This window comes from Megalobrama amblycephala, linkage group LG14 (assembly GCF_018812025.1).
Source record: "Megalobrama amblycephala isolate DHTTF-2021 linkage group LG14, ASM1881202v1, whole genome shotgun sequence".
Taxonomy (NCBI): Eukaryota; Metazoa; Chordata; class Actinopteri; order Cypriniformes; family Xenocyprididae; genus Megalobrama; species Megalobrama amblycephala.
The window spans coordinates 14,394,679-14,466,767 of record NC_063057.1 but is presented as its reverse complement, the minus strand read 5'-3'; the positions used below and the strand labels follow the sequence as shown (position 1 = coordinate 14,466,767).

At 37.0% G+C, this 72,089-nt stretch overlaps 2 protein-coding genes across 4 annotated transcripts; both read left to right on the top strand.

The window, feature by feature from the left end:
• The first annotated feature begins 715 nt into the window (after positions 1 to 715).
• LOC125244684 (podocan-like protein 1) lies at positions 716 to 7,472 on the top strand. 2 transcript variants are annotated; one of them, XM_048154830.1, is made up of 4 exons: positions 716 to 2,084; positions 2,352 to 2,434; positions 2,789 to 3,779; positions 3,892 to 7,472. In XM_048154830.1, exons 2-4 carry the CDS (start codon positions 2,368 to 2,370, stop codon positions 4,985 to 4,987), a joined length of 2,154 nt encoding a protein of 717 aa, XP_048010787.1. In that variant the 5' UTR covers positions 716 to 2,084; positions 2,352 to 2,367; the 3' UTR covers positions 4,988 to 7,472. The 2 variants fall into 2 exon arrangements, with proteins under 2 accessions (XP_048010787.1, XP_048010788.1); XM_048154831.1 differs by having other exon boundaries at positions 716 to 2,434.
• A 34,988-nt stretch (positions 7,473 to 42,460) lies between these two features.
• On the top strand, positions 42,461 to 61,311 carry dcn (decorin). 2 transcript variants are annotated; one of them, XM_048154834.1, is made up of 8 exons: positions 42,461 to 42,714; positions 49,894 to 50,155; positions 55,789 to 55,901; positions 56,953 to 57,166; positions 58,107 to 58,220; positions 58,297 to 58,390; positions 59,480 to 59,618; positions 60,010 to 61,311. In XM_048154834.1, the coding sequence occupies exons 2-8, from the start codon at positions 49,909 to 49,911 to the stop codon at positions 60,208 to 60,210; spliced, it is 1,122 nt and encodes a 373-aa protein (XP_048010791.1). In that variant the 5' UTR covers positions 42,461 to 42,714; positions 49,894 to 49,908; the 3' UTR covers positions 60,211 to 61,311. The 2 variants fall into 2 exon arrangements, with proteins under 2 accessions (XP_048010791.1, XP_048010789.1); XM_048154832.1 differs by having other exon boundaries at positions 42,464 to 42,724.
• The last annotated feature ends 10,778 nt before the right edge of the window (positions 61,312 to 72,089 follow it).

Here is a 72,089-nt window from a genome sequence, read left to right as displayed (position 1 = left end):
TGTGTGTGTATATATGTATATAGATATAGATATGGATGGATATATGGGTCAATGATGTGATATTCTTCCTATTTGTTATATATATAAAATGATTATTAATATTTTTATAACTTTTTTTATGTTTTAATGGATATATATATATATATATATATATATATATATATATATATATATATATATATACATATATGTGTGTGTGTGTGTGTGTGTGTGTGTGTATATATATAGATATATGGATATATGGGTCAATGATGTGATGGGTCATTTTTTTTTGTCCAAAGGCCTTAATAATAATAAAAAACAAAGATATGACATCCAAAGTATGTAAGGTAGTACAACTAGATCTCTTTTACTGAATACAAAAGGTTTTAATTATATTTTGCAACATATAAATTTATTTTAAAGATTTTGAAATGTCAAAAGGTCATTCGGTTTAACTGTCCAAAGGCCAATACAGCCATTTCATGTGTGATTAAAATATCTTAAAATGTAATAAATGTATATATTTTATATTCTGGCATGATTTTATCACATCATATATTAACATAGTGCAAAATGGTATTAAAATTATGTGTAGAAGTCGTTGCTTTGTTATGAGAAAGAATGTCCAGAAAAATGAATTTCATTGATGTGATTCGGAGTAACCAATATAAAGGGACCATTTTGGATCGAGTCATGCAGTCAATATCATGTGACAGGATGTGACATCATTCAGACACCTGCAAAGGACCACATGGTTGTGAAGCAAAGTTACTAACTCTCTTTTAACTATTTGAAAAATTAATGTTTTCACTTGTTCATACACATGTCCTGAAACATCAGGTCATTCGATACAACTACTATAAAACATGGACAATGTTGTAATTTGAAAATCTTTTACTAAATATAAACCCTCGGTTTCACAGACAAGGCTTAAGCCTATTCCCAGACTAAAATGCATGTTTGAGCTGTTTTACCAGAAACCAACTTGCACTGACATATTTTAAAATATGCATAGTTTGATAATATCGTAATTCGATATAACCAAAAGTGTCATTCGGTAAAACCGAATTTTTGGTTAAAGCGAATGACTTTTTGGTGACACATTTTGTCCATATTGTAAAAATGACAAAAGCAGTGTTCTCACTTAATAAAACTTTAAAATTAATTATATCTCCATTACGTTTTTTTAAAAACCTTATTTGTCAATGACCCATATATATATTTGCCTGCCAGCTCACGCGCTCCTCTCTTGCTTCTTGGTAGTGACAGCAAACATCTTATTTTAATCATATTTTTATTTTCTCATCTGCATCTGATAAAGCTCCACTGGGACAAACAGTGGGAGTCAGAGGCTTGCAGAAATGCCTCAGAATTTCTGAGAAAAGTTTTTGCACCATTTGTTTGCACTTGTCTCTTGGTTTGACGTTTTGTATCTATTACAATGAAATTTAGAACAGTGGTTAAACAAAATGGTTTTTACAATGACAGATTCTTAAACTTTTACATTTTAATTCTCAGTCTTGAATATTTTGTTATGCCCTTTAGCTTAACTTTCTTCAACCCAAAACGTTTGTCTCACCTCACACAGCTCTATGTGAATAAATATGAACCTATTGTAAGGTCAAATGTCACAGAGCCTTTTAGTGAAACACTTGTCATTGTGGTGCCAGTGGGTCGGGACTGGTGTCTGTGAAAGTAAGACAAATAATGTGAATCCTAAAATGAATCCTGACCTTTGACCTCTCTATCCGGTATGTCTATCTCCGTTCCCCTGAAATGATCCGTTTAGATTTTTCTGGATCTAGTGTGTGAGTGAGAAAATTCCTGTAATGATAAGTGTCTTTGAAGAAAGCTATTGCTCAAGAGAGTATCATTTTCCTGAGTGTGTATGTGGAATTTGCATTAGGGAGAAGGAGAGTCTTTAAATGCATCCATTAGTCTGTATGCGCATCTATTTGTTTGTGTGTATGTGTACTGAGTCAGTCTCAGTGGTGTAAAGACAGTCTGTGCAACACAGGAAGCCAGCATGTCTTCCATATCTGAAAAGTACAAGGACTTATACATCTGAAGGACGCCACATACTCACCTTGAACACACTCCAGGTAAGCTGTGCCTGCCGGGCCGATCTCATTAAAAAAAATCTTTAAGATCTGGATTTATTGCTCACACGATCAGTTACGGCTTGTAAATGGAAGCCATTCAGATGCTTGCTGGCACCTTTATTATGGTTGTCAGCCATTTCATGAGTGTAACATTTTTATTTCAGCCTCCAAGTGCTTGGTTAATCGCCACAGACCTTTACGGCAGACGTATAAATTTAACGATCAACTTTTTACATGTTAATTAGAGAATGTTTTTTTTCTCCTTAGCCATTTTTAGCCAAAAATGAAGACCCTAATGCTGCTGTTTTGGATTTTTGCTGTGCCTGTACACACTTTTGTGTTTCAGCCGAGTAAGTGTTCCTTAAATTGAACTCTTTTAAATGACTATTTACTCATTATTAAATGAATACTTTCACATATTATTTTGCTAGATCTGTGTTTTAAGGTTTGGTACAGAATTCCAAAATGCACGTAGACTAATAAACATGCCTTATGTTCAATTCATATATATAAATGTATTTGTGTTATGAAAAAAAAAAATGTTGTAGTTTGTCAGTAATGTCCCTACATCACTCACAGTGCAGTTATTTAGTCTGAATGATCTTTCTTTTTTAAAGGTATTATAGTTGGAAAAGCAACTGAATCATTTATTTGTTAAGGGTATAGTGTTCGTAAAGCTCACAAAGGTGTATTACTTCTTATAGGTGTAAATTTGACAGTCCTGCAGAATGTATCTTCAGAAGGTGACCTTTGGGCAGAGCAGAGACTTGATCGGTTGATGGAGGATCTCAGCATTGAAAAGGATAAAAGAAGTGAGCAAGAAGCCACAATCCAAGGGGCGGATGAAGATACAGTCACAGTTCACAGTAAGAGAACTAAACACCATGGTATGAAGAAAACAGAAATGGAGAAACAAACAAGTGGGCAAACAGAAAGTGATGTAATAAAGAAGGAAGTCAAAGAAAAAGAGGATCAGCAAGGACAGAATATGTCAGATGCAATCTTAACCAAACCCATCCTCACTGCATGGAATACCACCTCTTCACAAGAAGTGGAGGGTGAGGAACATCTACCTCCAACAGTCAATCAATATACCACTCCGCCTACCATGGCCACCACCTCCCAACCTGTCCTGCACTTGCTTACAGAGTCAGTTACTCTACTTCCATCATCCCCATCCACATCACAAAGACAAGCTGCTGAGACCTTACCTATTATAACCGATAATGCACTTTCATCCGAAACTACAGTTGAAACCACAAAACTTCACATTGTAAATTCAACTGCTGAGGCAAAGGGAACCACCTTACTGGTAAATGAAAGCAGCACAAATGATGACCTCAGAGTGGAACTCCATGTGATGAACAGCTCTAAACTCCACCCACTAGAGGAAGTGAGTGTTGATGTCAGAGCAATGGCAGTAAGGGCAGGACCCACTGCAAAGGCCCCTCCTAGTACTTTTATGGCCAAACCAAAAAACAAAGTAGCAAGTGCCAAACTTAAAGCCAATAAAACATTAAAAGTGAAGAAAAAAAAGGCAATCAAAGGAAAGGTGAAGAAGACAACCAAAGTTTTGAAAAAAGCAAAGAAAGTGAAAAAGTTAAAACGAGAGCGGAAATTGAAGCCAACAACACCTTCGTATTTTCCCTACTTTGAAGATCACTATTGTCCCTCTGAATGTTTCTGCTATGGGAGGTATGTTTCTACTTGGTCTTAAACCAACATACTTAAGAATTTTCCTACTGAGTATTGCACTGGATAACCTCAGTTAATATGCTCTAATTAGATTTGATCTCTTGTTTTCTAGGGTTGTGCAGTGTTCCGACAAAGATTTGGACAAAGTGCCTTATGGAATTCCTTACAACTCCCGTTACATTCTCTTAATGAACAACCACATCGATAGCATCCAGTTGAACTTGCTCTCCGAGTACGACTCCATGGAGTTCCTGGTGTTAAGCAAAAACCGTTTAACAGATGCATCGATCGAAGGTGCCTTTGAAGGGATCCAGAGCCTTAAGAGACTTTACGTGGAGCGGAACCTTCTCGGAAGCATTCCCACCGACCTGCCAGGTACTCTTGAGGAGCTACGACTGGACGGGAACCAGATAAGTGTAATGTCTGATGCAGCCTTCGGACGCTGCCCAAGCCTTCTGATCCTCAGCCTGAGCAACAACAGCCTAGGGAACAAATCTATCCCTCCGGGAGTTCTTCTTCCCTTGGGCAAGCTTCGAATACTTACGCTTTCCTACAACCAGCTTTCCTCTGTTCCGCTGCAGCTGCCCCTCAGTCTTCGAGAACTCTATCTTAGAGGCAACCGCATTCAAAGTCTCCAAGGCGACATGTTCTGGGGTGAGGCGGAGCTAGAGATTCTGGATCTAAGTGCAAATAGACTGACCGATAAAGGACTTGGGAAGGCAGCGCTACTGAATGCCAGTAACCTTGAAAGTTTAAATCTAGAGGGCAATTCTTTGAAGCAGGTTCCTCACCATCTACCCCGCACCATAAAGACCCTCAACTTGGAGGGAAACTTCATATCTAGCATAACTAAGGATGCTTTTATCTCAATGCCTCAGTTGGAGCACCTAGGACTAGCAAGAAACAAGATTACCAAGGTGGCCCTTGGTGCCTTCCGGGTTCTTCCACTTCTGCATCAACTAGACATGAGTCACAACTCCTTACAACAGGTACCACGGCAGCTCCCATTGTGGCTGCACTCTGTAACATTTGCGAACAACAAGATCCGTGCAATTCCACGTGATGCTTTCTGTTGGGGTCGAGGCAACGAGTCTCCCCTTAGCGGCCTGGTGAAGGTGCACCTGGAATATAACATGATAGATCTGGGCCACCTGGACACCTTGGCCTTTCGATGTCTCCGAGGCTTTCAGGTGGTGCAGTTTTACTAAACTAAACTGTTCGGGAAGCCCTGGAAATGGTCATCATATGGCTAGAAGTGGAATTTACTGGTTTTAGCTTGTTTTTTCTTTCATGTCTGGACAGAAGACTTTTGATGGAGACCATGATGGAGAAAAGTGGTGAACTTGTTTTTTGATAAAGACAAAAAGTCTAAAAGTGATGAGGAAACAATATAGACTGCATACAGCAGAACCTGATTTCACCAAGTGCAACATGTTCCTGGATCAACATCTTTGTCAATCCAGTCAACCAATCAGATTTGAGGAACAAGTTTACAGTTTATGTCAAGTTTGGGCTTACAACCAGGGTTATGTGCTTCTACATCAGTGTTGTTCACCTATCATTTCCCTCTGATTGTAGGGATTATTTATGGGTAAGGTTAGGTTTAGGGGGATTTTCAGAACAGGAAAGTTGTTCCGGGATCAAAATATGTTTACCCAGGAACTGGTCTAACTCTGCAAAATCAGGACATGCCTGCAAACATCATATAGGGCACAAATTGTATCCAGGCACTGATCTATTTGGCCTTACAAAACAGGATTGAGTAGTGTGTTGCTTCCGAGTCTGACACATAAAGACTGGTAGTGCTTATGGGGACATGGATTTGAGTCCGGCCTGGGTCACCATCCATTCCTGGTGCCCGATTTCTTATACCTTCCTGTTGCTGCTTCACTGATTTTTTTTTTTTCTTCAAATAAAAGCCAAAAAATAACCAAATTTTAATGTCTGTGTCTTGGGTCATAGTGTATTTCATAAAGTGTATTACCTAAACTTGACAGTCTACTTTATCTCTCTTTCTCTGGCCAATGTTACATCAGCCCTGATTTGCCAAAGTGATTCTTGACCTTTAATAGCTCAAGGTCACGCTGCAAAGATAAACTGTTGAAAATTAATGCTTTTATAGCTTTCAACAAGGAAATTCATCATGACAAGTTGATAAAATATTGTCAGTATGTTTTGCATTATCCATAGTAAAAAAAAATGTTTTTCTGAAAATTGCTTGTTTTATTTTTCTTGGTAAATGCTTGGCAGGGTTTGCTGCTTGGCTGTGATTATTCTTGCCAGATTTGAAGTGAAGAAAAGCACATTATTCAGAATTTGGCCCGAGGTTAACTTGGCTGTTTATTTCTCTCTCACAAGGGACTTATACAGTCCATCTATGCCAATGACAATTGCGTAGATGGATTGCGAAGCAATTCCAAAATGCGTGTGTGTGTGTTTAGGAAAGAAATACACTGAAAACAAACATGGTTAGTTGAAAGTTTTTGAGTGTCTTCTTGCTTGAGTTTATGCAGTCAGGATGAATCCAGAATTAAGGAGAATACTACATTGTGAGATACATTTGTACTTGTTTGTACTCACCAATAGATGGCAGAAGAGTATATTTAAAAAAAATGCTGCACGATACATAACTTTGCATCATACTTTTTTTTTAGTATTTCTCCTGGTTATACCAAAAAGGAAATGCAGTTCATGTGTTCTATTAAAACATTTGAAAGTAGAATTTTACATTTGCATCTCAAAAATCTCGAATATTTGTGGATATTAATTTCCACTTGTTAAAACAGTTATTATGTGCCTGGTCAAAGATATGACTAAATTTGACAGGGTGCTGCCAAAGTCTTGAGGTTACTTTCAATTAAGTGAGACTATTTAAGCAAACCATATGAGTGTGTGCAAGTGGAGAATGAGTCAGGGAATACAAAGAAAGAGAGGTGAAGAGGGGGAAGGGGGTGACAAAGTGAGAGAGAAATGAGATGGAAAAAAGCAAATAGCAGCTTCATGTGTAGGGTTGGTGAATTCCATCTGTCTAATAATGCAGGAAAGCTACGTGGCACAGGGAGACAGCTGGAGAAAGAGAGAGAGGGAGAGAGGGAAAGAAGGGAGGAAGACAGAAAAAAGAAGGTTTCTAGGAAGGTTAAGGACTCTTCCAGAGCCTCCCTACAGTCCAGCAGGACCCTGACCCCTATAATTTATCTTTTTGTCTTTTCACATTTTTAATTTTATTGTTTTTCTTCATACTTGTTCAGTTTATCATACTATAACCAGCATAATGTGCAATTTTTTTTTTTTTTACTCTTTACAAATAGAGGGTGGGTAAGCTGTGACACATTTTACTTAAGTTGTCCACTAAGCAAGGAAAAATGAGATTGCTGATTCTCGTAATTATTTGTCAGGATGTCTTCTATAAAGAATAATGAATCATATGTAAGAAATATGACTTCTAAGTGACACAATTTACCAGATGTGGTAAGATGAATCATTGCGTAATATCTACAATTTATATTTCAAATAAATTTATCAACATAGAAAATGATAACAAAAATATGATTTGAGCAATGCATCCCATTCCAAAATCCCACACTATTCATATATTTGTAATTTAGCCAGGGAATGGTTTAATATTCAGAATGTTTGAATGTATTGAAACAATCTTCAACCTTTCTGTGTAAAATATAATAGATTTTATATATATTTTTGTGGTGTATAGATACATTTTAAGTTTGGATAAATGACAAAACCCACTTTACCTGCCTTGAAAATTTTACGATTTTTATGAATATGCTCAATTTGATAGATCAAGGCGGTACAATTTACCTGTCACTTCTTACCCCACTTTCCCCTACACTTTTTTCCACAAACATTTAAAATTAACAAACATTTCTTTAATTATCACTCTTTCTCCATATTTCCCAGTAACATTTTGAATGTTTGAATTACAGTGTTGGATCTGGCAGTCCACAATGCATGTAGGTCCTTGCATAATGTGAGCTACTATAGGACATAGAGGAACAAACAGGTTCTTGGGATCTGGCCTCAGGTTGCAGACATCTTCAAATCTTGTGAACCCAATCCAGGGTAGGACACTGACTGTTGCATTGCCTGAAAATTCCATTGCTTGAAGTAGATCAGCATAGTAAATATAAAATTAAAGGAAATTCTGAAAACTGTGAGGATCACAATAACCACAAAAGTCTGCCTGCTCTTCTAATGCTAATGCTAACATCTGTGATTCCATTAGGATTCAGTCTAGCCTGTGGCGTTTAATGAACAGAGGGCCTGAACTTAGTTACCAATGAAGAATGTCTGCAAACACAAAGGCAGGAAATGAAACCCCACCCTGGAAAAGGAAAAGGAATAAATGGATAGAGACAAAGTGTCTGTCCAGGTCAATAAACAGAAAATCAGGTCAACACATGGTCAGGAGGACCTATAAGATGTGGGTCACATGGAGCTAGGGAGGCATATATGAATGAGCGAAAACTCTTAGTTTGACCAATCTTTCTGTTCTTTTGTGGTGTTTCCAACTTCCAATGATCTTTTCTTTGAATTTTCAATTATTTGCATTACTGCTAATATTGTACACTCTTGTATGATAAATTTTTCCTCATTATTTAAGTCGCTTTGGATAAAAAAATGTCTGATAAATGTAATAATCAGATCATGTTTTGACTGAATCACAAATGTGCATTTATACTTTAACTGCTGGATAAAACTCAACTGTAAATTTTATTTGTCACTTTGTTTATTAAAGTAATCTGATTACTTGAAAAGCAAAAGATAACTGTAAAATGATATAAAATCGCTCGCCACACATAATGTGCCCGCTTCGTTTATATAAATGAATGACTTTACAAATTTGTAGTGTGGCCCTTGAGATTGAGCAGAGCCCCTGATCAAGTGACCTCTGAACAATCCAAAACTGAGTGACTCTGCTATTACTGCAGCCGAAGTGAGGTGGCGCTTGAGTCAGTGGAGAGGAAAAGGAGAGAGAGAGAGACCGAACAGAGGGAGGAGAGAGAAAGGGGGAGGTGGCGACTGAGCAAGAGAGTAAGAGTCGAAGACAGGACCATGGGAGCCAGACGGACCTCTGTACACTCACACCCACACTTGTACATATGGACACATGTATGTATTTGCACTTACAACCCCTGATCTCTCTCACCATTACTTTTTCTCTTCTTCCCTCTATTTTATTTCACCCTCATCGAGACAAACACTTTGGTGTGGACACAACGTGTCTGCAAACCGGCAAATGGAAAGTCTCATTTAAACATGTACAGGCTCCACAAGAGGGCCGCTGTTTTTACTATCTTTCAAATTAGTGGTTCACATGCGATTTTACATAGATTATATACAAATGCATGCAACTACTGTATATACATATAAATGAAGCAGTTTTCTCTGTCCTGGAAAGCTCCATGCAGGCATGTGGTCAAGCCACGCCTCCTCTCTTCTCCACTGTGTCTGTATGTGTATGATACAGGATTGGTTCATCTCAGGTTATTTGTACATTTTAACTGATTCTTGCAGAACAAAGACATTAAAAGACTTTTTTCTTAGCTTGATCATCATTAGCTACGAAATATGTAATTATACGCTATGCCTAATGTTTTATCATCTATTCTCACATATAGCAAATGGATATTTTCCGGCCTTAGAAACACTCACTGAGTGAAGTAAACAAGGTTTAGAGCCATTAACAATGCCCTTAAAGGGTCATATGACTGCCAGTGTTAAAGCTAAAAGGTCAAAGGTCAGTATGCTTGTTTTACACCCTGTCTGGTTTTATCCCTGAATGTTCTTTGTGTGGCCGGATTATGAGACCCTTGAGCATTCAGGTGTTCTCTTCAGGGTTTTTATAAGAATTCCATGTTCCTATAGTGTATTTCCAAAGCTTTATTATATTGTTTTTCTACTAAAGGATGGTACTATGAAGAAGAAAAAAAAAGAAAACCAAGAAAAGGTACTTTTCAATATAAAAAAGTGATCAGGGGTCTCATTTATAAAGCGTGCGTACGCACAAAATGGGGCTGGAAACGTGCGCACGCCAGTTCCCACGCAAAGGTTGTGATCTATAAAAATAAACTTGACGGGAGAATGTGCGCACCTTTAAGCAAACTTTGAGCCGTGCGTACGAACATTTTGGAGACAGAGCAGTTTGGCGACACTGATGGTGAGCTGAGGGACTGACGGCAGATGAAGGAAAACCACTTTAAATCCTCATTCTGAGTCATAATCATAAATACAGTTCATGTCCACAATAACAGTTTAAATAAATAAAAGAATTATTTAAACTCGCGTGGAAACACGTTTTCATTTGATAAACATTTACATTAATATTACACTTCACTATTGCCGATAAGCACTGAAATTACATTACGCAGAAGTTAAACAAAAGTGATATGAATTCAGATAGTAGATGTGCTACTTTAGATCACTTTTCCTGTGACACGCTGTTTTAATGATAGCGAGGAGCGCTGGGAGCACAATAATTCCTCTTTAAACTAAACTGCAGATGGTATGACAAAATATTTTAGCGAGAACGATGATCAATGCACACTTAACTTCGATATTATGGAAGACACTGCTGGTCGAACGGTCCGTTGTCCAGTTTGAATAGGTCCAATAATAAGATGTTGATGTCGTGTGAAGGATCTTCAAACAATTACCATTTGAAGGATATAATATGAGGATGTTTTCTTTTTAAAATACTTTGTCAGTGACGCGCCGAGATCAGACGACTGCAATAAATAAGTAGGCCGATCTGTTTCCACTAAAAATAGCCTATAAACTTCCTAAAAGATGTGTTCACCTTATCAGCAAAACTGTATAAATTTGATTTGAATTGTTTAAAACTATTAAAATACTATTTGGCCAGTGGAAATGAATGAATCAGCTCTATTCTAAAACCTTTATCTTAAGTATTTTATATAATTTTGTTTTTATCGATATTTTGATATATTTATTCTAAAACATAAAGAGTATATTGGATGATCTTTATCAATATAATGTGGCACAAATGGCATTTATAATCCATATCTAATATTTTCCATTGTCTTGTACCTTTGATGGCGTGGATGTCACGTGGATGGGAACGTGTATGGAAATGATATGCAGATGAGGTTATGCATAGTAAAACTAGGCGTCATAAGCTCCATATATGGTGATTTCGGGGAGGAGACGGGGTGGAGATGCACGTACGCACAATCTTCTGCTGACTGGGATTTATAAAGGGATTTGTGCGCAGGTTCTGGCGTACGCATGGTTTTATAAATCTGATTTTTTTTTGTGCGTACGCAAAATCTAGCTTTTGCGCGTACGTACAATTTTAGTAGGGATCCTACGCACAGTTTTATAAATGAGACCACAGGACAGGGTTTTGTCTGACCATGTTTGTCTTATTTTCTTTGTCCCCGTCCTTTTTTTTAATTTATTTAGATATTCTCTCCTGTTGTCACATTTGAATCATACAGAGACCTTTTAACATGCAACACATGGTGCTAGCTAAGGTAAGAATCACGATTACAGTTACTTTTTACTTTTTGTGCAAATTCTTAAAGACCACCTGTGGTGAAAATCAAGTTTTTAATGTTGTTTATATGTTTATATGGTGTTTTTAATATATCAACACCATTGCTGAGTATTTTCTCCTTAAAACTGCAGTGAAAAAAGATTCTCAAACCTGTGGTTTGAAATTGCTGGTGTTTGTGACCTCACAAACTACCTTGTAACCAATCACATCAATGTGCCGGCAAGCTTTAGCATATCATTAACAGCGAACTAGCAGTGGAGTCTCGAGAGAAGCCAGGTTATCCTGGTATATTTTTCTGTTGATATGAAAAATCGTGTAGATTTAGCAATATGGCACATGATTACGATGTTATGATGAACTATATGCCTTTCTCCGCTGATGTTCTGAGTTGTTTAAAGTGTTTGTAAGGACACTGATTGTTAGAAGGCAGCTGTCTGACTCTTACATGACAAACAGGAACATGGTTTGTGTAATATTAGCAACACATTAGCTTTTTGATAATGAAGTCAAGCAAAAGGCTAATCAGCGATACCATTGAGCTTTACCATTGTGCAGCGTTTACCTCAGTAAGTTGACCGAGTGGATCTCTGAGCTTGTGCAAGTGAGTGGAGGTGGGGCTAATTTAAATATTCATTGATCCACGTATATTAAATGAGGCAAGGGTGTAGAGTTGCTACGTGTACTGGTGCAGAGAGACGAGGCAGATACGGATTTCCACAATTATAGACAATACTTTAATCAACACGGGCAAGGAGTAACCAAACATACACTTAACATAAACAGAGAACGGACGAGGAGTGAAGGGAGTGAGTGCAATATATGGGGAGTGCTGACAATAGAGTCCAGGTGCAGGTGATGAGTGATGATGAGGAGCTGACGAGGGAAGTGAGTGCAGGTGTGGAGAACAGGAGGATCTTGGGAAATGGAGTCCAGGGGAACAAGGGATCCGTGACAAGAGTTACATTCAAGCTATTTTAAATGTGCCATCAAACGTTTTTTTACAAGATGTAATATAAGTCTAAGGTGTCCCCTGAATGTGTCTGTGAATTTGCAGCTCAAAATACCCCATAGATTTTTTTAAATTAATTTTTTTAACTGCCTATTTTGAGGCATAATTAGAAATGCACCGATTCAGGCTGCGGCCCCTTTAATTGCTCGCACTCCCCGCCCCCTCCTGAGCTCTCGACTCTATCATTGCATAAACAAAGTTTACACAGCTAATATAACCCTCAAAATGGATCTTTACAAAGTGTTCATTGTGCAGCATGTCTAATCGCGAAAGTATAGTATTTATTTGGATGTTTACATTTGATTTTGAATGAGCTTGATAGTGCTCCGTGGCTAACGGCTAATGCTACACTGTTGGAGAGATTTATAAAGAATGAAGTTGTGTTTATGAATTATACAGACTGCAAGTGTTTAATAATGAAAATAGCGACGGCTCTTGTCTCTGTGAATACAGTAAGAAACAATGGTAACTTTAACCACATTTAACAGTACATTAGCAACATGCTAACGAAACATTTAGAAAGACAATTTACAAATATCACTAAAAATATCATGTTATCATGGATCATGTCAGTTATTATCACTCCATCTGCCATTTTTCGCTGTTTTCCTTGCTTGCTTACCTAGTCTGATGATTCAGCTGTGCACAGATCCATACGTTAATACTGGCTGCCCTTGTGTAATGCCTCGATCAGGGGCTGGCATATGCAAATATTGGGGGCGTACACCCCGACTGTTACGTAACAGTCGGTGTTATGTTGAGATTCGCCTGTTCTTCGGAGGTCTTTTAAACAAATGAGATTTATATAAGAAGGAGGAAACAATGGAGTTTGAGACTCACTGTATGTCATTTCCATGTACTGAACTCTTGTTATTCAACTATGCCGAGGTAAATTCAGTTTTCAATTCGATGGCACCTTTAAGGCATGAATAATTTTTTTTTTTACAGGAAAAAAAGTTTAAATATGTCATTTTGGTGATCAAAGATGAGTTTTAAGAGATAAAATTATTGACTAAAGGGGGACTTTACTCTTAAATATTAAACTTTGAAACATGATGTGTACCCTGAATCATAAGTCAAATTGTACAGCTTGTTGGGTGTTAACTTTGTAAGTGATCAGACATACAGTTTTTTCTTGACAGACAATCGACTTTTGACTTGGGCCAGTAAACAATGACCTAGCAAATACCCAAAACATCCTAGCAACAGCTTAGCAATGTGCTAACAATCAATCCGAACATTTTAGCAAGCATTTAGCAAAACTTTGGCATTGTGGTGGCGAGTTTTTCTTCAGGAAATGTAAAAATAGACTTATAAAATAGTCTTGTGCAATTCCTGTTTTCCCCTCTCTCGCTGTCTCTCTCTTTTTTTTTGTTATTACCCTGACTGGACAAAAAAAAAATGTTGTAGAACACAATGTTTCCTCCTTGAGCAGACATTACCTAAGCACTCCAAAGTTGATGCTTGTCCTCCCATTTTTCTGTAATTTTTTCCTTTTAATGCTCTCTTGTGTACGTCAATGGGAATTTGGACGGTGGCTTCATTAGCTGAGTGGGAAATGCTGGTGTAGACACTCATATGCTTTATCATATGCCACTAGGAAGTTGGGTAAGCGTTCATGACGCAGCTTTTTCTAGGCCTGTAGACGTTCAGTAATATGATCTCCAGCTGTGGCAGACCAGTTTGTAAACTTTACTGTGCTGTTTGCTTGTGAGGAGGTTTACCGCACTGCACATATAGTGATTCATATCACTCCTCACAACTTTCAGCTTTCAAAACTGTGACGTTCAAAGATGAAGCCAAGAAATCAGAGACTTCGTAAACACGGACCCATCAGCGATGATGAGTTTACAGCACTTTTTAATGGTGCATCCCAGAGTGTATTACAGTTTCAATAGATGCATGAGTGTCTGTTTGGGCAAGTACGAGGCCTTCAGAAGAAAGCAGGATGTGTTCTAGAAGATAATTGTTGTTTTAATGCGTTTTCTGCATCACATCGAGGCAGCCTGGAGGGCTCTTCAATAATTGTGTGTGTGTGTGTAGAGTCATGTTGTGCACAGAGGCTTTGATATGCCATCTGGCATTTAAAGGTGATTTTAGCAGACTCATCATTTTTCATTTAGCTTTCAAACCTCTCAGCATGATCCATCTTGAATCTTTGACTCTCCTCTTTTTAAGTGCACCCCCTTTTGTTTTTTCAATAATTCAGAAATAGAGTCTAAAGGCCTGTACACACCGGGACGAATATCGCACGCGTTTATCACCAGCGTTTTTCGAGACGTTTTTTGTGTTCACACCCAAGCGATTTTCACTGGCGATGCGCAGAGTGAACGTGCAAATTCACTCCCTGACAGTATGTGGCGCTTGTGCTTAACGGTAGTGCAAATAAACATATTTATGATATTAATAAAGTTAAAGAAGATAAAAATGCAGATATTAAATGGCATATATGAGAGATGGTAGTCAGAAACAGTAGTGCAAATAAACATTTATGAAATAGACATTCTCAACTATATTTCTTGAATGTAAAAGAAAAAAAACAGCAAAAATACAGAAATAATACACATCTATTGGTATGGCCAAGAACTGGCAGAGCACCCATAGCGTGCGTCTCAATCAGCTCCCTAGTTCACTAGTCAGGGCACTGATCAGAGAGTTGGCCACATTCATTTAAATGGTATACTGATACACGACCTAGGAATCTAGGGAGCTGTTTGAGACGCAGGGATAGTTTGTAGGGGTCTTCCTCGTCTACTTACTTTCTCTTCGTCGTCTTGTGTGCTCGGCAAGACTGTTTTATGCTTGAGCGCCACCAAGTCGTGTTTTACTGTAACTTCAGCAGCTCCAGGCACGTGAACAAAAGCACCAATCTCATTGGTCGGCCAGTTTTTAACGCGGCACGTCAAACCAAAAAAACGAACCAGAGGCGTTTTTTTTTAAAAACCTCGCGTTTTCCGCGTCGGTGTACTGTGCACACTCACATTGGCGCCCATTGTTTAGTCATGAGGCGTTCAACGTCTGCGAAAATCGTGCGTGATATTCGTCCCGGTGTGAACAGGCCTTAAGGTCATACCATTCAAAAGTTTAGGGTCGGTAGATTTTATTTTACGTTTTTAAAGAAGTCTCTTGTGCTCAACAAGGCCACATTTCTTTGATCAAAATACAGTGAACAGTAAAGCAAAATATTGTGAAAGATTCCGTGAAATCAAGGCGTCATCAAGCTACGCCTTTGTTTTGAATAAGCGACCTCTAGCGGCAAAAATCGACATATTGTGCCTTTAAAGAAATCTTTAAAAACCACAAAAGTTTGAGTGGTTTTTATATATAGCAAACCATGGTCTGCTATTGCAGTTACACTGCCGTTCTGCTTGAGTGCTGCATACGCATGCAGTGTGAAACAGACCTTATTCTTGAGCTCCTCCTTTGCGGACAGGAAGCCACATCTGTTTACCGTTATCACTCATTAGGATCACATAAACAAGTGAACTCAAGACGCTGATCAGTTCATGGATCAAGTGTCTGTATTAAAACATGTTGAGCTGAACCTTTCTTTGTGCTGCTTTGAAAATTTAACACTAAACACATGTTAATTTAATCCTTAATTTGGCTGCAGCCTTAATTAGAAATTGTATTAATCAATATTTTTGTGTTAAAAAAACTTTCTTACAACAAGATAAATTTACACGTAATCGCAAAAAAATATTACGAGTTTTCAAACAAGATACAATTTTGATTAATGTTTTTTTTTTGCGGCACAGAACATTTGCTCAGATGGAGAAATAAACAGAAGCAGATGTGTTGTGTGTCGATATGAGATCAGCCTCAGGAAACGGAGCCAAACGGAGATGAGATGAGATGAGAGGAACGGCAGAAGCGGGCTTAGGTAAGCAGGCACTCTGTCACGCCAGACACGCCGCTGAGTCGTAGTGGGTAAGCAGGACAGAGTTCACACACCGATCAGTCGAGATAAGAGTTACACTGTCAGCATGAGAACTTCATTGAATGAGCTGGAACACACACTTGCGAGCACACGGTCTCTCATACGCGGGTTGAAACTTATAATTGGTGATGTAGAACAGAAACAGAAGATCTATGATTCATCAGTCAGCAACTTTGAGTTTGCAGCACAGCCAAATGTACTGGGATCCAAAGTGTCAAAAATACATACACACATACACTGACAAAACATTAGGTGTAGAAACAATTTTCATATTTTCTGCTAGTAAATTTCACACACAATTAGAACCATCAAGTTAAATTAAAGGCGCTCTGAGCGATTTGACGCGTTTTTAGGCCCAATTTTTTTTTTGTCACATACCGCAAACATCTCCTCACTATCCGCTAGCTGCCTGTCCCCTGAACACACTGTAAAAGAACGCGGTCTCTGTAATCGCCACAAGCTCCGAAAACTGCAATAAAAACAAACTGGTGCAGCCTGGACCACTTAGCATAATAAACACGCTCCAGCCAATGACCGACAAGCAGCGTCAATACGCAAGCTACTTACATTTTAAATGCGCGTTCATGACTGTTTCAGGAAGCACGGAGGGGAGGGCCAGGAGGAGTAGGAGGGAGGGTCTAGATAGCCAGTGCCCAAGGAAGTCGACCGGAAGTTGAAGTCGGCCGCGTGCCGCCATCTTGTAGCAGAACTTCACTTGCGTTAGCATCCCATTGACTCCCATTCATTTTGGCGTCACTTTGACAGCGAATAACTTTACATCTGAGGCGTTTAAAGACTCCATTTGTCCATTATTTATTTCTAAAGATACACGACAATGTATAAAGGGCTCCATTACCTTCTATGTTACATTATGGCCCCGTAGAAACAGTTTTTGTAAAAATAGGCTAACGATTGCGTCATAACCACTCGACTCTCTGTCGCACAGTAGAGAAATTACCGTACAGACAGGAGGAGAAGCTCGCAGGCAATAGTATGCATTAACTTAATATGGCGTACTGGCGTTACATTTTAAAATACTATACAAAATAATTAATCAGAATACTTACTCCTGCTCACTCACGCCAAAGAACTCCCCGCTCAAGCTCGCCGTCTCTGCAAGATTAACGATGGCAGTTTGCACGCACAGCTACTAGAAGATTTACATCTGTCAGACAGGTTGCTGACGTCATCAAGCTTAGTTTGAGTCTGCGCGTCAGAAACGGAAGTGCTAAAAATCGCTAAAAATGGGCTTCACTTGTCTCAATTGAGTTCCATTGGGGTCGCTGTGTCCATTTCTTTTACTGTCTATGTAGATAGCCTCTGTTTTGTTTGACAACACTTCGAACGTCAACAGGAAGTTACTCCGCTCAGAATCGCTTAGAGCGCCTTTAAACAGGATGAAATTTTGAAGTAGTAAGAGTGAAATAGAATTTATTTTTTTTTTTTTTACAGTGTATTCATTGTGAATGCCAAAAAAGTGATTAGTTTTGCAGATATGTTACTAAGAAATCATGTATAGACCTTATTCAGAGTTGCACCATGACAGAAAGTAAGGCTGTGAGGGATAGACTTACTGTGTTTTCAATGGCATCTGCTGTAAAAAGCTGTTTTAATAATTTTCCACAGCTCATGTCTTCTGGAGTTTTTTGCATACTGATATTTCTACTGATGTTTCATCAGCAGAACAATTTAAAAACACATTAAATGACAGTACAACCCACTGAAGATATGTATGTCCATCCCTCACAGCCTCGCTGTCATTCTCATTAAAAATCAAAGATGGCGCTGCTCTGAATACAGTCTATTAGCACTCGATAGCATTGTGTCTACACTGGACATGAGCGGCGCAACACGACAAAAGAAAATACAACCCATTATAATCAGTGATGCTGTCTACACTGGATGCGGCACGACACAAAAAATTCCAGCCAGTAAGTTGATGCCCCATTCTTTTGGCGGACATACATCAAGTATTATCAATTCAATTTTGATAATACTTTGGTTTAGGGATTCAAATCAACCCCTAGACCAATCTTAGCAACTGAATAGCAACGTCCTGGCAACCACTTACAGTTTTGCATGGTGAAAACCACTTTAAAAAAACGTGAAAATCTAGTTTTATTACAGTTAGGATTCATCTCTGTTTCTCAGACTCTCTCTCGCACACACTCAGTGTGAGTATGGGTAACTCATTATACAAAACTCTTTAGTGGCAGCAGAAAGCAAGCCACAGGCACTTGATCTTAGTTATGAAAATGTGAAGCATTCAGCTGAGAATATATGCGAACTGTAGTGCAAACACACGTACGTCCAAAAGAAACAGACTGAGCTGCTATTATATTCACTGGAGGATGGTGGGAAACCAGCCCCACTGGGCACGTGAGAGGATTTACAGTGACATCAGGTTTTCATTCATCCCAGACAGACTTCGTTCACTGAAGGCAAATTTGTGTGTGACAGTAATGTAAGGGTGTGACAAAAAATTATTTCTTTCTATTTTCTGGGATTTTGTAGATGAAGATAATTACCTTGTTACCTTCACTGGTTTAGGGCTGTCGTTGACAGCTGACTCCCAAAGCTTTTCATATTTTGTGTGGTGGTTAGTTTACAGATGTGACAGAAATTAACTTTTTCCTTTCATTCCATTCCATTTAAATGGTTAGTTCACCCAAAAATGAAAATTCTGTCATTAATTACTCACCCTCATGTCGTTCCACACCTGTAAGACCTTCGTTCACCTTCAGAACACAAATTAAGATATTTTTGATGAAATCCGAGAGCAATTTACCTACCACTGTTAAGGTCCAGAAAGGTACTAAAGACATTGTTAAAATAGTCGACGTGACTGCAGTGGTTCAACCTTAATCTTATGAAGCGACGATAATACGGTTGTACGCAAAAGCGAATTAAAAATAACGACTTTATTCAACAATATCTTCTCTTCTGTGTCATTTTCTTACCCTGTTTACGTCCAGCGCTTCCAGGTTCTACGTCAGAATGCCGACTCATTATTGGCCGGCTCCTGCGTCAACATCACATGCAGGCGTTCTGCTGCTAATGTGAACAGCATCTGCCAATATTGAGTCACGTAGTACCTGGAAGCGCTAAACGTAAACAGGGTAAGAGAATGACACAAAAATTGATTTCCAGGGGCGTTGTTTACAATGATATGGACATTTTTTCTTAGATTTCATTTTTTATGTCAAAATTCTTACATTTAACTAATAAATTCATTTAAAATAATAAGACATGATAGGCTATTAGTGCTGTCGCCTTTGGCTTGCTTAGTTGGGGACACTTGACATTTGATATTCAACAGTGCTTTGATCTGCCTGCATTGACACTATTCTTTAAGAGCTGCTGTGCAGCCAAAATAATGTACCAGTTATCAATGTAAAGCTGCTTTGACACAATCTACATTGTAAAAAGCGCTATATAAATAAAGGTGACTTGACTTGACTTGACCAATCAAATGAAACCATGAAGCTGCATCTAAAGCAGCATTTATAAGTATTTACACTGCAATTACAATTGCATAAATAATGCTTTGGGATTAATGTGGTTCACAATTGATTCTATAGGGTTTTGCATGTTGCTAAGCTAACAAGCAAACTCTAATAAGCATAAAAAACTTTACCAAATGTACAAATATCCCTTTAAGACAAGTAATTTCACTCGGTGGCCATCTTCGAAACGCCTCTCGGACTTTCAAGTGTAGCTCCTATATCTTTGATGGGGAAACATCAAATTCTCCATAGCTGTTTGCCAAGTTTTCGATTAAATTTCATATTTGAAATCACCAATGAAATCTAACAACAACTGTCTCATAAAGTGTGTTTCTGAACACTCGAATCATGACAAAAAAATGTATTTTTCAGGCTGAATCAAGCTAATCCACATGCTCAATCCTAAAGTGCGTGTCTCTTGTATTCACAGATTCTTTGGCATTGCCACAAAATTCACACAAGTTTTCAATATTCAAATGGAAAGGTTCAAGCAACTCCTTCACAGGGGAAATTCTGTGTAAAATTTTATAGGATACTTCTTTAATTTTATTATTAATAAAAAACTTATTTGTTATTGACCCAACTCTTTTCCAGTTAATATTTTCAAATTTAGTAGACCAAAACACTGTTGAACAAGGCAATATCCCCACTTTTTGACTACAAAAACTGGTTTGACGATCAATGTTTATAGGATAGAATCCAGGATTTCGTAATAGTGATACAACTCTGCCAGGGATTGCATCAAAGATAATAGCATATTCTTTTGGCCTCACAGGAATCATAAATTTGTTGAGAAATTCAGAATATGTTAAAAGTAAACCTTGTTCATTACGCAACTGACTAACAGTAAGAATTCCATTGTCGTTCCATGTTTGATTTTTTTGTACAAGATATCTTTGTTATTCCATATAAAGTATCAATGCGGTGAAAAGTTATGTTTATAGATTAGTTTATCTATAAACTATATTAGTTTATAGATGCCAAGCCAGCAGTGCATGCTTATGAAAGTTTTCCAGTTGAACTGGGATTTTTTCAACCGAAAAATTACATTTTAAAAGAAAATTAATGCCACCCAAAGAGTTAAATATGTAATTGGGGAAAACATTCCATACACTATCTTTATTTTTAATAAATTTGATTATCCATTTTATCTTAAACACATGATTAAGATCTGTAAAATTTAAAACTTCAAGGCCACCAAAGACTACGGAAGAGGATTAGGGCTAAGCAATAATAAAAAATTAAAACCATCTCAAGATTAAAGTTGTTAAAGTTGAGATAAAATGTTGACAATAAAGTCATTAAATTACGAGAAAAAAGTCGTTAAATTACGAGAACAAATTCATTAAATTATGAGAAAAAACTCGTTAAATTTCGAGAAAAAAGTCTAGATAAAATGTTGAGAATAAACTCGTAATTTAATGAGTTTATTCTCAACATTTTATCTCGACTTTTTTCTCGAAATTTAATGAGTTTTTTCTTGTAATTTAACGAGTTTATTCTCAACATTTTATCTCGACTTTTTTCTCGAAATGTAACAACATTTTTCTCATAATTTAACAAATTTGTTCTCGTAATTTAACGACTTTTTTCTCGTAATTTAATGACTTTATTCTCAACATTTTATCTCAACTTTTTTCTCTAAATTTAATGAGTTTTTTCTCGTTATTTAATGTTTATTCTCAACATTTTATCTCAACCTTTTTTCTCGAAACTTTAATCTCAAGATGGTTTTATTTTTTTATTATTGCCTGGCCCTAATCCTCTTCCGTAAAAGACTCTATTATTATTTAGAATATCTTTCCGTAAATAGTGTATTTTCTTCCACCAAATAAAATCATAAAGAATCTTATCTAATTCCCTGACAACATTGTTTGGAACATCTGCTGACATTGATATACACTGCCCTCCAAAAGTTTGGAAACGCCCTAGAAAAGTGGGGTTTTGGACAATATTGGCATGAATCCTTTTTAATTTGTGATAATTTTGCACTGATAAGGGACAACACAAACTACGAAAACATATTTTATTACATAAACAGTTTATACATAGAAAAAACTTAAATTTTCGATTAATCAAAATATGCACCATTAGCAGCATTCTGACCTAAACTGGGTTCTAATTGGTTCATTGTGTTCTAAACTTAATTGGCAATCAATTGTTGAAGCTATTAAGGTGTGCTGACCCAAAAATCTTTTACAAACCTGGGCCAAGTAACCAGGCATCACAGCTGGCAAAGGGGCATGTCTGATTTTGACATGTATATATTGCCATTATTATGTAATCAAAATGAAAATTATTATTGCTGGTCTTCAATGATAATGTCAAGTTACTTTAATGTATTTGCAACAAAAAATGATAAGGATTTATGCTGATATCGTCCAAAACCACACTTTGCCAGGGGTGTTTCCAAACTTTTGGAGGGCAGTGTATAAACAGACCTTGAAATTCCTTCTGCTTTTGAAAGCAGAACACATCCATTTAGGGACAGATCTCTCATGAGCCACATATTAAATCTGTTTTTAATTTTCTCAGTAATAGGCTCAAAATTTAACTGGCTTCTTTGGTTCAAATCTTTACACACCATTATCCCAAGGTATGTGACGTTATCTTTAATTAGTATCCCACAAATTTCTTTCAATGCACATCCCATTCAAAACAATACGAGTGACGCATCTTGTGTTATTCTATAGTCTTTGGCGTGGATTGAGTTTAGTAAAGTTTGTCAATAGCATTTTGCTAAGCTAACAAGGAAACTCTAATAACCCAAAAAATACTTAGCACACACAATTGTTGGGTTAAGTAATGTTTTATTTAGACTGGCATTCAGTGTAAATTAAATTTATATATTATTATTATTATAAATAATTATAATCAACATGTCATTTTGTATTTATTTTTCATAGAATGACCTCGTCCACAAAGAGCACATGCAATGCTTTGAATTTGTCTAAAAATCTATTAAGCCAAGATGCTTTTTTTTCAGCTTTTGATGCCTAAAAATGTTCCCTCCATAGGTAGCTCACTAGATTTTGGAGCAAAACAATAGTCAAATGTACAGAAACTGGCACCCATAATGGAGAAAAAATAAGAAACTGTCTCTTTATATTCTCTCAAATTGCACACAACAAGATAAAAACAGGCACAGTGATGGCCAGGCGCCGAGGCCTGACATATACAAAGGAAGTGTTTCGTCTGGCAGTCAGTGTTACCAGGCATTCTGGGTGACTGTCACAGAGAAAGGCTGAAAGCTCCATTCAGAACAGAGTTGAAGAAAGATGGCTGACCTTCTATTCAGCCAAACTCCCCGTCAGTCATTCGGCTGGCTTACGATGCACTTAGAAGCATGGCAGCCGTCACGGTGGGTGGGTGGAGAAATACTCCCATAATCTTGTTGAAATGTGTTCTTTTTTTCTGTACAAGTTAGATATTGGTGTTATTTGTTGCCTTTCATTGTAACATATTTGCTTAGCGAAACTGCTAGTTTATATTCTCTGAGCTTCAAAGCGGTGTGTTGTCGTGTGATAAGGCATGTCTTTGAAAGACTAGGGAAGGATAAAAAAACCCCCAAAAGAATAATAGTTCAAGATGTCTGGGACAGAGTAGGGTGTTTCGACCGTTTATTCAAACTTTAGACAGGAGAGCTGAGCCAAGGCCTCGATAAAATCAACAGGATTGCAGAGGTCTGGCAACAATAAGCTGATGGGAACGTTCGTTCTCGGCAGACGCAAAGAGAAAAAGCAATAACGAGACAAGCAATCACTTTAAAACACAGCATTTGGAGAAACATAGTTACATCACATGAAGAAATTATTTACTTGTGCTTACTAATGAAATGATTAACTTTGCATCAAGCCAGGAGGAGTATCATGCTTTCTTCTCTTTTTCGGTGTGCGGACTCTTAATCTTTTTCCCCTCCACCGGCCCTTTCCTGACCAGCTAGACTCCAAATCTCCCCTGAATTTGTACATTCCTCTGGTATTGCCTAATACATTTTCTTGTCAGGGTGTGTGTGCATAGTATTGTAGGCTAGGGTATGTGTATATTGGATGTTGTTTGGGGTGTGGGGGTGTTTCTGTGTCATTTGTGTGCGTTCAGGGTGGAAGCATCTGTTTATGTTGTTATCACTGACATTTTTTCGGTGATGTGCTGCAGACTTTTGGATCTCTTGGGTTTCTTAAAAACTTCCATCTTTCAGCTGCAGAGGAGAAGAGGTTTGCTTGTTTTTACTGTATTTTACTGATCCAAAATATGAATGCGTTTGCTGGTGCTGATCGGTTAAAACAGTGGAAAAGAATTGTCACTATATTGTTACCTGATTTTTTTTTTCTTCAAATGAGTATTTTAGTCTTGATTTTGTCCTTAAAACAAGATAAATTTAATTGAGAAGCAACACTGTGTAATATATTAAGATATATTTTGGGTTTCCATGTTTTATGGGGAAATTCCATAGACACTAACCCTAACCCTACCCCTAAACCTACCCATTGCAGAAAACTTTCTGCATTTTTATATTTTCAAAAAACATCACTTAGTATGATTTATAAGCTGTTTTCCTCATGGGGACAAAAAATGTTTTCTTGTATTGCCATCCTTGTGGGGACAATTTGCCACACAGGACCACACACACACACACACACACACACACACACACACACACACACACACACACACACACACACACACACACACACACACACACACACAAACTACTGAAGACATTCCAAACTACGCTTGCAAGCTTGACGAGACTGGTAAAGACATCACATTTTTTGCTGTCTGTCAGGATTTTTCCATAGAGCTTTTTCTCACAAATGCACTCAAATGCAAACTCACAATTATGAGTCTGTGTTTCTCAGATAACATATCTGAGCTTATTATTTTGGCTCATTTGATTTTCTCACACACTTAAAACATTTAGACGACAATCAACTCTTGTAGGAAAATTTCCTCCAGCATTTTTCTTCAGCTTTTGGGCCTTAGAATCCAGCCTACTTCTGACACATCACATATCTTTTATAATTGAACACAACATTACCTGATAAAATCTATTTAAACATTTTTTTTTAATAAATGTGAATAATTCAGGCTGTCAGGCTATTTAAATCTATACTCAAATCCAACAATTACAGAAGAGGATTAGGGCCAAGCAATAATAAAAAAAATAAAAGATTAAAGTTGTTAAATTTCGAGAAAAAACTCGTTAAATTTCGAGAAAAAAGTCAAGATAAAATGTTGAGAATAAATTCATTAAATTATGAGAATAAAGTCATTAAATTACGAGAAAAAAATTATTAAGTTATTGTAATTTAACAACTTTTTTCTCATAATTTAATGACTTTATTCTTAACATTTTATCTCGACTTTTTTCTCGAAATTTAACAAGTTTATTCTCAACACTTTATCTCGACTTTTTTCTAGAAATTTAACAACATTTTTCTCATAATTTAATGAATTTGTTCTCGTAATTTAACAACTTTTTTCTCATAATTTAATGACTTTATTCTCAACATTTTATCTCGACTTTTTTCTTGTAATTTAACGAGTTTATTCTCAACACTTTATCTCGATGTTTTTCTCGAAATTTAACGAGTTTTTTTTGTAATTTAACAAGTTTATTCTCAACATTTTATCTCGACTTTTTTTTCTTGAAATTTAACAAGTTTTTTTCTCGTAATTTAACAAGTTTATTCTCAACATTTTATCTCGACTTTTTTCTAGAAATTTAACAACATTTTTCTCATAATTTAATGAATTTGTTCTCGTAATTTAGCGACTTTTTTCTCGTAATTTAACGAGTTTATTCTCAACACTTTATCTTCACTTTTTTCTTGAAATTTAACGAGTTTTTTCGTAATTTAACGAGTTTATTCTCAACACTTTATCTCGACTTTTTTCTCGAAATTTAACTAGTTTTTTTTGTAATTTAACAAGTTTATTCTCAACATTTTATCTCGACTTTTTTTCTCTAAATTTAACAAGTTTTTTCTCGAAATTTAACGAGTTTTTTCTCAACACTTTATCTCGACTTTTTTCTCGAAATTTAACGAGTTTTTTCTCGAAATTTAACGAGTTTATTCTCAACACTTTATCTCGACTTTTTTTTCTCAAAATTTAACGAGTTTTTTCTCGAAATTTAACAAGTTTATTCTCAACACTTTATCTTGACTTTTTTCTCGAAATTTATCAATTTTTTTCTCGAAATTTAACGAGTTTATTCTCAACACTTTATCTCGACTTTTTTCTTAAAATTTAACGAGTTTTTTCTCGAAATTTAACGAGTTTATTCTCAACACTTTATCTCGACATTTTTCTCGAAATTTAACGAGTTTTTTTTGTAATTTAACAAGTTTATTCTCAACATTTTATCTCGACTTTTTTTCTTGAAATTTAACAAGTTTTTTTCTCGTAATTTAACAAGTTTATTCTCAACATTTTATCTTGACTTTTTTCTCGAAATTTAACAAGTTTTTTTTCGTAATTTAACAAGTTTATTCTCAACATTTTATCTCGACTTTTTTTCTCGAAATTTAACACGTTTTTTTCTCGTAATTTAACAAGTTTATTCTCAACATTTTATCTCGACTTTTTTTTCTCAAAATTTAACGAGTTTTTTCTCGAAATTTAACAAGTTTATTCTCAACACTTTATCTCGACTTTTTTCTCGAAATTTAACGAGTTTTTTCTCGAAATTTAACAAGTTTATTCTCAACACTTTATCTCGACTTTTTTCTCGAAATTTAACGAGTTTTTTCTCGAAATTTAACAAATTTATTCTCAACACTTTATCTCGACTTTTTTTCTCGAAATTTAACGAGTTTTTTTTTTATTTAACAAGTTTATTCTCAACACTTTATCTCGACCTTTTTTCGCGAAATTTAACAAGTTTTTTTCTCGTAATTTAACGAGTTTATTCTCAACATTTTATCTCGACTTTTTTCTCGAAATTTAACAACATTTTTCTCATAATTTAATGAATTTGTTCTCGTAATTTAGTGACTTTTTTCTCGTAATTTAATGACTTTATTCTCAACATTTTATCTCGACTTTATTCTTGAAATTTAACGAGTTTTTTTCTCGTAATTTAACGAGTTTATTCTCAACACTTTATCTCGACTTTTTTCTCAAAATTTAACGAGTTTTTTTTCGTAATTTAACAAGTTTGTTCTCAACATTTTATCTCAAATTTTTTTCTCGAAATTTAACGAGTTTTTTCTCAAAATTTAACGAGTTTATTCTCAACATTTTATCTCGACTTTTTTTTCTCAAAATTTAACGAGTTTTTTCTCGAAATTTAACAAGTTTATTCTCAACACTTTATCTTGACTTTTTTCTCGAAATTTAACGAGTTTTTTCTCTAAATTTAACAAGTTTATTCTCAACACTTTATCTCGACTTTTTTCTCGAAATTTAACGAGTTTTTTCTTGAAATTTAACACATTTATTCTCAACACTTTATCTCGACTTTTTTTCTCGAAATTTAACAAGTTTTTTTCTCGTAATTTAACGAGTTTATTCTCAACATTTTATCTCGACTTTTTTCTCGAAATTTAACAACATTTTTCTCATAATTTAATGAATTTGTTCTCGTAATTTAGTGACTTTTTTCTCGTAATTTAATGACTTTATTCTCAACATTTTATCTCGACTTTATTCTTGAAATTTAACGAGTTTTTTTCTCGTAATTTAACGAGTTTATTCTCAACACTTTATCTCGACTTTTTTCTCAAAATTTAACGAGTTTTTTTTTTATTTAACAAGTTTATTCTCAACACTTTATCTCGACCTTTTTTCTCGAAATGTAACAAGTTTTTTTCTCGTAATTTAACGAGTTTATTCTCAACATTTTATCTCGACTTTTTTCTCGAAATTTAACAACATTTTTCTCATAATTTAATGAATTTGTTCTCGTAATTTAGTGACTTTTTTCTCGTAATTTAATGACTTTATTCTCAACATTTTATCTCGACTTTATTCTTGAAATTTAACGAGTTTTTTTCTCGTAATTTAACAAGTTTATTCTCAACACTTTATCTCGACTTTTTTCTCAAAATTTAACGAGTTTTTTTTCGTAATTTAACAAGTTTATTCTCAACATTTTATCTCAAATTTTTTTCTCGAAATTTAACGAGTTTTTTCTCGAAATTTAACAAGTTTATTCTCAACACTTTATCTCGACTTTTTTCTCGAAATTTAACGAGTTTTTTTTTTTTTAATTTAACAAGTTTATTCTCTATATCTGAGCTTATTATTTTGGCTCATTTGATTTTCTCACACACTTAAAACATTTAGACGACAATCAACTCTTGTAGGAAAATTTCCTCCAGCATTTTTCTTCAGCTTTTGGGCCTTAGAATCCAGCCTACTTCTGACACATCACATATCTTTTATAATTGAACACAACATTACCTGATAAAATCTATTTAAACATTTTTTTTTAATAAATGTGAATAATTCAGGCTATCAGGCTGTTTAAATCTATACTCAAATCCAACAATTATGGAAGAGGATTAGGACCAAGCAATAATAAAAAAAATAAAAGATTAAAGTTGTTAAATTTCGAGAAAAAACTCGTTAAATTTCGAGAAAAAAGTCAAGATGAAATGTTGAGAATAAACTCATTAAAATATGAGAATAAAGTCATTAAATTACGAGAAAAAAATTAAGTTATTGTAATTTAACAACTTTTTTCTCATAATTTAATGACTTTATTCTCAACATTTTATCTCGACTTTAACGAGTTTATTCTCAACACTTTATCTCAACTTTTTTCTCGAAATTTAACGAGTTTTTTTTTTATTTAACAAGTTTATTCTCAACACTTTATCTCGACCTTTTTTCTCGAAATTTAACAAGTTTTTTTCTCGTAATTTAACGAGTTTATTCTCAACATTTTATCTCGACTTTTTTCTCGAAATTTAACAACATTTTTCTCATAATTTAATGAATTTGTACTCGTAATTTAGTGACTTTTTTCTTGTAATTTAATGACTTTATTCTCAACATTTTATCTCGACTTTATTCTTGAAATTTAACGAGTTTTTTTCTCGTAATTTAACGAGTTTATTCTCAACACTTTATCTCGACTTTTTTCTCAAAATTTAACGAGTTTTTTTTCGTAATTTAACAAGTTTATTCTCAACATTTTATCTCAAATTTTTTTCTCAAAATTTAACGAGTTTTTTCTCGAAATTTAACAAGTTTATTCTCAACACTTTATCTCGACTTTTTTCTCGAAATTTAACGAGTTTTTTCTCGAAATTTAACGAGTTTATTCTCAACACTTTATCTCGACTTTTTTCTTGAAATTGAACGAGTTTTTTTCGTAATTTAAGAAGTTTATTCTCAACATTTTATCTCGACTTTTTTTTCTCTAAATTTAACAAGTTTATTCTCAACACTTTATCTCGACTTTTTTCTCGAAATTTAACGAGTTTTTTTTTTATTTAACAAGTTTATTCTCAACACTTTATCTCGACTTTTTTCTCGAAATTTAACGAGTTTTTTTCTTGTAATTTAACGAGTTTATTCTCAACACTTTATCTCGACTTTTTTCTCGAAATTTAACAAGTTTTTTTCTTGTAATTTAACGAGTTTATTCTCAACACTTTATCTCGACTTTTTTCTCGAAATTTAACGAGTTTTTTTCGTAATTTAAGTTTATTCTCAACATTTTATCTCGACTTTTTTTTCTCTAAATTTAATGAGTTTTTTCTCGAAATTTAACAAGTTTATTCTCAACACTTTATCTCGACTTTTTTCTCGAAATTTAACGATTTTTTTTTTAATTTAACAAGTTTATTCTCAACATTTTATCTCGACTTTTTTTTCTCTAAATTTAATGAGTTTTTTCTCGAAATTTAACAAGTTTATTCTCAACACTTTATCTCGACTTTTTTCTCGAAATTTAACGAGTTTTTTCTCGAAATTTAACGAGTTTATTCTCAACACTTTATCTCGACTTTTTTCTTGAAATTGAACGAGTTTTTTTCGTAATTTAAGAAGTTTATTCTCAACATTTTATCTCGACTTTTTTTTCTCTAAATTTAACAAGTTTATTCTCAACACTTTATCTCGACTTTTTTCTCGAAATTTAACGAGTTTTTTTTTTATTTAACAAGTTTATTCTCAACACTTTATCTCGACTTTTTTCTAGAAATTTAACGAGTTTTTTTCTTGTAATTTAACGAGTTTATTCTCAACACTTTATCTCGACTTTTTTCTCGAAATTTAACAAGTTTTTTTCTTGTAATTTAACGAGTTTATTCTCAACACTTTATCTCGACTTTTTTCTCGAAATTTAACGAGTTTTTTTCGTAATTTAAGTTTATTCTCAACATTTTATCTCGACTTTTTTTTCTCTAAATTTAATGAGTTTTTTCTCGAAATTTAACAAGTTTATTCTCAACACTTTATCTCGACTTTTTTCTCGAAATTTAACGATTTTTTTTTTAATTTAACAAGTTTATTCTCAACATTTTATCTCGACTTTTTTTTCTCTAAATTTAATGAGTTTTTTCTCGAAATTTAACAAGTTTATTCTCAACACTTTATCTCGACTTTTTTCTCGAAATTTAACGAGTTTTTTTTTTTAATTTAACAAGTTTATTCTCAACACTTTATCTCGACTTTTTTTCTCGAAATTTAATGAGTTTTTTTCTTGTAATTTAACGAGTTTATTCTCAACACTTTATCTCGACTTTTTTCTCGAAATTTAACGAGTTTTTTTTTGTAATTTAACAAGTTTATTCTCAACATTTTATCTTGACTTTTTTTCGAAATTTAACAAGTTTTTTTCTCATAATTTAACAAGTTTATTCTCAACATTTTATCTCGACTTTTTTCTCGAAATTTAACAAGTTTTTTCTCGAAATTTAACAAGTTTATTCTCAACATTTTATCTCGACTTTTTTTCTCGAAATTTAACGAGTTTTTTCTCAAAATTTAACAACTTAAATCTCGAGATGGTTTTATTTTTTTTATTATTGCTTGGCCATTTTTTTATTTCTGATTTTATTTGGTTTTGCTTTGTAAAGGTTTATTATGTTATTGTATGGTCTCGCATTTACAGGGTTTTCTTAGATGGAGAGTGTTTTCAGGATTCAGGTCTCTGGGTTCCTTTATTTAGGGACTGTTGGATTTATAAACAGGTTTGTGTGGTTCTGCTGGGTTTTGGCTGGTTTGACTCTGATTTTATGGCTCTGTTGGGTTCTTAAGACTGAGTTGACAGCAGTAAAAGCTGTTTGGTGTCTGATGGAAGCTATAAATCAAAACCAGACTGAACCAGAGAATCTGACACTGGATCAGCCCACTTGACGCAAAAACAGTCCAACTCTGACTCGACCACCAACATACCAGATTTTAAGTAATTAATTACATGAAATTGTAGTTTAATAACTGAGGATAAAGTTTAGTGGTTTGTTGAATAGGTTATTGAGTTAATAGCAAGGCGGTCTGTCATCTGTCACATCTTGACCCTCTTGAATTTCAGTAAAACAATATACACTTACAAAGATGCCAAAGAGATTACACACATCCTGGAACACACAACTGGGTTGTAAAATCCAGTTGTACTAAAATTGGGAAGTCTTGCTAATAAATGTAGAATGCTTGCTAAATGTTTCTGCTATACATATAGGCAGGGATGTAATCATACAAACAATAACAGGACAAATCTAAAAGAAAGTGTGTAGACAGGAGGTCAGAGGACATTCCATACCGCCCATACTTCCACAGCTGTGTTTTGTCTTAAGGCCTTGATTTCAGATGGTCTGTGTGGTTCTCTTTGGTGATTGTGGTTGGTGATGCAGGGATTAGATTAGAGGAGCTTTTAATGACGGCCTTCATCAGTTTCACAAAACCAGATGTTTTAAAAAAAAAATCATATAAATCAGTGAAAGCCTGAAAGTCACAAATATATTTATAAATTATATTTATAATATTTTATTTATAATTAAAGAAATAAAATTGATATATCAAAAGATTAGTTCACTCAAAAATGACAATTACCCCATGATTTAGTCACTCTCAACACCATCCTAGGTGTATATGGCTTTCTTCTTTCTTTCTTCCAGACAAATACGATCGGAGTTATATTAAATAATGTTCCAAGCGTTATAATGGCAGTAAATGGAGGATGAGATTTTGAAGCCCAAAAAAGTGCATCCATCCATCATAAAAGATATTCACATGGCTCCGGGGGTTAAAGGTGCTCTAAGTGATGTCACGCGTTTTTAGGCCAAAACATTTTTTGTCACATACAGCAAACATCTCCTCACTATCTGCTAGCTGCCTGTCCCCTGAACACACTGTAAAAAAACCCGGTCTCTGTAGTCGCCACAAGCTCCGAAAACGGCAATAAAAACAAACTGGTGCAGCCTGGACCACGAAACATAATAAACACGCTCCAGCCAATAACCGACAAGAATGATTTTAAATGCGCGTTCATGACTGTTTCAGGAAGCACTGAGGGGAGGGGGAGGAGGAGGAGGAGGGAGGGTCTAGCTAGCCTCTGTTTTGTTTGACAACACTTCGAACGTCAACAGGAAGTTACTCCACCCAGGATCACTTAGAGCACCTTTAATAAAGGCTTTCTGAAGCATGTGATGTGTTTGTGTAAGAAAAATATCCATATTTAAAACTTAAAAAACTAAAATAACTAGCTTCTGCCAGACAGCTGTATGCATAGATTTACAACGAAAGACTGAACTGTGACCTGACACATATGACGCACTGATAAACACGGAAGCACAGAGGATAGAGCAAAACAAAACACCGGTCATGAATTAGAAGTCTAAAATGTGAATTTTTTAAGAAAAATTTTGGAGGATTTCGACATAAGAGAAGAGGAGCTTGAGTTTGTTGCCCAGCCCTATTTGTTTGAACAGCAAGAGGCTGAAAGCTCAAAGCTTACGTTCCTCCTACATCGCGTCAGGGGTGACTCTTTTGGCGTAAGTCGACATGCGTACGGCTGTCTGCCGAAGCTAGTTAATTTAGTTTTTAATGTTTTACAGTTTTTTTCAGTTGCTAACAAGCATTGTTCAATACCGAAACCACATTTTCAAAACTCTTCACACAGTCTGCATTACCAGCATGAATGTTGGCCAAACAGTTAATCTCACCTACAAAACTCACTCAGACCAACATAACACTGGCAACAGTTCTCATTCAGAAAACACACATTTCATTCACAACACACTGACCTAAAAAACACTAACAACAGGAAGCATTACATAATTGATGAACTTTTCTTTTTTAAAGTTTCAATGATTTCCCACATAAATCAGTTCTTCATATAGAATACTGTAACACAATTTCACTTTATTGAAAGCATTTGTAACACGAATGAATCAGAAATTATTCAAAATTTAATTTTTTTATATGAATATAGTACTTGAAAATTATAACCAAAAGGTGAAAAAAGAGGGAAAAAACTCCAGGGCTGCAATGATAATAAAAAAAAAGAATAAATAAAATACATTCTACACATTACTGTAACAACATGTGTAGATGTTCATTATAGTAAATTACAGTGATGGTTCTAGTCTGCTCTCTCTCTTGCATTGGAGTGGGTGGAATTTCAGCTAAAATTGCAATTAGCTTGTAATGATTATTTTTTTTAATTTTGGCTATAAAATTGAGAATATTTTAAAATAATTACTACATAAATGCTTGGAATTTGCCATTGCTTCTGTTTTGAATGTGTTTTTAATCATTTTGAATGCAGTGTGTTAGCATTAGAAAAATGTGCTGAAAATACATAGTATTTTGCATGTTGTGGAGTACGAATGGGAAAAGAGTTCCTGAATTTTGAAAAGTGTGGTCACTGAATGCATTTTTTTCTGAAAGCAATGAAAAATGGTTCACAGTTTGGTCTGCATTGACTTCTGTTTCGCTGACTGTGTGAAGAGTTTTGAAAATGTGGTTTCGGTATTGAACAATGCTTGTTAGCAACTGATATTTTTCTTACACAAACACATCACTTTGCTTCAGAAGGCCTTTATTAACCCCACAGAGCCGTGTTAATCTTTTATGAAGGATGGTTGCACTTTTTTGGCCTCATCCTCTATTTATTACCATTATAAAGCTTGGAAGAGCCAGGACATTATTTAAAGGTGCACTGAAATTAAAAATTGAATTTGCCTTGGCATAGTTAAATAATAAGAGTTCAGTACATGGAAATGACGTACAGTGAGTCTCAAACACCATTGTTTCCTCCTTCTTATATAAATCTCATTTGTTTAAAAGACCTCTGAAGAACAGGCGAATCTCAACATAACACCGACTGTTACGTAACAGTCAGGATCATTAATATGTACGCCCCCAATATTTGCATATGCCAGCTCATGTTCAAGGCATTAGACAAGGGCAGCCAGTATTAACGTCTGGATCTGTGCACAGCTGAATCATCAGACTAGGTAAGCAAGCAAGAACAATAGCGAAAAATGGCAGATGGAGCAATAATAACTGACATGATTCATGATAACATGATATTTTTAGTGATATTTGTAAACTGTCTTTCTAAATGTTTCGTTAGCATGTTGCTAATGTACTGTTAAATGTGGTTAAACTTACCATCGTTTATTACTGTATTCACGGAGACAAGAGCCGCAGTCTGTATAATTCATAAACACAACTTCATTCTTTATAAATCTCTCCAACAGTGTAGCATTAGAGCACAGCCTCAAACTCATTCAGAATCAAATGTAAACATCCAAATAAATACAATACTCACATAATCCGATGTATGCATGCAGCATGCATGATGAACACTTTGTAAAGATCCATTTTGAGGGTTATATTAGCTGTATGAACTTTGTTTATGCAATGATAGAGTCGAGAGCTCAGGAGGGGGCGGAGAACGCGAGCAATTAAAGGGGCCGCAGCCTGAATCGGCGCATTTCTAATTATGCCCCAAAATAGGCAGTTAAAAAAATTAATAAAAAAAAAATCTATGGGGTATTTTGAGCTGAAACTTCACAGACACATTCAGGGGACACCTTAGACTTATATTACATCTTGTAAAAAAACGTTCGATGGCACCTTTAATATAACTCTAATTATATTCGTCTGAAAGAAGATAGTCATATACACTTAGGATGGCTTGAGGGTGAGTAAATCATGGGGTAATTTTCATTTTTGGGTGAACTATTCATATAAATATTAAAATGAACATGAATTACATTTTTTACCTTTTCTAAGAATAATTAGAATAATATGCGTATTGTAATGAATTACGACAAAAGGTGGTTAACATAAGAAATATTATTTATTATATTATACTTAGTACTATTTTATAGTTTTGATTTGATTGAATATCACTCAAAGTGTGGAATGAAGTTGGTTGTGTTCATATAGATCACTCTTACAATGTTTCGGGTTACAATAAGTTCTTGATGCAGTAGTGACATTTTTAGAAAATCATTCAGTCGAATGAAGATGAATATTTCTAATAATATAACATACATGATGCGGAGAAACGGGGTAAACTTTAACATTAGTAAATTAGTAAAAACAACAAAAACAACAGAAGAATTAATTTATTTCTCATTAGTGCAATTGAACCCCAAACCAAGACTTTCCATTGAATGCTTTTAACTAATGACACTGGTTTATTTTACTATAGTGGTTTATTAAATTATTGGACTGTGTGCGGTGTGTCAATGACTAACACTGCTGGGAAATTGCTGGGCGTGCCGGAACAGAAATGGCCACACACACATGCTTCACAACATACTTTGCGCAAGACTCACTGTGGACACTTGTAAATAATCTTTGCACTATTTTTATTGTAGTTTAACATCCTTGTAAATATTATTCACCTCACTTAGTCTATTGTAGGTTGATATCTTTTGTTTTTTTGTTGTTTTTCTTTTTTCTTTTGCTCCTCATCTTGTCCCAGCTGTTCAGCATTTCCAGAAGCAGAAAAGGTTCAGGTTTCTCCTCGCTGCTCCGTCGTGGTTTGGTCAGCGCTCTGCTTGCAGGTTCTGATGATTCTAACAGACTCTGACCTCCCTTTTCAGATGCATACATCACGTCTCTCGTCTGGTCTGCAGATCGGTATCTATGCCAGACAGACAGAGCTGCTTCAATCTTGCCACTCTTGAACCAGTTCTGAGATTAAATCCAGATTGCTTGCAAAAGTTGAGTCATCGGTCCCGATTCCACTTTGCATTGTGTAACTAACCACTGAATGGCATGGGATCTTACACAGCTTACTTTTATAACTATGATTCAAAGCTTTTGTCAGGTCAGGATGCCTACAGGACTTTTTAATGTTTGTACATGGTTTTCACATGTCCAATTTATGGGTTGCTGACATGAAATATTCTTTGGAAAGATTGCATGTCTTGCAGTGTGACATGCTATATGACATCTAAAACTATTTTAAACTACTGGTTTCACAGACGGGGCTTAGATAAAGCTAGGATTAGACTTTCGTTTAATTAGGACATTTAAGTAACTCAAACTGTGAAAGAATGGTTGGGAAGGAGCATGAAGAATAATTTTTTCACATGAATTAGTCCTGACCTTAAATTCATTGAAAGTCTTTGGGATGTGCTGGAGTAGACTTTACAGAGTGCTCACCTCTTGCATTGTCAATACAAGATCTTGACCAAAAATTGATGCACCTCTTGATGGAAATAACATCACAACATTTATGTCCATCAAGAGGTGCAACAATTTTTGAGCCTGATGAATCTTGGCTTTGTCATCCTGAAATATGGCCATGATGTGTCTTCCTACATGGTTGTTTAAGAAATGAAAAGAAGCACACTCCATCAGTTAGGGTTAAAAGAACTGTTGCCAAACATATAACATGCTTGAAACGTAATACTCACTGCAATAATGATCTAGTCATAGACTCTTAAAGGGTTAGTTCACCCAAAAATGAAATTTCTGTCATTAAGTACTCACCCTCATGTCGTTCCAAACCCGTAAGACCTTTGTTCATCTTCGGAACACAAATCCGAGGGTTTCTGAACCACACATAGGCAGCAACGTCATTGCACCTTTCAAGGCCCAGAAAGGTAGTAAAGACATTGAAAGAGTTCATGTGACTACAGTGGTTCAACCTTAATGTTATGAAGCGGCGAAAATGCTTTTTGTGCACAAAAACAATGACTTTATTCAACAATTTCTTCTCTTCCCTGTCAGTCTCCTACACTGTTGACGTAGTATAAACAGTGCAGCGCTTCCAGGTTCTACGTCAGAACGCAGACTCGTTATTGGCCGGGTCCTGCGTCAGCATCAAACGCATACATCGTCCTGCTCATGTGTACAGCGTCGGCCAATACTGAGTCGGCGTTACAGGATTAGTTCACTTCAGAATTAAAATTTCCTGATAATCTACTTTCCCCAATGTCATCCAAGATGTTCATGTCTTTCTTCAGTCGAAAACAAATAAAGGTTTTTAAGGAAAACATTCTAGGATTTTATTTTTTCCATATAACGGACTTCAGCATTTTGAAAGTCCAAAATGCAGCTTCAAAGGGCTCCACCTGATCCCAGACAAAGAATAAGGGTCTTATCTAGCAAAACGATTGGTAATTTTCTTTAAAAAAAATTTTTTTCTTGCTCTATAGCTCTGCTACGCGCTTAACGTAATCATGTTGTAAAGATTCGTAACGTAGGCGGATGTACCAACCCAGCAGCAAGGTAGGGTAGGGCGAAAAATCTCATTTTCTTCTCCAACTTCATAATCGTCCGACATAGTTGTTTTACCTTTTTTTGTAAAGGGCATTTGACTTAGTCTTTGCACATTCACCTATGTCATATGTGATCTTTCTAACATGACTATGTAATGAGTGAAGTCATGGACGTGCATAGAAGAGCTAGTGCAAGATGAGCATTTGTGGTTAAAAAGTATATACATTATATATTATTTCTAATATATACATTTTAGAAAATGACCAATTGTTTTGCTAGACAATACCCTTATTCCTCGGCTGGGATCGTGTAGAGCCCTTTGAAGCTGTATTGAATGGACCTTCAACCCGTTGTATCCCGGTGAATACCACTATATGAAGGAGAAAATGTTTTCCTCAAAAACCTTCAGAAACCCTTGGATTTTATCAATAATATCTTAATTTGTGTTCCGAAGATGAACGAAGGTCTTACGGGTTTTGAACGACATGAGGGTGAGTACATAATGACAGAAATTTCATTTTTGGGTGAACTAACCCATTAAGTATTTGCCCATTTAAATCAAAACAGCACCTTTTTTTTGGCCAGACAGAGGCAGTGTATATATACACACATATATTTGTGCTTTTTCCTCTTTGGTTTTAAAGCCCTGCATAGCTAATAACTTCCTCTCTTCCTTTGGACTTTTAGTGTAATAGTTTCCACATTAGGGTTTATAGCTTGCGTATGTATGCAGACATGCAGCCAAACAACCATTGACACCAGCAGGGACCCTTGTGTCAACTATCCTTTAGGGAGCGCTGGTGGTGTCAAAGATAAACTCAAGCAACAGCTGTAACCTGCTTTGATCCCATTGGTTCATTATGGAATGGGCTGCATAGGAAGAGAATTCAGATTTGCAGAGGGGCAAAAATATTCATAGTCATACATTCATTTGCCAGCAGCAACCTCCCATCAGTGAATATATTTAGCATCTTTAAGAGCAGCGGTTTTCAACTGACTCATGACCCAAAAAAGTTTGTTCTGATTGGAAAAAGAAAGAAAAAATGTAATATCTTGTGGTGTCAACGTCAAAGACGTCAAACTTTCGACGCAAATTCATGTGTCACTTCGCTGGAGCTTCAAAAATTAAACAAATGCAGTATGATCAAGTTGCGTGACATGTCCTCATTCTCAAAAACCGAGAACAATACTGAAGGTAAAAGAAAAGAAAATCCAGACTATATTAAATCCAGATTCATATGCGGTGAGCGAGTTACAGCAAGGAAAGGAGAGGAAAAAAGCAAGAAGGACAGAATGTGAAGCGGGTAAATAGGAGGGTGTGGGTCACACAAAAGTGTCTGAGTTTTATGTGGACATTTGGCCTCAGGTTTACTGGCCAGATACTCTAACTCTGAGCTCAGCCCAAGGCAGATGGCCGGAAGGGATGATGAACAGGTCATCATCTGCATCCGCCACTGATCTGACGCCACATCATACTCTCCAGCTTTCCGCTAAATGAGCACACTGTGTCTTCAGGGCTCCACCTGTGCTTATAGCTGACAAATAGCTCAGGTGTCAGTGAGAACAAATTGTGAAACCATCACACTCTTTTTTGCACTAATAAAGTCTGAAAGTGTCTGGTCTAAACTTATTTAGGGGTCTTGATGATTCAGTGATATCTGACCAACCATTCTTTACATAATGAGTAAAAAAAAACAAACTATTATTACATGAGCAACAGCGACCATTGGCAACACATTTTCAGTGACTTGAAACAATTCAAAGTCAGATGATACTTCCAATAAAAACAGTGGAGCGCACATGATCCAAATCCTGTGCTACTTTAAGTTTGTTACTGTGACCGATTTCATTGTATATATGACTTATTACCGTGATCTCAGTAGTAATTATACATATTCATATGTAAATTGTGGTTCTAGCACGCAAACATTTTTTGTATATTTGCATAAACATAATATACATGATAACACTTTAGAATAATGGTCATTAGTTAACATTAGTTAACTACATTAGTTAACATGAACTAATAATGAACTGCACTTATAAAGCATTTATTTATCTTTGTTAATGTTAATTTCAACATTTACTAATACATTATTAAATCTTGTTAACATTAGTTAATGCACCGTGAACTAACATGAACAAACCATGAACAGCTGTACTTTTATTAACTTATGTTAACAAAAATGAACAAATACAGTAACAAATGAACTGCTCATGGTTAAATCATGTTAGTTAATACATTAACTAATGTTAACTAATGACCATTATTCTAAAGTGTTACCATATACATTATTAACATACTGACACCGTCTAAAATGTACAGATGTAGAAATGTTTACAATCCCTTTTAAGTTCATACAATATTGAATTCATCTGTATATTTAATCAGTGAGATTAATTAAATATGTTAAATCACATTTTTATTGCCTTTGAATAATGGTTTCATTCTATTCTTATTCTATTCTATTCAGAATTCTGAAAATGTTGGGACGTTTTTTAAATTTGAATAAAATGAAAACGAAAAGACTTTCAAATCACATGAGCCAATACTTTATTCATAATAGAACATAGATAACATAACAAATGTTTAAACTGAGAAATGTTACAATTTTATGCACAAAATGAGCTCATTTCAAATTTGATGCCTGTTACAGGTTTCAAAAATAGTTGGGAAGGGAGCATGGTAAAGGTGTACCATCTCCTCTTCTTTTCAAAACAGTTTGAAGACATCTGTGCATCGAGGTTATGAGTTTCTAGAGTTTTGTTGTTGGAATTTGGTCCCATTATTGCCTGATATAGGTTTCCAGCTGCTGAAGAGTTTGTGGTCGTTTTTGATGTATTTTTCTCTATAGGTGAAAGATCTGGACTGTTGGCAGGCCAATTCTGCACCTGGACTCTTCTACAGTGAAGCCATACTGTTGTAATAGCTGCAGCATGTGGTTTTGCATTGTCCTGCTAAAATACACAAGGTTTCCCTCTTCTTTAGCCTGGAGGACACAGCGTCCGTGATTTCTAACAAGAATGTCAAATTTGGTCTCGTCCGACCATAGAACACTTTTCCACTTTGAAATGAACAGTCCATTTTAAATGAGCCTTGGCCCACGGGACATGACGACGCTTCTGGTCCATGTTCACATATGGCTTCCTTTTTGCATGATAGAGCTTTAGTTGGCATCTGCAGATGGCACGGCGGATTATGTTTACTGACAGTGGTTTCTGGAAGTATTCCTGGGCCCATTTAGTAATGTCATTGACACAATCATGCCAATGAGTGATGCAGTGTCATCTGAGGGCCCGAAGACCACGGGCATCCAATAAAGGTCTTCAGCCTTGTCCTTTACGCATAGAGATTTCTCCAGTTTCTCTGAATCTTTTGATGATGTTATGCACTGTAGATGATGAGATTTGCAAAGACTTTGCAATTTGACATTGAGGAACATTGTTTTTAAAGCATTCCACAATCTTTTTACGCACTCTTTCACAGCTCTGCTCATCTTTACTTCTGAGAGACTCTGCCTCTCTAAGACATCCCTTTTATAGCTAATCATGTTACAGACCTGATATCAATTAACTTAATTAGTTGCTAGATGTTCTCCCAGCTGAATCTTTTCAAGATTTGTTTCCCCTGTGCCAACTTGAGACCTGTAGCAGGCATCAAATTTGAAATGAGCTCATTTAGTGTAACATTTCTCAGTTTAAACATTTGTTACGTTATCTGTGTTCTATTGTGAATAAAATATTGGCTCATGTGATTTGAAAGTCTTTTAGTTTTCATTTTATTCAAATTTAAAAAAACGTCCCAACATTTCTGGAATTTGGGTTGTGTAATATTTTATTATTTTATTTTTATTATTATTTTAAATTCTAAAATAAATTTGAGTAGTGATTAGGATTGTGGTCGGGGTGCAGTTAGGGTCTCAAAAATATATTTATAAAAATATATATAGTTAAATGGAAGATTTTTACATTCATAAAGATGTGCATATGCAAATAATTTTATGTTTTACATGCTGTCATTACATCCATATTGTATGCACACATGTTCAGAGTATATATAAACATACCAAAATTTGCAATTTGCATGTGAATACCTATGAATATGAATGAGTTTGAATGTATTTATTTTATTCGGTAAACTAAATTCTTGTCATTCTAAATTTAATTTTTTGCATTGATAATTGTTCGTTAATAATAAATAATTAATTAATCATGATATGAAGTAATATAAACTGATGCACTTTGTATAATATATTCCTTCGTTGTCACAATCGAATGACGTTATTTTTCCTTGAAATCTCATTTGTGATCAGATATTCAAAAGCTTTTCAAATAGCCAGTAATGCGGTGTGATAAAATCGCCGTCAGTGTGAACAAGGCTTGAGACTGAAATACTAATCCCTTTCCAAAAGTACAGCTTATCTTTCCTGTCTCCTGAAAATGTGCCACAAAAGCCCAATCTGATTTAGGAGGATTGAATCGTACCAATTCAGCAGTCTTTCAATTTCGAAAGAAAAAAGAGAGAAAGTCAGGCAGTGTAGAATAACCGAAATAAAGAAAGATACAGAGAGAAGAAAAACTGGGTCTTGATTTCAGTAACTAGCTGAACTCAAGCCAACTCCTCCTTCTCCATTCTGGGTACCTCCATTTGCACATTCAATGCTCTTCCATGCCTGTTACTCAGTACAAATAAACAAGCCTAATACGGATTTGGAAATGCTTTACGTGTGTGTGCGGTTGAGGTTACGGGTCACAGAAAAAGTTTCTTGTTTCAAAAGAAACAAAAGTATGGTGGGTGGAAAGGAGGGGAATGTTTCCACCACGCAAAAAAGCAGCATGAAGTCCACCGAAAGAGTACGCGAGAGGGAGGGAGGGAGGGAGACGCTTTTGTTGTATCCAGAATTCCCTATCTTTACCAGATGACACAGTATGGGAGTCTGCCAATGCCTGTATAGTCCCAGCCTCTCGTCTCCCAACTTTTTTCCCCCTCGTTTTTCTTGTTCCAACTGCTTTTGGACCGCTCCAGACCGGGGGAAGTTCTTCTCCAATTGTCTCATTTGAAAGGGACGAAGAAATCAACCCCTCCCTCTCTCCTTTTCTTCCCTCCCTCCCTTCACTCGTCCTCTCTCTCTCCCTCTCTGTCCTTCTCTCCATCCCCTCCCCCCGTGACAGAGCACACCTGCCTGATCTTGGCTGCAGGCGTCCACACAGTGATCAGCCCTCGGCCTGCCTCGCTGCACATCGGCTCCAGCCCTCTCTGGATTTGCGGATCTTCGTCTGCCGCTCTACGCGCTCCTGTACGTACAGGTAAGATCAACTCACCGCAAGCTTTCCTGTTAACTCCTCTGAGTGCTGAAAAGTATGGATTTTGATTAAGAGAACAGACTGACCGTCTCAAAGAGAGGTTGAAGGTTTGCACTGATGAAATGTGGGTATTACCCCTCGGGAATCTGCGGTTTGGTGGTTTCTGCAGATCATTAAAGCATGGTGCAGAAATGAGGACTTTGCATTGGTTTGACTGTTTGCTTTTAAGTGAAGATTTCAGTGAATTTGATTCATTCTAGATTAAACAATTCAGTGCAATTGAGAAAAGATCCCTAAATGTTTTTACCTTGTTAATAGTTATGGTTGGTTTGCATGTGGATTAAGGTCATGTTTGCATTCTGATTAGAAAACCATCATCTGTATTTCAAGCCAGAAAAGTGCATGCTCATGCAAACTGACTGCCGATGTGATTTTATTTGCTGTTCAGTTTGAGAGTACAGGGCATTTTCTATCTTTTCCAAATTGTGACAAGTATTCCTGCTCTGTGAAATCCCTCACAAACTCACTGTTGTGAAAAAGCCATTAACTTTTCGAGTGCCCTTATTCTCAAGCTGTGAGTCCTGACTTTTCCATCCCAGTTTTTCTTCCTTTTGTGCACCACTTGGCATTTAGAGAGAGTTCATGTAAGGCCTGAAAACACTAGAGGATTTCTAACAGTGCTCTCCTCAGATAGACCTGTCTGGAGAGAAGTTTTGTCCTCTGGCCTCGCTTTGCGTCTGCTTGCCTCCACTCGCTCGAAGTCGCATCCTAAACTCTTTATCCATGGCGTGGAAGCCAAAGTGCCTTGAGCCATATCGGCTGAAAGATAAAAGCACTCAGAAGGAGAAAAAAAGAGATGGAGAGAGTGAGAGTGTGGGACCGGTGTCTCATTAATCTTTTAATGATATAGCTTCCTTCCAATCGTAGGCAAGTTTGACAAGGCACTTCCTGGTAATCCCACCACAAAATTCCCAGCTAACTCAAAACATTCGGAGGGGGGAGAGGAAGAGGTAGCTGAAGGTTTATGGGAATTTAAGTTTTTAGAAGTGGGTAAATTTGTAATCTTGAGATGTCACTGTCTGAACTATCAATTTGTGGGTGTCATATAATGGAACTACACAGTAATAATGAAAAACTTGTTGGGGTTAGGGGTTGGGGCTAGGGTTGGAAAAAATGTTACTTCTCTTTTTTTCATGGCTTATAACTTTCATTAATTGTGAACAGAACCCACGTACACTGTTTGTACCATGACAGGAAACCCTCTCTTCCTCCCTTCAAAGACAACATCCTCAGGCCATGCAATAAATATTCTGTGGAAGCCAAAGGTCTCCATTTGGTGATGTTAGAAAGAGAGAGTCAATAAATGGTAGCCATGCTGGTCAGTGTCTGCTTTCTCGCCTTTTAACCCTTTGAGGAAAAGAAATGGGAGATTTGGACCAAAGTCAAAGCAGTTGCTTATGACAGATGGCTGGGCAGTTGCCATGGAAAGAGGAAGTGAGAGGAAAGAGTGCTTGTATGTAAATAAGTCATTGAAGTAGGATTGACTAAATTTGTTGCCTTAAATCAAGGACATTACAGTCATGGTCATGGACTCAAAGCTTTTTTTCATTCATTTTCTTATGGGCCGAAATAATCAGCCGTCCTTCAGTATATAATTGCTTATTCAACATCTGAATGACTTTTTGTGGCTTTCGTGGTTGGGTCTTTTGAAGAAAAAACATTTTTTTTTGATGGGTTTAACCATGGTTTTGATCTGTGAGAAAGTCTAATTGTGCTCTGGCAGATGCTTTGGAGTTTGGTTTAGTGGTCTGGAACCAGTTTGACCGCAGAGGGCAGAGTGGTCAAAGCCCTTGTATGTTGGTGTAGTCCAGGAGTGCAGTTTGTTGAGCTGAATAATAAGTCCACATATTTCGTTTTTTTATCCTTTTAGCATGATGTCTTTATGTGCTTTTGTTTTGATACATGTCTCATTGGAATGAGCAGATAATTACATTTCTGAAACATTATCTCAGTGTTTGGGGAATTAGTGGTATTTTAGAACTTTTAGTGGATGAATGCTTTCATAAATAAGAGGCTGTTTTCAGGGTGCATCGATAAGATTGGACCGTCTATGTGTGTTTTAAAATGAAGGGAGCACATATGTTTCAAATGTCCTGTAGCCTGTAAATACCTTTCTGTGAGTCATTGCTGAAAGGAGCAGCAGGTCAATGAATCTGTGTGTGTGTGTGTGTGTGAGAGAGAGAGAGAGATAAAGAGAGAGTGAACAAAGAAGAAACTAAGAAAAGTAGAGCTGCATTCTATTTTCTATATGTAACTTAAACCAAATGTATCTGTTGGTCAATATACAAGATACACTGCAAACAATTTTCTTACTCAGTATTTTTTTTCTTGTTTTCCAGTAAAACATCTAAACATTCTTAAATCAAGATACATTTACTTTACTTAATATATTAAGTCTTTTTTTTTTCAATATACACGCATGCAAAAAAAAAAAAAAAAAAAACTATTAAAATTAGTTCTTTAACAACAAGATTTTTTTAAAGAATAAACTCACAAGACATTTTACAGAAAACAATTATCTTAAGTCATTTTGTTAAATTTATCTTAATTTGAAATGGAATGTTTAGACATTTTGCTGGAAAACGAGACAAATACTTGGTAAGATTTATTTGTTTTTGTACTAAAAAGTGTTATATGTCAATACAATTAATTGCAACAGGTAATTAATGTGTACTTACAAGTTGCATGTAGGGTGCATGTTCTACTACACTACTACATAGTAACATCAACATTGTAATCTGCGTTTGCTTACATGACCTCATCTCCACATTATCCAATAAATCACTTATGTTTGGATAAGTCAACCTTTCTAAGACACAATGCAGTCTGAATGATACAGTGCAGAACTATAATTACTGAACAAACTAATGTTACAGTTTTATAACATAAACCACCTGTAGTGTATACAGTATATAAGCTATTTATGTTAGCTGTGGTGTCAGTCTACACTGCCTATATTATGTATTATTATAAGACGTTCTATCAAAACAGGTCCATGTCTTTTGGCCTCTTAAATTTATTTTTGTTTAAGGATGTTTGCATACATCAAGACAAAATATGGTTGATTGAGTGAGAGAAAGAGAAAACTGGAGGTGTCAACCCTCCCTTTTTTCTCTGCAGAAACAAATCAGACCTGCTCTGACACAACCCAGACCTCAAGAAAGACAAGAAGGTAGAGTGAAATCAAGGGCAGAAATGGATCGAGTAAGAGAGAACGTGAGAGTTAAAATGGAAATTTTCCTTTCTCCTCTTGATTATTAAAAGCCCACATTTATAAAACCAGAAACAGGCCAGTGCTGATTCTGGATTCTGTGAAACACTTCAGTTGGATCAGACTGTTGCCCAGCCCGCAAACGGAGAGAAATCAAAGCCGAGGGCCTGTAACAGCCTGGCAGAAGCTGATAGTTAGGCACAGAACTGTGTTTGTGAAAAATCATATCTCAAGTTTATTTCAGCTCAGTCCTGATAATCGTTGTCACATTGAGCCATCTGACACTTTTCCATTGGTTCCTGCTGAGAAGATACAGACATAGCATCCTTCCTGTTGAGTCGATCTTCGGCTGCTTTCTCTTTGATGGGATCTGCGGTTCCATGTAGCGAGTGAATTGAGAAAATTTACCAGGAATACATTTTTCTTACCAGCCATTAAACTGTAGTTTGCATTATTTTTATTTTACATTTTTTAATTATGTATAAAAACATAATGTACAGATAAATGTATAAAAGCAATATATTTTAAAATCTAAAAATATATAGATATTTTTAAAAAAATATTTATATAAATTAAAATCACACATACTGTTATATGGTCACCGTGATTTTTCCAAGTAAGACATGTTCCTGGATCAACATATTTTGTTGATCCTGGAACAGCATTCCTATCTGAAAATTTAGTCCTAACCTTTTTCCAACCCCTAAACCTAACCCTACCCATAACTTATCCCTAAAATCAAAGGGAAATGATAGTTGAATAACACTGTTGTGGAAGCACCTAACTCAGGTTGTAAGCCTAAACTTGATATAAATGGTAAACTTGTCCCTCAAATCTGATTGGTCGATTGAAATGTTGTTCCAAAGATGTTGATCCAGGAACGTGTTGTACTTGGTGAAATCATGTTCACCTGTTCCTAATATTTTGTTTTGGTGGTCGGCACATTAAGTTTTATGTTGAAGTTTCTTATAAGTTACCAATTTATTAGTTTCGCATAACAAGACATTTAGACTAATGGCAGAAGGGCTGGACTCCATTGCAGCTTTAACTGGCCAAGGACCGCCTACATCTGACTGACATGTAAACTAACCAATCACAGTTCGCTTTGTTCCTCGTCATTTTTAGGAGCATGAAAATGAAAAGTAGATGTCCTTATGTTAAGAGACTGCCGTGCATCTAATAAAATATTCATTCAATAACGTTGTCCAAGTTTACTGCAACAAAGTCGCCGCAAACTTCGCATACTTTTGAAAATCCAGTGTTTAGTTGATCCTGATAAGCATGACGGATTTCCTCTTCCATGAGGGGGTTTGGCTTCATGACAGCTTTGTTTCCCATTGAAGAACCCGACACACACGTTTCTGGGAAATCCTGTAGAATTCAACCAATCATATGACGACTACTAAACTCCAGAAGTGTTTCCCATTTTGTGTGCCTTTTGCTTCAGATATTCAGCCAATTGTACACGAACGTGACGTCTGAGACTACAAATTTATTTATTCGCCAAAACCCAAGTACTCCTTTTTTTTGTGATTGCCGCATGTGATTGGCGCTTTGGACCCTGCCTGCACTTTCCCAACAACAGCACGACACCATCAATCTGTCTTGTCTGTTTGCCTGGCTCTCATAGCAGCCTGCGGTTTGTTGACAGGACGCAACTCAAATGCTTCAGCAGCTTCCCATGATCCCCCTTCAAACAAAATCGCTCGTGGTGACAGCCTGTAATGCTCAAAGGGCTTTTCTTTCTGCTGACCAGGTCCTGATGTTCTAAACTCTTACTATGGCATCATTCCTGCTGGGAATACATATAGAAGGGGTTCGTATGGCTTAACTGGTAGAGCATGGCACAAGGCCATGGGTTCAATTCCCAGGGACTCACGTACATAAAACAACCTTGAAAGCACTGTAAATCTATCAAATACTTAAATGTTAAAGGGCAAAGTAATTCTGCAGTGTGTTTGCTCAAAGCGTCTCATTGCCCACTGGGTCAAAGGTAATTAAAGGTGTCGAAGTGGATGGATATAGGCCTGGAAACGTAACATTACATTAAATAGCATGTCTAAATTGAGGTCAGTAAGTTACTGTTTTGAAATGCCATTGAATAAAACTGCAATTTCTTATTGTCTCTCTTGAAACATGGATACTGGTTGTGGTTGAACTGGAGGAACCCTAGAAAATTGTTTCAACATTTTGTCATGTGATGTAAATCACCAGTAACAAGGAATCTGAGGTTGAAGGTCACTTGCCATGCATTTGCCATTAGTGTATAAGACTTGCAGGAGTTTGAAACTTCCGATTAATTTTCTTCAGTTTTTGAAGTTGGTCTTTTGAGATGATTTTTTGGATCTACGCTCTGTTTGCTTGTAAATATTGGCTATAAATAGTGATTATCCATGTTTCCAATTGAAGTCTTTTACGGTTCCAACAATGGAATGTGTTGCCAAATTCATCTTATATAGGTTTGCACTAAGATTAAATGTATGCATCACTGTCTTCTACTGCTTGAGGAATTAGGACAAAGAACCTTTTCCAAAAGGTTGTCGAGGTCAGTTCCTGGGTTTCCAGAGTTTAACAACAGAGGCACCGTGGTTATTCATTGTCCAAGTGACGTGGCCGCCTTGAGGATTTGAACTACTGTAATTATGCTGTATGTTGATTACATGGACCTGAGATGACCCTAGAAAGACAAACTGGGCTCTGGGAGTTACTGTACCTACTTTACAATTTCCTCGTCATTCAACGACATCCAGCTTCTCCTCAGACATATGTTTATGTGCGGGCTCGTGGACAACTTTGTGCACTCTCTCTGAGATGGTTTTATTTTTCCTGACTGAAGGCATGAATGAGTTTGGTCAACTCAGATTAACAGTTTTCATAAATATACTGTGCTGGATTGTCTTTTTAACAGTTTATGGCAGGGGTTTTCAAACTGGGGTCCAGGGACACACGGGGGGCTGCATGGAATATTTGAATCTAACACAATGTTTTTTAATTACTATTTGAAATTATTACCATTTAATTTTGCTTTCATGACATTAATCACAATTCATTTATTCTATTGACAGTTTATTGATTAATTCTATTCTTCAGCATCGTTACTCCAGTCTTTTGTGTCACATGATCCTTTTGAAATCATTCTAATATGCTGATTTGGTGCTCAATAGACATTTATTATTATTTCTTATTTTTTATAATATTTTTCTGTGAACTGCAATACATTTTTTAGAATTCTTCGATGAATAGAAAGTTCAAAAGAACTTAATTTATTTGACAAAATCTTTTGTAACAATGTCTTTGCTGTCGCTTTTGATCAATTTAATGCATCCTTACCGAATAAAAGTAATACTGGCTGAATAAAAGTAAAATTTCTGGCCCCAAACTTTTGAACAATACCATATTTTATGCCAATTTGAAGGGAGTCCCTCTCAAGGAGATCATATTTTAAGGTCCTAGGCAAAACCCCCCTGGTTTACAGCATTTGATTTAATGGTTTCATTCCCTTCATTACAAATACCAGTAGTGATTAAAAAACATTTTTAAGAAGAATGTTTATCTAAATGAATAAAAATACTTTATTTCAACCCCCAAGGTTTTTTTAATGTATTTTATCTCCTTCTTTTTTTATTAAATATATAGTAATGCATTTAGTGATATAAATCTAACCATCAGTCTAACACCATAAAAAGTTATACAGCCATAACCACCAGAGACCTCTAAACTCAAACACGCCTACATTTGACCCCTGACCTCTGCCTAGTTATAACCCACACTGCTAAGTCACATTCATGCACTCTACATCTGTCATTTGACTTTTAACCCCTCACCATCACAGATCCTGAGACACCACCCAGCGTATCACCCCTCACCTTTAACCCCTTCTCTTCTCCATTTTACCTTTCAGGCCTTCATCAGCAACATGAAATCGGCCTGTCTTTCCCTGCTTTTGGTGTCCGTATGCTGGGCTCTTCCCTTCCGTCAGTCTGGCTTCATGGACTTCATGATGGAGGACGAAACGGGCTCAGGAGATGATACTTTGATTGTGACTCGTAGACCACCCATTAAGTTGCCACCTGTGGAAGTTGATCGAGATTTTGTACCTGATGGACTTGTCTGCCCCTTCCGATGCCAGTGCCATCTGCGAGTGTCCCAGTGTTCTGATCTAGGTAAACACTTTATGACACTAGACTAGACTGCTTGATGAAAGCTGCATATGTTTTATGTGATATTTTTTATACCAGTACCACTATGTGGTACCACTTTCTGCCTGGTTTTGGGCAACATGGTAAAATGATCAATGGCAATAACAAACTCGTTGACTTTACGAGTAAATCCAGAGACCGGCCACAGTCTGTTTGCTAACTGTCTGATAGCCTACATAATGTTTATAAAAACTGGAAAGTACTTTCTCTATCTGGAAAACTGTAATTTAATACCCTAGCAACCATCCGGAACACCCAAGCAACTGACTTGCAACACCCTAGCAACCATGCAGAACACTCAAGCATCTGCCTAGCAGAAACCAAGGACAACCTTGCAGCCACCTTACAATGTTCTAGCAACACATTAGAAACCACTAAGAACACCATAGAAACCACCTAGTAATGCCTTAACAACCACCTAGCAACATGCTCAGAACCACCCAAAGCAACCTTGCAAAGCCGTAGAAACCATCTGTCAATTTATCTGATGGTCTATTTGCCTGACTTGTAAAACCTTAAAACTTCAAACTGCCTAGTAACGCCGAAGCAACCACGCAGAACACTCAAACACCTGCCTATAAACCACCCAGCAACACACTAGCAACCACCCTTTACACCATAGAAACCCCCTAGCAATGCCTTAGCAACACCCAAGCAACATACTTGGAGCCACCCAGAACAACATTGTAAAGCCCTAGAAACTGTCTAGCAGTCTATCCGATTGTCCTTCTGTCTATTTGTCTGACCTGCAAAACCTTCAAACTTCAAAGTAGAAACTAGAAACCAGCATAACTCTCAAACACCAGCCTAGCAACCACCCAAGATACCCTTGCAACCACTTTGAAATGCTTAGCAACCACTGAGACTAATGCTGAAACATGCTAGCAAACACTCAGAACACCATAGAAAAGCAACACCTAAGGAACTGCATAGCAGCACATTTGGAACCACCCAGAACAACTTAGCAAAGCCTTAGCAACCACCCAGAACACCCTAGCAACCATCTAGTAATCTCCTGCAAAACATTCAAACTTTGTTTTAAATTATTTTAAACTTTCAAATAAAGGCTTTATCAAGCCAACATCAAAACTTGTCTTTATAAACTAGTCCTGTCAAATCGATTAATCGCAATTAATCGCATCTAACATAAATGTACGTAAATATATAATGTGTGTGTGTATATATATACACACCATGCATAGATACACATATTTACAGACTTTTATGTTAGATGTGATTAATCGCGATTAATCGATTCGACAGGACTAAATAATATATTTCATAACTTTCACTGTTTTCCTTGAATGTGGGTTTTTTTCCTACACCTTATGTCAATTTTTTTTCATGGCATAAACTGTCAAAGGCCAGGCGGCCATAAACAAAATCTCTTTCTTTGTTTGATCTGCCCATTGTTGAGTCACCATCGAATTACTAATGTCACTGTTTCAAAACCACTTTAAATGTTTTCATATGCTGTTAACTGCTCTCACTTCCGTAGACGACTAGGCACTAACCTCCAGACGGCTGCCTCATTTTCCTAATTGAATCCCCAGGCGTCTGTTAATGCTTGAGAAAGTCTGTTCTTTTATAAAGTTACTTCCAAAGATTTCCGCATGTCTTCCTGAAAAAGCTACACTGTCCACCAAATCACTGTGATTTACACAGAAAAGAGTAATAGAAACAAACATATAGTTACAAAGAGTTGACTGATCCTCCTAAATTGTTCTGCGATTGTTTTAACTAAGTTTTATTGTCTTTGTCATAAGATCTCTTTTTATTTCTCCACCCTTCTATCCTGTAATGCAACGTAACTGAAGCACATTGTCTCAGTTAGCACAGCTTTTTCTAACAGGAAATTACTCAGAGGTTTGTTTGATAGGCAGAATGTCTGTTTGGAAAGAAATACTGTTGACCAGGCAAAACGAGAACAGCAATTCTCAGTAAGGGCCAATTCCAGTCTTTCGTAACATTAAGACTCAACTCCAGTTGAAATGGACAGAGAAAGAACGAGAACAAAAATGGGATTGACAACAAGGGCAAATAAGAGAAGACCAAATAGTTGAGGCATCCAGCTCTCATCTGCTCCGCAGCTCTTTTGGCATGAAACAGACCTGGAAAAGAATGGAGGGAGAGGGGATAGGTGTGCCGACAGGGCTGTTCTCCATCTAACTTCACCTCTTTTCAGTGAAATATGTGACCCAGTTTATACAGCTCTGCAGCTGCAGAGAAAACCGCCTGGAAATAATGCCAGGACCCAAGAACAACCAATGGCAAAATTGAGTTTGTTTGTCTAGGAAAGTTTGATTAATTGCCTGTCTGTGTTTTACTTGCTATCCACTTTTTGGTAGCAGTTGATATCAGTTTAGTACATGTATTTCTTTTTAGAAGTGTACATTATTCCTTAGGGACTTTCGCACCGGGTTGTTATAGGAACTAGCGACCAGGGTGGTTCCCCAAGAACTAAATGTTCCCCTAGGGTTATTTTCCTGGTTGCACTCGCACCGCCAGTAGTAACTCTGAAGTGTTGTAAGATGGCTGACAGCGACGTCAACGTTTAAGCCCATCATTCAACAAATTCAACAACTTGAGAATGGAGGACAACATGATCTGAACTGTGTTATTGTTGTGTGTCGTGGGATTCATGATAATGGAGATGGAATGTAGATATATAGGTTAAGCGATGGAAAGAGCAAAAAGGAGAGCTAAGAGACAGCAAGCAGACTATCTAGATAACGTGGTCAATGTTTATATGGTTGTCAATGAATGAATGCGTCAATATCGTAATCACAACTTCACAAGTGGGAAGTAGGAAATTTACGATAGCTCTTGAAGACAGCATAATGCTGTGTTTCAGACATGCACTGAATTTTAAATTTTTCCCACCTCGTTCTTGGAAAAAAAATCCGGAATGCCACTCAAAGCCAGATATTCGACCTGTAAACTCGGGGTACCTCGATCAACCCCAGTGAGATGCCATATTTGTCGTCACTTTCAAGATGTCGGCAAGTCCTGCTTCCAATGAGCATAAGTGTAAAAACAAACTTTAACATTAGATATTAAGTGTATGTAATAATACCTTTTGCTTTTCGTCAGCTGTTTTCAAAGCGATTTTATGTTTTTATTCTGTTTTTGCCATAACTGACACAAAAACACGATATGCTCTCATTGTGTCATGGTGACATCATGTACAATATGATCTCGTTGTGTTGTATCATGTGGTCAGCATGTGAATGTGACATCCAGTTGCCTGGAACTCACTTAAGTCTGAAGTGGGACATTTAATTTGGGATTTTCACACGTCCGACCTCGTCTGGAACGCAGCATTAGACCCTATTCTGAAATAGGAGCTAATTTGGTTCCGCCAAAAGACGTTCCTAACTAGGGCTGCAAGATATATCACATGAGATTGTCACGCGCATTTCACCAGTAAAGCCGGTTCCCTGATTACCGCTAAATCGCCATCACCTGCTTTCAAATGGAGCGGCATTTAATAGACAGAACCGTAGTTCACTGACAAGCCACGCAATATCGCGTTCATTATCGAAGGCGATTCATCTGCGATATGAACGCGATATTGCGTGGCTTGTCAGTGATCTACGCGTGACAATCTCATGCGATATATCGTGCAGCCCTATTCCAAACTAAATTCGCAAAAAAGTGGGTACTTCTGCCACTAGGAACTATGAAAAGGTTCCTCCAGTGCAAAAGACCCTATTTTTTGAGTGTAGAGAGACATGGAAGAGTGACTTACATGATGAAAATCTTGTGGATTAAATGGAATCTCAAGTTTTTATTCTTCTCACCAATAAAACTAGTAGTTAAAAGAAATGAGTTTAGCATCCGTGGGCCTGTTAATGATGGTTTTGTGTTGTTCTCTGCTCTTGATTTTGATTGAGTTGCTGATTTCAGTGGTTAAATAATATTTTTTACCACAAAGAACAGTTTGTTTTTGAATAGTTTAATGTGTTTGTTCCATAAGGGTTGCCAATGAGCTGCACGTCCTGAATATCTTATTGCCATTTGGGTTAAATGTTAAAATGAACCCTGATTGTGCTTTTTTCCCCAAAGATTTTATGATGTTATTATTAGTGCTTTTTGGATTACATACTGATAATATCTTCCATAATAACACACTCTTTGACCTACACTGATTACTGAGGTTTTGGGTGAAATGTAGAAATGAGACTAAACAGAGGAGAATGAAAGGACCATGTGTGAGACATCTCAGCAGCAGTGATATGTCCAACTGTGATCTCTGTGTCCTCTGTCCTGTGGTTATATAATTAACAGGAACATATTCTTAAACTGTTTATACACATGCACTGATGAGGAAACTCACCGCAAAACAAAACCAAACAATGTTTGTGTGAGGTTCTGCCTAAAGAGCTTTTAGAGTTGGTAGAGCAGATATATTTATGTTTATGTATGTGAATGTGTGTTTACCTTATTTTTCCTATGTTTGAAGCAAACGCTATGATATACTGTTAAGTGGACCCAAAAAGCTTTTTGGCTCTTAAAATGTATGAATTTAATTTGTTAATGATGCCAAGTTTCTGAGCAAACTTTTTTTGGGAAATGTTTTGATTCAAACAAAGTGTGTTTGTGCTAAAATAAATGTCATTTGTTTCGATATTTGTGCTATATAATGCAAAGACATTCCTAAATATGTAGCTTGGTTTGCAGCACATTAAATGAAAGCTGTGTCATATTGTCCAATGTTGGCAAAATCAAATTCCCCTTGTGTGGAAAAGTTATGTCAGCTTTTGCTATTGACAGCATCGTACAGCATTTATAATCCTTCCAAGAAAAACTGTGAGATATCTGGCATAACAGCTGTCTATGATCAATTCAATGAACTTTCAGAGCTGTTTCGAAACACTAAAACTTATGTGACCTATCATCATAACTCACTGATATGCTGCACTCCAACCCTTTTTTTCACTGTGTTACTTAAGCTCTGGCCCTTACAATTGATTGGTCCAAAGTCCAACTGCACATTCATCATTCCCCCTCCTATTTTCAATGTTTACAGTGTTTTAGAGTTGTACCTGACGTCTCAGACCTTGTAACTTGTAGTTTATTGATTTAATAATTTAGATTTTGAGATGCATAAAAAATGAATACAAATGAATTAACTCTGTATGCATGATATTATGAGAACGATATATGAGAATTTATTTACATTTAAAACTGTATTTGTCCCTGTTTTAGCCTTGGTCCATGCAGACATTTCTTAGAATTGCTTCTCTTATTACACAAGTAGAATGGTAGATCATAAAAGTTCATAGAAACGTCTATACAGTGACGACTGGAGCTCATCCAAAACCAAGACCAGTTCAGTCCACCATTCACATTCTTTCTGCCATTTAAACATTATCCAGGAATGTAGCTGCTCAATTTAGCACCAGGATTTACTCTTGAAGGATTTTGTTGTTGTTTTTAGTAAATGAGTGTGTTGTGTTGGTGTTGGATCAGGATCCATATGTCTACAGCTGATTCGATTTCAAAGTAGAATCTAGCCATAAAAGCCCAGATCAGCTCATATCCCATTTCATCAGCGTCATTTTTCTTACTACTTGTGTTTTTGTGTCTTTCAGGTCTGAAGAACGTTCCAGAAAAAATTCCACTTGATACCACTCTCCTGGATTTGCAGAACAACAAGATCTCAGAGATCAGAGAAAATGACTTCAAAGGCCTGAAGTTTCTCCAAGTGAGCTATTCAATTACTCTCTCTTTCGCTCGTTCTCTTTTTTTAACCACATTTTCTTTAATTCCCTAAATTGGATCGTAGAAGCAATGACATTTCTCAATCCCCCTTAAAGTCCTCACAGGACAAATCCTATTTCACTCGTTTTAAAACCAATTGGCTCCTCTCATCCTGATAACTGGAAGTGACAGCGTGATATTTTTGCTATGACCCTGAAACCAGCTATTTAATAAAGAGAACATAATGTCCAAATTTTCAAATGAAAGCCATTTGTGAGCCTCGTTTCACATAAAAGAAATTCTACACTAAAAGCAATTCTTTTCCCAAAAACAAATGCTTGAGCAGCACTCCAGAGAAAACACTTGAACGCTGTTTAACTGGGTGCTAAAACTATGCGTTGCAACCACAGCGATCTTTAAAGGCAAATATCTGCTCCTATTTTTCGAAAACACTGCAAAAATTCTCTGGAGATCTTCAGATACACTTTACAGAATAGCGCTTGAGGGAAACTCATGATCCGGAATGTGAAATCCTCTGTGTTTCCAATCCATCCCTTTCCAGAAAACAGCTCTCAGTATGAGAAATGTATCATTCCCAGGTGCACGAGTGTAATGATTCAATTTTGGAGCGGATCCATTGTTCAGCCTCCTGAACTTCAATAAATATACAGCCTCCCATCGAGGGCCCTTTGCTATTTCTCGCTTTCCAAGCTCAACATCCACACGGAGCCTGGATCTGTTAGGCGCCAATGAGAGATGAATGCAAACAGAACAGAAAGTGAGAAAATGGTGCCAAAATGCTATGTGAGCCGTGGCTATTTAATTATCACGGTGAAAATAAATGATTTTTATATGCTGGAATGTTATATAGATTATAGAAAGTAGCTAGTGACCTTTTTATGACTAAATATCAAGGGTGAAAAGAATATTACAGATTTAAACACAAAGACCAAAACATTTTTTTTATTAAACACTAATTTAAACATTGATAACTACTATAATTAAAGTTAAGTTAACTTTAAAGCCACAAAGTTCCTGATTTTTTTTTTTTTCAGACACTCATCCTGGTCAACAATAAGATCACCATTATTCATGCCAAGGCCTTTTCCTCTCTGATCAATCTGGAGAGACTCTACCTGTCCAAGAACCTTCTGAAGGACGTTCCTGCTAACATACCAAAAAGCCTCCAGGAGCTGCGCATTCACGAGAACCAGATTAACAAGATAAAGAAGTCCTCCTTCGCCGGCATGGCCAATGTCATCGTCATGGGTAGGAACTTTTGTCTGTGCTGAGCCTGACTAGACTATTTTACTATTTTATCTTTTTTTTTTTTTTTTTTTTTTTTTAGTAATAAGATGACCATAGATGTCGTTTTACAAACTTATTGCAATTGTGATTTATTCTATAACATTAATTTATTTTACTTGATCAATTTATACTTTATTTTTGGAGTAAAAATTCATTGTTACTCATGGCTTTTTGAATCAACACCTTTTGTTTTCTTGACCCTACATTTATTTTATTTTATTTTATTTTATTTTATTTTATTTTATTTTATTTTATTTTATTTTATTTTATTTTATTTTATTTTATTTTATTTTATTTTATTTTATTTTATTTTATTTTATTTTATTCACTGAAAGGAATAGCACATATATAAATTAAAATATCAATCATCAGTTTTATAAATATTATGTATATGCAGGCTCTGTCTGAGTCTGATTTTTTATTTTATTTTATTTTATTTTATTTTATTTTATTTTATTTTATTTTATTTTATTTTATTTTATTTTATTTTATTTTATTTTATTTTTCCTGCACTGAAAGAGATAACACATATATAAATTAAAACATCAATCATTAGTTTTATAAATATTATGTATATGCAGGCTCGGTCTGAGTCTGATTTTATTTTTTATTTTAGTTTAGTTTAGTTTAGTTTAGTTTAGTTTAGTTTATTATTTTATTTTTCCTGCACTGAAAGAGATAATACATATATAAATTAAAACATCAATCATTAGTTTTATAAATATTATGTATATGCAGGTCTGATTATTTTTTTTATTTTGTTTTACATTATTTTATTTTCAAAGGAAATAGCACAAATAAAAACATCAATCACCATCAAATTAGCAGTGTAAAAATTTTCAAATATTCATTTTCTAGCTGACCGTGAACTAATGCACATTTTGCCTCTGTCCCATTCCAGAGCTTGGCTCTAACCCTCTGAGCAGCTCTGGAGTTGATAATGGTGCTTTTGCTGATCTGAAGAGGGTCTCTTACATTCGAATTGCTGACACCAACATCACTACCATTCCCAAAGGTACAGAATCATCCCTATTGTGAATAATTTCACTTCAATGAATCAATACACATTAATCTGTGTCAAAAATGTCCAGGTCTGCCCAGCTCTCTGTTTGAGCTTCACTTGGATGGAAACAAGATCACCAAAGTGACCGCAGACAGTCTGAAGGGCCTGAAAAACCTGTCCAAGTAAATGCATCTTTCTTCTTAATATATTACTCATTTGTTAGGCAAACAACCAGTTGATTTTCCTGCATGGCAGACCTGAAGAGGCTGGACAGAAACAGCTAAATATGTCTCTGAAAACCTCAGCAAAATCTGACTTGTTTCCAGAACAGAGGAAACAATAATTCAGATTTCGTTAAATGTGTTTAGAATTTGCGTGAGAACAGCTTAGTTGGAGGTGATGGTTGGCTCACGCACCTTGTGAGACTCAAACACCATGACATCATTGCATGGATCAGTTTGCTTTGGATCACACAGAGAAATTAGAACATTCATATTACACAGATTTTCCACTGTACATGCCGAGACTGAATCACAGCCGAGTTCTTATAAAAGGGTATTGACTCTAACACTAACCGCTGTATGCAAAGACGGGAAGATTGTTTTGCTGTTGGTCTCGTAATTCTGATATTTGACGAGGGAAATGAATAATATAGGTAGAATTGTTTCTCCATTTAGCAAAACAGCACTGGGAATGTATGTGTTTTTTTCTTTAGTTTTCACTTTATTATTGTTCATTTTATTTTAGTTTTTCACAGTTTTCTAGTATAAGTTTATGCAGTTTTTAAAGAAATTAATACTTTTATTCAGCAAAGATGCATTAAATTTATCAAAAGTGTTACAAAAGACTTCTATCTTAGATAAATGCTGTTCTTTTGAACTTTCATTAAAAATGTAAAATGATATTCACAAAAATATTAAGCAGCACAACTGTTTTCAACATTGATAATAATAATAAATGTTTCTTGAGCAGCAAATCAGCATATTTGAATGATTTCTGAAGGATCATGTGACACTGAAGACTGGAGTAATGATGCTGAAAATTCAGTTTTGCCATCAGAGAAATAAATTACATTTTAAAATATATTAAAATAGATAATTACATAGAAAGTCATTTTAAATAGTAATAATATTTCACAATATTATACTGTTTTTAGCATTTTCAGTCATCTGACTTCTTTCAAAAACATAAAAAATGCCATCAGTTTTACTTTTAGCTTTCATTTTAATTTTAGTTTTCATTAATAATAATATGACTGTGTGCATTTTCAGGCTTGGTCTAAGCCATAATGAGATCAGCGTGGTGGAGAACGGCTCTCTGGCCAATGTGCCTCACCTGAGGGAACTTCACCTGGACAATAACGCGCTCACTACTGTTCCTACCGGCCTGCCAGAACACAAATACATTCAGGTGAGAGATATCACACAAGTTAACAGCATGAAACCGAAGTTGCCATAGTCTTTTCTTCCCTTGTAAGATCATATATCCAAGTGAAATGGCTTCTAGAACAAGAAAAAAAAGGGAGGGAATTAATTTTATCCATTGGCAGTTGATTGGATGGTTGTGGTTTGCTATTGCTCATATGAGTGACAGGTTGTCCCACCCTCGCTCTAGTAAACACATCATCAGAGATAAGAAAATATGTCGCCCCCAAGAGGAAGGGAGAGTTATTTTGATTAAAGATATATGAGGGTACATGTGTTTTTTAAAAAAATGATGTTTATGCATAAATTCATTCCATTTTGCTTTCATTGTGACTTAAAGTCGCACATCGTCATGCTGTCATTCCCATGAATTACAGGTGATCTACCTTCACGCCAACAAGATTGCTGCTGTGGGAACAGAGGACTTCTGCCCACCCGGCTATAATACAAAGAAGGCCATGTACTCGGGCATTAGCCTGTTCAGTAATCCAGTGCCCTATTGGGAGGTCCAGCCGATCACCTTCCGCTGCGTCTTCGACCGCTCGGCCATTCAACTGGGCAACTACAGGAAGAAATAGAGCGTCCAATCAGACGGCTCAGTCACTGTTTTCATCCCGCCCCTTCCTGTCTGACCTAATCCTTTCAAGCACATAACTTAGTATGAATGTCATATCTCAGTTAACTCGAAATAAACTACAATTCCCTTATCAACATGCACTTTACTGGACAGATGTCACATGATACTTTCAAATAGCCAAATGCATATCAGTATTGTACTGAAAATACATATTGTGTTGCTATAAGTGCAGTTTATAAAAAAGGAAATGTATGATTTTGAGAAGTTTTGCAAAAAAAAAAGAAAGAAAATGAAATAAAGTAAAGCCATGACCACTTAAAATATCCAACAGCGCAAATCGCCCAGCTGAAATGATCTTTTTCGAAGGTCCGTTTTGGATCTTCTGGACCTAAGCCATGTTCTTCTATGTTTTTAGCTGGCCTGTGGAGCGGGCAGCAAGGGGTTAACAATTAACAAAAGCTTGTATGCTAGAATGTACTCAGTTATTACTTTCCATGTAGCGCTACTTCAGATTGTGCTGTTAAAAATTGTTGTTTCTCTCGGTATCAATTGAAATGGGAGAAAACAGGGAGCTGGGCTGTACGAGTTTCTCTTCATCTCAATTCAGATGTTATGGTGACATTTGTGTTCATTAGTTTCCTTGGATCCCGTCTGCTCTGGCCAGGTGAACATAGCGCTTCAAGATGTAGAATAAACTATTGTCATTGCGACGAAAGCGATTCCCCGACGTATACGCATGCTTTTTCTACTCATTGACTGTGGTGTTATGTGTGAGTGTGTATGTGTGTTTCTTTCTTTTTTGTGTTTGTTGATCGTCTGTGTTTCAGTCTGGAAGGATCGGGAGGGTGACGGCGGACATGGACACCTCCTGCTTTCATGAGAGTCATGAATGTCTCTTGTATAGACGCTGTATATAAATGCTGTATAAAAGAATCCTATCAATGCTTTGAAGCACAAGCACTTACAGTAGTTTGGACTTTAATATATCGGCAATAAAGGTAATCCCTTTCTCTCGCTCTCTCTCTCTCTTTCTCTCTCTCTCTGTCCAATGAGGGCTCCGACACAGGTGTCTTGTGTACCAAATAAACAGTCAAATCTCTCACCATGCTTTCTGGGAACTTTCACTGGGTGGTTCAATGGGCACAGGGTTGGTTTTCAGGTAAATTAATTGAATCATACCTCAAAATAACACTTTCTTGGATGGATGCTACAGTCGCAGAAGACCTTGAAAAGCTACGGTAAAAATGTCACGTTTGAGCGCTAGTTCTGGTTTCTTTTCTCTACCAAAACTGTTTAAACTGATGTGTTTGTGTCATTTATGAATTATACAGTCTTTGCTCAAGTTGAAACACTAAGCACAAAATTTTAATATTATAAAAAAGTCAATCCAAGGAACAGAGGTTTCCAGAGCCTTTCATGTGGCTGTTTTATGTTCCAAAGACATAAAATATAAAAGAAATTAAGTTTTATATATAGAGGGGGGGGGGGGGGGGGCAGATTTTGTTTCTCTGATATAGAAATAGCAGTTTTTAAAAATATCAGTTCTAATTGTGAGTCATCTCAGATACACCACTGCAGAAAAAAGGTTTCTGGGTCAACCATAAACAGACTTTATGAAAATTATAAAATAGTCATGAGTCTCTCTAAACACAGGGATTACCTGAGGATGTTAGTTAATAGTAGCCTTTGTGAAGAATATGAAAAGAAAAAAAAAAATTATATAATTTCCTGATTGGATAATGACAGTCTCTAGCCAATATATGCTTATGAAATCAGGCACTTCAAAAGATGGAATGGAAATGCTGAAAATATAAGTGAAGATCATTTTAACCATTAGGTAATTATGAAGGGCACAATGAAATGGCAATTCACTAAACGTTAACTAACAACAGCAATAAAAAAAAAAAACGGTCCCACTTTATATTAAGTGGCCTTAACTACTATGTATTTACACCAAAAAATAAGTACAATGTACTTATTGGGTTCATATTGAATTGCAAAACACTTTTGCTGCTATTGAGGTGGGATACGGGTAAGGTTAGGGAAAGCTTTGGTGGTATGGGTAGGTTTAAGTGTAGGGGTAAGGTGTAAGGGATGGGTCAACAGTGTAATTATACATGCAATTACAGAAATTAATTACAGATGTAATTACATGCAGGTGTTTTTAAAATATAAGTACAATGCAAAAACATGTTTGTACACAATAAGTGCATTGTATCAAATGATTAATTTAAATGTAAGTACATAGTAGTTAAGGCCACTTAATATAAAGTGGGACCAAAAAAACAATTCAAGTAGGTAATAGCCTACTTTTATACTGTTATACATTCAAAGCTATATATTCAAACAGCGGAGGTGTTGTAAATTTATTATAACACACAGGTGTCTTTTCATTCATCAGTTTCATAACATAGCCACCAGGTTCTCTCTTGTTTCTCTATAGTGCCCCCTTGTGGGCCATTTTGTGCTGCACTATTTTAACTCATATGAGCTTTAATAATCAAGCCCCTCCTCCAGAACTCAATGTTAAAGTGCAATGTGTGTGTATGTGAGAGAGAGATGGAGAGGACACACTGCGGGATTGTGTATGTGTAAATATATGAATGTGTGTGTGTGTGCCAGAAAGCTAAGTGTGTGAAAGGTGGTATATTTAAAAACTGCAGTTTAAGCCATCTCTTCCTTCTCGAGGGAAAGAGCTAATATCAACTCACTGGAGAAGATTTACAAAACTAAAAGCTTTCAGAGGAAGAGAAAATATACTATCATCAGTATTAGTAAATACTGTCAGTTTGATATTATTTTGTTATATTTTTATAAATAAAATCCAAATTACACATTAACCCCCGGTTTCACAGACAAGGCTTATGCTAATCCTAGACTAAAATGCATGTTTGAACTGAAAGCAACTTGCACTGACATACACTTTATTGCCAAAAGTTTTGGGACGCCTGCCTTTACGTGCATATGAACTTTAATGACATCCCATTCTTAATTCGTAGGGTTTAATATGGAGTTGGCCCACCCTTTGCAGCTAGTACAGCTTCAACTCTTCTAGGAAGGCTTTCCACAAGGTTTAGGAGTGCGTTATGGGAATTTTTGACCATTCTTCTAGAAGCGCATTTGTGAGGTCAGGCACTGATGTTTCGTGAGAAGGCCTGGTTCGCACTCTCTGCTCTAAATCATCCCAAAGGTGTTCTATCGGGTTGAGGTCAGGACTCAACCAGTCAAGTTCCTCCACACCAAACTCGCTCATCCATGTCTTTATGAACCTTGCTTTGTGCACTGGTGCGCAGTCATGTTGGAACAGGAAGGGGCCATCCCCAAACTGTTCCCACAAAGTCGGGAGCATGAAATTGTCCAAAATGTATTGGTATGTTGAAGCACTGAGAGTTCCTTTCACTGGAACTAAGGGCCCAAGCCCAACCCCTGAAAAACAACCCCACACCATAATCCGAATGGACTGGTGGCAACCTATCAGGGTACCACGTTTGAATTCACTGAGCTCCTGAGAGCGACCAATTCTTTCACAAATGTTTTGTAGAAGCAGTCTGCATGCCTAGGTGCTTGATTTTATACACCTGTGGCCATGGAAGTAATTGGAACACCTGAATTCAATGATTTGTTCCAATACTTTTGGAAATATAGTGTATCTTAAAATATGCCAGTGTCATTGTTTTGTTTTTTGATGCACACCAGTAATGTTTTTTATAAAAGTTACTTAAATGCCCTAATTGAACTAAGGCCTAATCCTGACTTAGTCTAAGACCTGTCTGTGAAACCGGGCTTTAGTCTTTGTGTTGAGGGATTTAATGTACTGAATCTCGACAAGTATGAATATGATCATCTATATTTAATCTTCTGTAAAAGCCTGTTTCCTGCGAAAACAAATAAATAATAATAATAATGCTATAAAAGCACATATACACTAATACTTGAACTAAAAATAATGAAAACTGAAAAATAAAAGCTAATTCAAAATATTAATAAATACTATAATAGTATATAAATAATGTTAAAATAACCCAAACATGGGTTGAAACACCCCAGCATTTTTAGAGTGGGTTACCTTGGGAATCAGTGCATTAAAGGATTAGTCTATGGTTAAAACTTATATAACTTTTTATTTTTTTATAGAAAATGACAGATCGTTTCACTAGTTAAGACCCTTATTCCTTGTCTGGGATCGCGTAGAGCCCTTTGAAGCTGCGCTGAAACTGTAATTTTGACCTTCAACCGTTTGGGGCCAACTATCAGGTGAATAATCCTGGAATGTTTTCATCTAAAACCTTAATTTCTTTTCGACTGGAGAAAGAAGAACATGAATATGGGGGTGAGTAAATTATCAGAAAATGTTTATTTGAAAGTGAACTAATCCTTTATGACATTCCTGTCACAATTAGAGCTGAAGCATCATGCGTCACATAATGACAGAAGTGACGTCATTCTCAGAATGGGAGACGTTTATTCTGTAGTACAGGGCATTGGTGAAGCCCTGTGTGAGAGCTTTGAAGAGCTTTCTGTCTCACATGCCTCCACAACATGCAAGTATATGAGCTGTGACATCTTAACTAGCTTGCAGGTATTATATTAAGTGGATAAACTGAAGTCTGAACTTACCTTTGCAGCCTTTCTGTGGCACATGCACTTCCATGTGGGTGAGTGTGTGTTTGTAAATGTGAGGCTCAGCGCTGAGTCTGTTTGTGGCAGTACTGAGGTGTCTGAGGTGCATTTGTTCACCTCAAAATCACATAACACTTGACTATTTGTGTCTAAACTACATTTGAATGCCTCTAGCTAATTAAGAGGAGAGGTGATTGGAGGGATTTTACAAGGTTAACATAATGTTGTAAATGTTTGGGTTCATAATGTACAGTACTGTGCAAAAGTCTTAGGCACGTCAGTATTTTCACCCCCCAAAAAGGTTTTAAGCCAGTTATTTATGTCTTTTGCTGTAGTGTGTCAGTAGGAAATATCAGTTCACATTTCCAAACGTTTGTTTTGCCATAAATTTTAATAATCCAGTGGGATTTTTAAATACACAAGGAGTCTGACACCAGCCGGTGCTTCACATACTTTTTTTTAAAAAAACCCAAAAACAAATAAACAAACAAACAAGCCCAGCCCACTGAGAAAAAAAGTTATGCAAAAGTAACGTAACAATGCAATTGTCACAGACACGCCAGGCTCTTCACTCAACCAATCACATCGCACTCCCTCTCCTGACTATTGACCAGCAACACCTGACTCATCACCACCGCAGCATAAAGGACACTTCAGAGCACTCAGTCACTGTCCGGTCTCATTAAGACATACTTCCTGTTATGCTTACCGTAATGACTACTTACCTGTCTCCATTGTCTTCCAAGATCCTCGTGTTCTCTGTGTCTTCAGTGAGTTGTCTCCGTGTGTCATCTGTTCCATGCCTGCCCGCATCTATGAATCCTGGAGAGAAGATCAAGACAAGTATCACTGCCTTGATAGCCATCTGCTAAGAACTTTATCTGCATTCACTTACCTGCACTCTGCTATAACTCTCTGGTTGTTCAATAAACATCATATACCTTTTACCAGTGTCTCCGTCCCCTTCTGTGTGTAACAGAAGACCGGACCAACACCGTCAAACAACCAAGATGAGTCATCCAGACCCGTTTCAAGATCTGGCTGATGTACTTCGTCGCACGCTAACCAGCACTCGCACTCCTGCATCTCCTGCACCTCCAGCGACCACTTCCGCATTCACCGCTGCATCTCCTTCACCCGTTGCGACCGCCAGTCCCATGGCCAAACCGGCGCCCGGACTGCAACAGAGGACTGCAACGGATTCCTCCTGCAGTGTTCGCTGGTCCTGGAGATGCAACCGCACTTGTATCTCGACGATAATTCCAAGGTGGCTTTCATAATCTCTCAACTCGATGGAAAAGCGCTTCGCTGGGCGGAACCACTCTGGACATTGAAAAGTCTCATTGTACAGTCCCTGTCAAGCTTCATTTCACACTTCAAGGAGGTGTTCGGGAAACCAGCGTGGGACTCAACGATCGGTGAGAGATTATGTCAACTAAGACAAGGTGCTTTGTATGTTTCTGATTATGCTCTACAGTTGTGGACTCTCACTGCTGCAAGTGGTTGGAATGAACAAGCTTTGATCACAACCTATCATCAGGGGTTAGATCCACGTGTGCGGTTACATCTCACTGCATACGAGGATTCCATCAGGCTCGAGAAATTCATACAAATGTCTATCAGATTCACCACTCGTATGCAGCTGTGTCTCGAAGAGCACCAGATCCAGCCACTTTTCCCATCTGTCCTCCGTCAGGCAGAATCCGTCAGCCATTCAGAACCAGCCAACGAACCCATGCAAGTTGAAAATTCACGTCTTACATCTGTTGAGCGACAGAGGAGGCTGACCTAGAATCTTTGCATCTACTGTGGCCGTGCTGGGCATTACATCTCTGAATGCCCCATTCATCCAGTTCGACCCATGGTGAGTGTAATCATGCCTACTTTGAATAAGATGAAACCACTCACGATTGTTGTAACCCTTACTGCTGCTGATCTATGTTTTCCAGTCACTGTGCTCCTCGATTCTGGGTCAGCTGGAAACTTCATCTTCGGTGCCCTCTGTCGCCAACTCAAAGTCAATCCAACACCGAAAATATACCAAATCCACTCAGTAACTGGAAAACCTCTCTGTCACGTTCGTCACTGTGTAGGACCTCTTCATCTTCAAACTGGTATTCTTCATAGAGAGGAGATCCATCTGCTGGTTCTGGAGGAGTCAACGCTGACGTGATTTTAGGGCGCCCATGGTTAGAGCAGCACGACCCCATCATCTTGTGGTGGACAGGAGAGATCCTGAAGTGGGGTAACAAATGCTTCAATGAATGTTTTCCTGAGTTTCCTGTTCCAAGTCTTCCAAGTTCCGAAGAATTCCAAGTCTGTAATCCTGAGTTTCCTGTTTCAAGTCATCCGAGCTCCGATGATATCCAAGTCTGTGCTACTTCCATGGAAAGTCCACTAGAGAAACATTCAACGGACATCCCTGCATGTTATTCCCACTTCAGCGATGTCTTCTGTCAGAAGAAAGCCTCCAAGCTGCCTCCTCATCGGCTATGGGACTGTGACATCGACCTCATCCCAGGTGAGCCAGTGCCCAGAGGAAAGATCTATTCACTGTCAATCCCTGAGGAGAAGGCCATGGAGGAGTATATCAACGAGGCACTATCACAAGGCTACATCCGCCCGTCTACTTCCCCTGCTGCTTTAAGCTTTTTCTTTATGGCAAAGAAGGATGGAGGCTTGCGGCCTTGTATCGATTACAGAGCCCTGAACAAGATCACCATTAAATTCAGGAATCCACTTTCTCTCGTCTCAGCAGCGTTGGAACAACTACGCGGCGCCACTGTGTTCACCAAGTTGGACCTCCGCAGCGCCTACAATCTCGTCAGAATATGTGAGGGGGACGAGTGGAAGACAGCTTTTGTGACACCTACTGGCCACTACGAGTACCTCGTCATGCCGTATGGACTAGTCAACGCCCCCTCCGTGTTTCAAGACTCTCTCCGCCACGTTGTGGAGGTCCTCCAACGCCTGAGGGCCTACCATCTGTTTCTGTTTCTCAAAGCCGAGAAGTGTACCTTCCACCAGCCCTCAGTGCAGTTCCTGGGTTACATCATTGATCGCAGTGGCGTCCGCATGGACGAGAGGAAGGTAACTGCCATCACAAACTGGCCCATTCCCACGTCCGTAAAAGAGTTGCAAAGGTTCCTGGGTTTTGCAAACTTCTATCGAAGATTCATCAAGGATTAGAGTTCCATCACCAGTTTACTCACCAGTCTGCTCAAGAACAAGCCCAAGTCTCTGTCCTGGACTCCAGCCACCACGAAGGCCTTCGACACTCTCAAGACAGCCTTTACGACCACTCCACTCCTGGCCCATCCCGATCCAGACCTCCCATTCGTCATTGAGGTGGACGCCTCAACCACAGGAGTGGGAGCGGTATTGTCACAGCAGCAGGGGAATCCACGTAAGCTCCATCCATGTGCTGCCTTCTCCCACAAGCTCAACCCGGCAGAGGTCAACTATGACATCGGGAACCGGGAGCTTCTGGCCATCAAGCTTGGCTTGGAAGAGTGGAGGCACTGGCTTGAGGGAGCTAAACACCCATTCACTGTTCTGACAGACCATAAGAACCTTGAGGGCCCTATAATACACCCGGCGCAATGCGACGCAAGGCGCAGCGCAAGTGTGTTTGCTAGTTTGCGTCCGGCGCCGTTCGCGTTTTCCCGTTCAGCGCCACGTCCTTAAATTAGTAAATGCATTTGCACCAGTTAGTGCGCCCATGGGCGTGCTGGTCTAAAAAAGAGGTGTGTTCAGGCGCATTGCCGGCGCATTGCTATTTTAAGGAGCTGAAAATAGACTGCGCCATAGACCAACTCAAACCTGGTCTAAAGTCTAAAGTCAATGACGCAATATTTTTTTGTTAGAGCGCGTTGGTAGAAACTGCGCCTCTGGGCGCGTCCACAGTGCGCATTGACTTTGCTTATTACACACAGGGATGCGTATCACACAAACATGCCAAATATTAAAAACAAAAGGATTACAGTGTAAAAGAATATTATTGTGTAGGCTACATAAATATAAAAATGTAATGATGAATAGTCATTGCGTGTATTAGAATTAGGCTACCTATTTTCAATTCAGCCTATTACTACTTATAATGATGAACGAAATTGGCTAATTAATTGAACAATCATGCCAATACACACACATATATATTAACTGACTCATCGCACGAGCAGATCGGTTTCTTCGCTTGAAAAGCATTCAGCTTTTCCGCCAACAAATTCCGCCATGTAAATAGCAATCCGCCATGGCGCAAGCGCATCTCGCTCTTAAAGGGAATGGGAGATGACACTCTGATTGGTTTATTGAACGTTACGCCCATTACTCATTAAGAGAATAGGGTCAACCCATTTCAAAAATGTGCCCCGGCGGACGGACCGTTTTTCTGTCGTTAAAATAACATAAATAACATAAAGTGGATTTGGACACGCCCTGAGTGCACCTGCGCCGTGCGCTTTACACTTTGTGTTTAGATCGTTAAAATAGGGCCCTGAGTATTTATGTGACGCCAAAAGACTAAATCCCCACCAAGCTAGATGGGCTCTACTCTTCACAAGGTTCAAGTTTACCATCTCTTACCTCCCTGGTTCAAAGAATGTAAAAGCAGATGCTCTGTCACGTATCTACAGTCCTGAAGAAAACTTCGAAGATCCTGAACCGATCATTCCAGAGAAACTCTTTGTAACCCCCATAACTTGGTCTGCTGACACGCTCCCCGAGCCTCCCCGCCGGGTTGCCCCCAGGGATTAAAGTACATCCATCGGACACAGCGCACTACCCTAATTCACTCCATGCACACTTCACTGGGCACTGACCACTCAGGGGTCAATGAAACCCTTTTGCTGCTTAAACAGCGCTTCTGGTGGCCCAACATGGCATCCGACGTCAGAAGGTACGTACAGGGGTACCGGGAATGTGCCGTCTCCAAGAGCCCGCAACATCTTCCCTCTGTGAAACTCCAACTTCTGCCCATTCCAAACCACCCATGGTCATACCTAGGAGTTGACTTTATAACGGATCTTCCAGTCTCCAACGGTTGCACCTGCGTTTTGGTGGTTGTGGATCGATTCTCCAAGTCCTGTTTAATAATTCCCTTGCCTGGATTACCAACATCTATGGATTCAGCGGAGCTCATGTTTAACCATGTGTTCAGATATTATGGACTGCCCGAAGATATTGTATCTGACCGTGGTACAGAGTTCACCTCCAGAGTATGGAAATCCTTCTACAAGCTCCTAGGTGTGACCGTAAGCCTCTCCTCTGGCTACCATCCCCAGACGAACGGGCAGACGGAGAGGAAGATTCAGGAGATCGGCCGTTTCCTACGTACCTTCTGTCATGGCCACCAGGACTCCTGGAACCAGTTTCTGGTTGGGCCGAGTACGCCCAGAACTCCCTCCGTCAGTCCACCACTGGACTGTCAGGCTCTTCACTCAACCAATCATATCGCACTCCCTCTCCTGAGTATTAACCAGCAACACCTGACACTCATCAGCACTCATCACCACCGCAGCATAAAAGACACTTCAGAGCACTCAGTCACTGTCCGGTCTCGTTAAGACATACTTCCTGTTATGCTTACCGTAAGGACTACTTACCTGTCTCCATTGTCTTCCAAGATCCCTCGTGTTCTCAGTGTCTTCAGTGAGTGGTCTCGATGTGTCATCTGTTCCACGCCTGTCCGCATCTACGAATCCTGGAGAGAAGATCAAGACAAGTATCACTGCCTTGATTGCCATCTGCTAAGAACTTTATCTGCATTCACTTAACCTGCACTCTGCTATAACTCTCTGTTTGTTCAATAAACATCATATACGTTTTACCTGTGTCTCCATCCCCTTCTGTGTGTAACAGCAATTAGTTACTTTTTAGGGAGTAACGCAATATTGTACTGCATTACCTTCCCCAATACTGCTTACCAATGCTAAAGTCATTTTTCTTTTCCAACACAAAGAGAAGAGTCATGAAATTACTCTAAAAACCTCACTGAATCATTGCTAGATTCATAATAACTTTATCCAGAAAAATCATCAAATATGTATAGAGAATATTCAATATATCTAGGGTCAAGTGCTGATTGTGACTTAATCTCAAAGATAGAGTGAGTGGTTAAGGGCTTAACACCAATAACTATTAATAAAACTATTCATTAAAAATGAAGAAGCTGGCTGACTATCACAGTTTTTTACTGGTTGACCAAGGTTTGTGATCATATTAATTGTTTTGCTACTCTGTGTTTCACTGTGAACATAAACATAAGCCACCCTGCAAAGTTTTACAGTGTTTTAGTTTATTTTGTTTAGTCAGCTCTCTCTGCATTTTTTGAAACCAATGTGAATTGTGTGTGGCTAAATCAGTGCATTGCTGATAATGACATGCATTGTAATGGGAACCATATGAAGTGGTACTTAGATATAATTAAATGAGTATCATGACTCAGCTTGATAAGCATCTGGAAAAAATGTTGCCTATAGTTCAAATAATGTCTTAATATAAAATGTTATATAAGGGTACACATACATTTAAAAAAGTAACTTTTAAAATAAAAAAAAACAAATATGATGGTTCAGGGAATGACCTTGTCCCTATAAATTATATGACAATATTCATACTTTTCACTTTACAAAACTTTTTTTTATTTTTTTATTTTTTTTTTTTTACAGTTTTTTGTATGACTAAAGCAACATGACTGTGTTAGGTTTTGCCAGTAAAAGTCATTTTTAAATGTCAGATCAGGTAGAAATAATAACTTATGCCAAGAAGAGGAAACCCTGTAAAGCTGTTGACAAGATCAGAAGAATCAACATTAGTTTTGTTCATAAAATGTGGTTTAATTTACTCAGTTGGATTACAATATAATCCTTGTCTACAGCCAGATTTGTCTGTCTCCAAAGCATCCAGGCCAGGAAAATGGCTGGAAATTATGAAACTGGAAGTGTCTGGCGTTGTCAGACACCAAGGCACAGACGCAGTTGAGGTTGTAGACTTTCCTGTGCGTAGGGAATATATCCACTAACGTCACTGTAAACTCATGTAGGTGAGATGAAAAGAGGAAATGATACTCAACAGAAATCCTCAAGGAGACAAATCTCTCAGTAAACACTTCAAAATGGGTCAATGCTGGAGCTGTTCATGGAACTCACATTGAGAATCTTTCCAGTGATCTTCAGGATGCTGATGTTCTAATTTTCCATGTGTGTCTGCATGTGTCCAGACAGGAAAGATAGAGAGAACACAGCTGGACAACAGAATACT

Excerpts from the sequence above, each read along its gene's own strand:
- LOC125244684 (XM_048154830.1), top strand. The coding sequence starts at position 2,368 with ATGAAGACCCTAATGCTGCTGTTTTGGATTTTTGCTGTGCCTGTACAC. Across the intron at positions 2,435-2,788 it reads CACTTTTGTGTTTCAGCCGA|GTGTAAATTTGACAGTCCTG; the intron begins GTAAGTGTTCCT and ends TACTTCTTATAG. Across the intron at positions 3,780-3,891 it reads GAATGTTTCTGCTATGGGAG|GGTTGTGCAGTGTTCCGACA; the intron begins GTATGTTTCTAC and ends CTTGTTTTCTAG.
- dcn (XM_048154834.1), top strand. The coding sequence starts at position 49,909 with ATGAAATCGGCCTGTCTTTCCCTGCTTTTGGTGTCCGTATGCTGGGCT. Across the intron at positions 58,221-58,296 it reads CATCACTACCATTCCCAAAG|GTCTGCCCAGCTCTCTGTTT; the intron begins GTACAGAATCAT and ends AAAAATGTCCAG. Across the intron at positions 58,391-59,479 it reads GGCCTGAAAAACCTGTCCAA|GCTTGGTCTAAGCCATAATG; the intron begins GTAAATGCATCT and ends GTGCATTTTCAG.